At 58.1% G+C, this 56,672-nt stretch overlaps 1 protein-coding gene across 1 annotated transcript; it reads left to right on the top strand.

The window, feature by feature from the left end:
- Nucleotides 1-20,151: 20,151 nt before the first annotated feature.
- ADGRB2 (adhesion G protein-coupled receptor B2) lies at nucleotides 20,152-53,464 on the top strand. Its single transcript, XM_036833359.1, is given in 34 exon segments — nucleotides 20,152-20,337; nucleotides 24,057-24,861; nucleotides 35,813-35,896; nucleotides 36,150-36,314; nucleotides 37,529-37,573; nucleotides 37,576-37,692; nucleotides 38,298-38,446; nucleotides 38,449-38,464; nucleotides 38,547-38,714; nucleotides 38,789-38,890; nucleotides 39,050-39,156; nucleotides 39,947-40,051; nucleotides 40,053-40,142; nucleotides 40,316-40,384; nucleotides 40,462-40,570; nucleotides 40,899-41,229; nucleotides 41,596-41,701; nucleotides 41,895-41,938; nucleotides 42,214-42,340; nucleotides 42,799-42,902; nucleotides 43,010-43,112; nucleotides 43,802-43,952; nucleotides 44,128-44,197; nucleotides 44,592-44,658; nucleotides 44,794-44,879; nucleotides 45,183-45,281; nucleotides 47,353-47,524; nucleotides 47,842-47,937; nucleotides 48,277-48,316; nucleotides 48,994-49,613; nucleotides 52,014-52,049; nucleotides 52,313-52,411; nucleotides 52,511-52,567; nucleotides 52,983-53,464. Coding segments are annotated over 34 exon segments (4,815 nt in total). The 5' UTR covers nucleotides 20,152-20,247; the 3' UTR covers nucleotides 53,169-53,464.
- Nucleotides 53,465-56,672: the final 3,208 nt, after the last annotated feature.

Here is a 56,672-nt window from a genome sequence, read left to right as displayed (position 1 = left end):
CCGGGAGGCCCTTGGGGGCTCCAGCTGAGCACAGTGGCCCGAGCGTGAGCCCCGTCTGGGGCTGACTGTGTCGGAGGCTGTCTGACTGTGGATACGTGGCTGTGTGTGCGACAGGACCCGCGTCTGACAGCCTACGTCAGGCTGTGCCTCTGTGCATCTCTGCCTGTGCCGTCTGTGACTCTCACAGTCCCTGTGGACGACTGTGCCCTCTCTCTGTGGATCCCGGTCCATGTGTGTGGCTGTGTGTATCTGAGTCATGAGGGAAGGCCTGCCCCCCATGGCCCCACGGTCCCCCTCCATGTGGGCTTCCCCTTAACCCTGCCCACCCCCACGTTCCGGCGCAGCAGGCTGGGCACACACACACATGGGCACAGGGGTGCCCAGTGCGAGCCAGAGATCAGGTGGTGACTGGGCCAAGGTCAGCTTCTTCCAGGGTCTGCAGCCAAATATTGACTAAGCCCCAAATCTGCCCCTTTGGGAGAATGGAGGAGGAAGCCACTCCTGAAACCGTGGGGTCTAAATCTGAGTGCCTGCATGTGCGCGCTACAGTCGCTGTCAGAGGCAGAGCCTCCCCTCCCCCACCCCGCCTCCCCTCTCCTGTCAAATCTCCTCATGATCACTGCTCCAGCCTGCCCTTCCTCTCTTCCTCTCTGTCACCACCGCCCAGCCCAGGCCAACCCCCTCTCTCACCCAGATGATGCAACAGACTCCTAATGGCTCTCCCCAGTTCCTGGCCTCACCCTGTCTCCCATGCCCCATTCTGTGGCCACAACAATGATCTTTCTAAAACACAACTTGGATCTTGTTATGTTACAGCCCCTGCAGAGGACCATCCACTTTATTCTCACAGCAAAGCGCCAGCTCCTCAACCTGGTCTAGGTCTCTGCTCACTGACTGGGTTTACCTGTTGCCCCTTCACTCAGCTACACAGCTACTAAGAGTTGCCAGAAGAGGTCAGGATCTCTCTTGCCTCTGTGCTTTTGCACATAATGTTTCCTAGCCTGGGACCAATCCTCCCTCCTTTTTTTTTTCAAGAGGAAGACAAAATATATATTTCTTATTATAAATCACAATTTCACACAAACCGAAAGAGTTTATAAGAACACATGAAATAAGCCCCACTGCTTTACACATCCCTTTTATACCTTCTTAAGTGGCAGTTTGACTGACACAAAGATCTAACTACTTCATAACATATAAAAATAAGAAGCAAAGCTAGATATAGACTATACCTCATGACCAATGTTTGAGCATCCTATCTTACTTAGAAATTACCCAGATATCCAAAATTATACTTACCATTTATACTAGCCAATCCTCCCTCCTTTGGATAAACTTTCGCATCCTGAGACTCAGCATAAGCATCACCTCCAGCAGGAAGCCTTCCCTGACTGCCCAGGCTGGGTTAGGAGCCTCTGTGTTCTCATGACATCCTGGGCTGCCCCCTTCCTCCCCTACACACACACTGCACATATTTCTAATGACTTTTCCCCAAAAATTTTGTAGAAGATTTAGAAGAAACAGAAAAGTATTAATTGAAACAAAAAAATCACCGATAATCCTCTCCTCAGATTCAATTCTCTGTTTATTTCCTTCCAGACTTTCTTTAAATGAATTGATTGAATATTTTCGTTATAAAATTAAGACTATCCTGTATGTACAGTTTCTTTTCCTGGTTTGTTTCACTTATCATTATATAATGAGCTTTTCCCCAGGTTATTAAAAATTCTTCAAGAACATGACTTTTAATGTTTGCATAATATTCTTATATATGGAGATATCATAATTTATTTAACCAACCCTCTGTTGCTAGACATTTATGGTGGTTGTGATTTTTCACAGTTATAAATAATGGCAATAAGCATCCTTATGCGTGGTTCTTTTTCAACATCTTTGGTTATTTCTTGGATTGAGTTCCTAAAAGTAGATTAAGAGCACCAAGGGGTCTGTCTGTTTTAAAAGCTCCTGACACCACAGCCCGATGGCCTTTACCCTTCCATCAATGGAGGCTGAGAGCGCCCCAGATTTCAGTTCTCATCAACACTGGTGCTATCTTTAAAAAAAAACTATTCATTTCAATAGATAAAACTACATCATATTGTTTTAATTTGCATGTCTTTGATTACTGGTGAGGATAAAGCTTTTGTATCTCCTCTTTTGTGTCATGCACAGATCACAGTGAGCTATAATTATATTTTTACATCCTGCCTCTCCCTCACCAACCTCAGCTCTTGAGGGCAGAGCCTGTTGGGTCCAATTCTCTGTATCAGGAGCAGGGACGGAGGAGGTGTTCCCAGAGTACTGGATGGATTTCACTGAAGACTCTGTCTTCAGCCTTAACTTTGACATTGGGAAGAAAGACCTGGAGTCAAGCTTTAGCTCGGAGGATTGAATTTGGGCAAATTACTTCACCTCCCTGGGCCTCAGCTTCCACATATGATAAGTGGGTTTGAGTGAGGGTTAAACATGATGAAGAGTGTGAAGAGGCATATAAAGGGCTGTGAGGTATTGTTTGAGGTCTGCTCATGTTTATGTTCAGGGGGCTGAGGGAGGAAGGAATGTGTGGCAATGGCCAACTCCCCCTTCCCAGAGACAAGATGGTGCCCAGATGCCTCTTGGTCCAGAGGTGGGCAGGGAGCTCAGAGCACAGAGTCCAGGTTAGAATGGGAAGGCCTGTGGCAACCGTCAGGCCTGAGTTCAAGTTCAGCTGAGTCAAGGATGTTTGTGTCCTTGTGTAAGTCCCAGAGGGGAAATGCTGGCTCTGTTCACATCTGGCAGGGTTTTTGTGTTGTGAGCTGTTACCCACACCATTGCCTGGTATGGTTTAATCACCATCACCAGAGAGGGAGAGCACCTCTGCCCTGGTGGCACAGCATCTCTTTCTGAGATTGGCCCTTTGCCACATGGAGTGTCTTGGAGACAAGCCCTCGCTGGGGGCACCCTCACCCATTCTGGCTCAGGAAACGTTCCAAGACAGACACACACAATTTCTCTGAACATTACCAGCCTAATGATACTGTCATTTGAGATCTGGAAATGAGGAGAAATCAGCTTTTTCTCGGTAATTAATGTGAATGATGGGCCTTGAGATGGAGTGGCAACCCCCCAAGTGAGAACCAAGCTCTCAGAAAAGTCAGCCAGGTATCCCCCTGCCTCCAGGAAGGTCTGCGTATCCATCCCTGGCCTCTCTTTGGTCTCTCTTGGATAGGCCAAGGCCCCCCACCCCTTTCCCTTTGTCATTCCTTTAGGGATCACTTTAGGGGCTGAGCCCTGATGGTCAGGAAGTTCCTCCTTGAGTCTGCCCACAGTTCTTCATGCTGCAGTTCAGTTTACTGTGCCATTGCCCTCCTGAGAACTGCCTTTTTGGGGGTGGGGTATCCTTGGCTTAGTAGGGGCTTTCTTTATCTCATTTGTTGAAAGCAGAGGTGAAAACACCTGGGTAAGAGTGGATTGAAGTGAGGTACTCCAGGCTTTGTAAGGATGTTTGGGAAAAAAACCTGGAGGGATGGGGGCAGGGCTTGGCTCTAGCAGACAGAGGGCTGAAAGCTGACCCAGCTTTCCTTTCTAAGTGAAGCATCACCAGATTCATGAATATTTCTCTGGGTCCCTGCCTCAGTTTCCCTACCACCCTCAGGGGAAAATGTTTTTCTCCCATCCCTTTGTCTTCTTTATTTGTTCACTTTTGGTGCTGAGGAAGGAGACACGGAGTAAATCAGCTCCAGGCCCTGCCCATGAGCAGCTCTGAGTCCAGTGGGACAAGCAGATGCTGGTGCTAACAGCTCTGAAACAGAGTTTACAGTGTCACAGAAGGAGGTTACAAAGGGAGCCCAGAGGAGAAAAGAACTGATGCTTTCTGGAGGAATCTGGGAGGTAGAGGAGGGGGCCTGGAAAGATGCACTGAGAAATCCAGGCAGAAGGAATAGCATGGTCAAAGACTGGGAGGTGAGAAAGAGGCTGGCACGATCAGAAAATGGGGTCTAGATCCTGGGACATGGGGTGGATGTGGAGGCAGGAAGAAAGGGAAAGCTGGGGGGTCTACAGGGGTCAGATGGTAAAAGGCAGTGAAGGCTGAGGTAAGGAGTTTGAACTTTATCCCGAGAGCACTGGGGAGCCGGTGGGGGTTTAAGCAAAGGAGGAATATGGTTGAATTTGTTCTTTAGGGTGATCACTTGGGGAAAATACTGTCAGAGGATGAGGGACAAGACTAGCAGCTACAGTTACATGTCTGTGGTCCTGAACAAAGGCAGTGGGTTCCAGAGATGTTAAGAGGGGAGATCAGATGGGACCCCACAGCAGCTGTGAGTGAGATGGATAGTTGCTGGTGGTCCAAGGTCAGGAACCCAAGACAAGTCTCAGCACAGTCTCCTCCTCCTCCTCCTCCTCCCCTGAGCCCCCAGTGGCTCCCGAGGCCTCCAGGAGAATGTTTCAATCCCCTGGAATGGCATTCCCAGTCTGACCCTACCTACCTCTGTGGCCTCAGATCCTCTCACCAACCTGTGCTCTGGCCCAACCGGTTTCTCCATTAGTCATGAGCTCACATCACCCACTCCAGCATCCAAGCCTTTGCTCATGTTAATTACTGTCCCCCCCCACCATGTCTCCCCTCCTCTCTGCCTCTCCAAACCCTCCCCACCTCCTCAGTGAAGGAGGCCCTGTCTGCCTCAGCTCCCCTCGTCCCCACTGCCCACTTTCCCTCCTTTCCTCTATAACCTTCACTTAACAAAGGCCCGGGCAGACCATGTCATCAGCACAAAGTTGTTCAAAGAAAGATCCTTAAAGGAGAACTGTAGGCTTTGGCTCAGGTCAGGGCTGAGAGCCAGCTCCCATCCTGCAGGGGCTCTGACGGGGCCAGGCCTGCTGAGCAGTCTTGTCTGCAGCTATCTCGCCTTGGCCAGTGGAGATGTCCAATGGAATTGTTGTTATTGCTCCAAATTAGGCACCAATTTTCCCGTGTAATTGTTCGCTAATTGACATGAAATCCTAATGTAATTAGTTGGGCCCCTTATCGGGGAGCCTGGGGAGCCAGAAGCAGTGGGGGGCCACTGGAGCAGGGAGGGTCTAGGAGGCTGGGGAAATGTGTCTGAGAGAGGAGGCCCTGAGCTGCCATCAGGGCTGAGACAAGGAAAGGTAGAGACTGCAGAATCTCACAGTTGAAAGAGCCTTTGGAGAGGCCAGCACTTGCTACCTATCTTTCAGATGGGGAAACTGAGGACAGGTAGGGGGAGGAACGTCCTGGGAGCTGGTGGCAGAGCTGGACCAGATATCTGGGTCACCTGTCTACAGTGACCACAGCTGTGGCCTGACTGCGGGTCCTTATGACATGGCCTGTGGCTGTCTGGCCTCTGTTTCCAAGTAAAGGTGCCCCTTTGAGAGGGAGGAGGGGAAAGTGGGAGGGGTCGTGGGTACCAGACCCCTTTTGTGTAGGAAATGCAGTAGGTAGAAAGCCTAGGAAGGATGTCAAATGGTTAAAGTTGGACGAGCAATGGGGGCAGACAAGAGGCTCTGAGCCTCTCCCTGGGGAAAGACTTCGGTGTTGAGAGGGAAGATGGGGAGGCTAGAAAGCCCAGCTTTTCTCCCTCCTCACTTGCCGGCAGATACCGCACACACCCCCATGCCCCACCCCAGGCTTTTTGCCTCTTCCATCTCTCTGGAAAGGGTCTGGCAAAGGTGCCGGAGCCAGCTCATACCAGCTTATGAGAGCCCATGGTAAATGTTTAGGAATTTTGTCAACCAGTTGACTTCATGTTAGTAGTTGAAATTGACCATCATGGGAGGCTTTACGCCATGGAAATTGACAAATGCTACAAATCAAGGCTACACCTCCCTACTCCCTACCCAGAGCCAGTTAAACAGTTACCAGCACACCACTGAAACCATCTGAAATGTGCTGGAAGAGCCTCAGAGATTCTAATCATGTTAGGGCTGGAAGGTCTCTACAAATCCCAACACAAGGGAAAACTGAGGCTCGGGAGCCACCTAAGAAGTCTGTGGGCCCCCAGACTCTCAGTTCAGGCTCCCCTACTCCCCAGGACCGATAACATCTGAGAGGGCTGCAGAGTTGCGTGAGGATTCAGCCTCAAGGGAGAGGAAGGAAGCACTAAAGGTGGAGAGGCTGGGTCTGATGGCGGGGATGGGGCAGATGGAGCCCCGGGGACCACAGGAGGTCATGTCGAAAGGGGCTCCTGTCAACAACCCAGCTTGTTTCCCTGGCTCTCTCCCAGGCAGCAGGGTAGTTTGGCAAGAGAGGAGAGGCTGTGGGCCCAGGCAGGACTGGGAGGAGGGGCAGCTAGTACCAGGATCATTCTGGGAGTGCCATTTTAGTCACCTTGTCCCCACGCCCACTCTCCACCCCTAGCAGCCAGTCTCTCCAAAATTGACTCTCACGCCTCAGGTTGCTTCCCATTCTCCTCCCTGCAGTGTATCCTTAATCTCTCCTACTGCATTAGCTCCCAAGGTTCCATTCTCTCTAATCCCTATCTTTACCCAAATCTCTCCTGTTTCTTGGTCACCATCCCCGGATGTCCTGAAGGCACCTCAATGCAGTGTGTCCAAAATAGAAAATATCGACTTCCCACGAATCCTTCCCCATCTGAGTAAATAGCACACTCCCCCTTAGGGCCTTTGCACTTGCAGTTCCCCCTATTTGGACAGCTCTTCCTCCAAATATCCCTCACCTCCTTCTGCTTGGATGTCACCTTCCCAGAGACACCTTCCCTGACCACCTTACCCCAAATCACCCCCATTCTCCTCTACTTCTCCTGCCTCCTTACCCAGCACTGTCTTCCTTCTTTGTACTTAGCAACACTCACATGCCATGTATTTATGCTTTTGTGCCTGGCTCCCCTCCCCCACTGGAAGGTAAACTCCACATAACCACAGCAGTTATGTGGTTGTCGGGTTCTAGAAGTTCCTTGAGATCCTAGGTTGTATCCGTTTCACTCGCTCAGTGCCAGACATTTTTAGTAAGCTCTCACTAAATATTTGTTGAATGAATGAATGAATGATCAAATGAGCCTCTAACCAGTTGCCTTCTCCAATTCTGACTCCTCAAATCCACCTTCCAGTTGCCCAATGTCCTTCCTTAAACAAACTTGACTATGATTCTTTCCTGTCCAACGCTCTTCATAGATCTCTTGCTTTCAGAATAAAATCTACCTCTAGTTTAGCTTACAAGACCCTCAGTGATATATTTCCAGCTTAACCTCCAGCTTCACACGTCCTCCCCCAAACAGCTGAATACACACACACACACACACACACACACACACACAGGTACAGAGCCTGGATATACTATTTCTGCCTTTGTATAGGGCTCCCTCAGCCCTCAGGTGGTACTCTGCTTTCTCTGACTCATTCATTTCTTTTCTTCATTCTGTCCCTACTGTTTCTGGAGCAGCCCCTTGGTGCCAGGCCCCTGGTTGAGCCTTACTGGGAGGGGTCAGCCCCTCCCCTCCTCAAAATGCTCCCCATCTGTCAGGGAAGGAGGACCTGAAATCACCTTCTCATCCCTAGTTCCTCTTCTCTTGTCCTTTGGGCATCCTGATGTCACCTCCCTGTCCCCAGTCAGGCCTCTGGAGGGCCCCCAGGAGGAGGCAGCAACTGGCTCTTGTCTGCCTTTGGCTATGGGACCACACATTATTGGAATGACCAGGAATAACTGGATTTGGGGTCTTTGTGCCCCCTCCCCCCAGCTTCTGGGAGATAGGATGCAGGGTGAACCCTCCCTGTCAGGGCCCAAACTAGGGCCTGACAGAGTAAAGGGAACATGCAGTGATTCAGGCTGCCCCTCTTCTCTAGCACTTCTGAGCCACGGTGCTCTTTACCCCACAGGGTCCAAAACCCAGGGAGAGTTGAGGCTGTTCAAGTGAGTGAAATGTGCACACACACTTGCCGGTCTCTGGTTGTGCACCTGTGGTCCTGCCCTCTGAGCCCCGTGTCAGGGGCCTGTCTCACACGCCTGGCTGTGTTAGGCGTGCTTAGGAATGTGCCCAGACGCGTCTGAGTTAGGGCTCGTGCGCGCATGTGCTTGTTAGGAGTCGGCACCGCCTTGGTACCCTGGTGGTCCTTCCTGCAATCTAGCTTGAATCTCAGTGCAGCCACATGTCGGCGAAGATCTCAGAGCAGCGCAGGCCCATTGCCCAAGACGGATGAGCTCCCCCCACGGCCTCAGAAGAGCGCGAGCGTGAAACGGGCACCGCTCCGCCCTTCGGGCTAATGGCTCATCCTCTCCGGCCATTGCCTCCGAGAGCCCGTTGAGCGTCCGCGGGTCGGCGAGCCGGGCGGCCGGGGTGGGCGGGGAGGAGAGGGCCGGGGCGTGCCCGGGGCCGGCGGCCCGGGGTCCCTGTGAGGAGAGGGCCGTTCCCTCAGCCTCCCGCGGGCGCCCAGAGAGGCCCAGTGGCGGTGTAGAGGACACAGCGCTGGGGACACGGGCGGCTGTGGGCGTCGGGCCTGCTCGCTAGAGCGCTGTGCCCCCAGCGCACGCTCACGGACACCCACTCCTGCACCCTTGCACAGACACACCGACACTCGTGGGCGCCAACGCCGGCGGAGACACTATGATACAGACACCTAAGTGCACAAACGCAGGGACCCGATCGCAGCTTTGTGCAGGGGCTGGGCGCGGACACACACGGATAGACACACTCAGACTCCTTCCTACGAACACCCGCCCCCTAGCCTCACCGGGGCAAACGCTCGTCCACACGTGAGCGCAGACACACCGACACACCCGCAGTGACATAGGTAGCGAGCACCCAGACGCACTGGCACACTCGCAGACACACGCAGGACCGGGAACACAGACACACACAGACACAGACACGCTCGGGCGGACTCGTCCTGGAAACATGCTCGCAGAGGCAAACGTTTGCCCACAGCGCGCACAGACGCGCGACACGCTCCCGTGGATGTTCACGCAGTGATGGAGACCCTGACACCTGTGCTCCCAGTTACTGGCTCGCAGCCCACGCCGGGCTCGCCCCGTCCCCGCAGAGACCCAGTCACAAAGCACGTCCACCCAGACACACGCCACACACGCAGGCGCGCGTGAGCGGACACACCAGCGCCGCACACACAACCTCACAACGCAGACGCACTTGGGCCCCTGCTGCCTTTGAAATTCAAATCCGCGCTGCCTTCCGCCGCTTTGCGACCCTGCGGGCCCGGCACCCCCGCCTCCACGGCGGGCTCCGGACTCCTTACCGCCGCCCGCCCCGAGCGGAAATGAAAATTCATTTCAGGGGAGACCTGGGCGGGGCGCGGGGTGCGCGGCAGCCTCGGCGGGAGTGCCCTTTGTGAGCGGAGGGGTGTGGGGAGGCCGTGTTCCTCCAGCTATGTGACCTTGCCCCGGTGGCCGACAGTTTCTGGGTACCCTCAGGAGGGCTCCGCCTCCAGAAGGAAGGCGCAGAGCTCACCAAGTTGGTTGGGAGTGGGGAGCAGCGCCAAGGTCTCAGGCTGGGAGTGCCGTGTGTCCCCGGGGGCTTCCTGGCAAGAATTAGTTCAAAAAATCCCCGACGACAAGAATCACCAGGTCATGAGTACAGATCAGCAGACACACGCAACACACTAATGCACACCCCTTATCTAGGCATATACATATATATAAAGCACCCAGGCCCACAACCGCCCACAGACACACACCAAATAGTATCACACACACACAGGCCTCCTGGGGAATTGAAGGCCTGCCCACAGCTCCAAGTGCACGCAGGAACACACACCACAGGCTGGCACAGACACGTACCAAACACTGACACACAGACATGCACAGGCCTGAAAGCACTTTCTGCTACACACACACACACACACACACACACAGGCTCAAGCACACACTAAACAGAAACACCACACCCTCTGGTTGCACACAAACTCCAACAACACCAAACACTGCCCTGTCAACACCCAGCACATTCACCCAGACACTGAGGGGGTGCACAAATCCCAGTGTCACACGCGAGTATGCATTCCACACCACACATATACCCAAACAGAAAAATCAGTGCGCGAATACACCACACATCCTGCACGCAAAGACACACACACACACACACACACGCACACACAGAGCAGAGATCCCCGGAGCCAGGCCCCGGCTTCTGACGTACAAGGCCTAGGCAGACACACACAGAACCTGCAGGCAGGCACACCGTATACACACACAGACTCTCCCCCCACGCATTGACGCATACAACCACCCACACATGTACCCGAGCTCAGCCCCGCTCACTCCCACTCTGACACGCAGAACACTGGCTCAGTGGTGCACCCCAGGGCCTCTCCCCTCCAACCACAGCACTCAGGAGTCTTCTTTCCCCTCCTCCCCTGACCCCCAACCCCTGCCTCAGCCACAGGCCTCACCTCCAAGCCTGAGACCCCAGAGGTCAGAGTCGCCAGGGTTGGCAGTGAGGTAGGCCCAGCCGCTCACCTGGCAGTGATTGCTCTCCTGCCAGCACGAGGTGGCGTATGCTTAAGCATGAGTGATGTCCTCCTGGGGTGAGTCCCCATGCGGTGGCGTCTGTGGCAACGGCGGTTGTACTTGCCAGGCAAGGGTGTGGGTGTCAGCAGGCCTGTGCCATGTCCTTCCCAACACCTTCAGCAACTCTGGTTGTCTCCCCCAAATCTAGGTGTCTGGCTTCAGCCTCTCCCTTCAGGGACGAGGCCCTGGGAGTCAGACCCCTCTCAGATCTCTCACCCTGAGGGAGCTGGTCTTCTCTGGAAGATCAGCTCTAATCCTGAAATAAATTATTTTCCACAGTTGGCGTTTGGTCTGTCCTCTGGGGGGTAGCAAGGAGGCTAAGGATGAGGCAGGATTCAGGCAGGGCCTTACTGAATGAGGGGAGGCACGGGTTCTATCTCTGCCTCTCTCTAAGCCACAGTTTCTTGATCTGTGAAATGGGAGTGACCCTACCAACTTAAAGGGTCATTCCAGGGGCTAATTGTGACGATAAGTTAAAAACAGCCGGCACAGTATCAGGCCCACAGAAGGGCTTCACAGGATGAGCTGGTCCCTCTAGACCTCTAGGTCACCCCCACCCTGCCTGCTATGCTCGTGGGGTCCGACTTGATACAAGCCCAGTTCAGCAGGATCCAGGTGACACGGAGCCCACCTGGGGGCAGGGAGAGAACTTGGGGCATCTCAGACGATGGGAACACATTGACCCCCTGACTGCCAGTGTGCCCCATGCCTGCCGAGTGTCCCAGGCCCTCCCCCAAGGGATTCCCCCCACCTGACCCCAGGTCGTTGCCAGGGCTCCTAGCCCCTAAGGCCTGCAGCAGCGGGGAGTGTGGGAGAATTTACCAAGGGGAGTGCTTGGGCTGCCTCCTGTCAACTGGGAGGGACTGTCTGTGACCTCAGTCTAGAGCAGGAGGTGACAGGACTGATAGATAAGCCAGACAGGTCCCCGCTGCACCAGAAAAATGGAGGGGGTCGTGTCCTGGGGTTGGGTGTGCTGGTTAATTATATACCTGCGTACCCCAGTCAAGTGTATATGTCTGTGGGACAGCGACTGTGTAAAGTGTGTGGATATGTTTGTATATGCATCTGTGTGTGTGTGTGTGTGTGTGTGTGTGTGTGTGTGTTTACACAGACAAGGATGGCAGAAAAGGAAGAAGGGCTTCCAAATAAGGAGAGGAGGTGCTGCAGAGAAGTGGATCCGGATTCAGTTTCTCTGCAGGGGTCACATGTGCACACTGTCCTGGTCACACCTTGGCTCCCGCTGCCTCCTTCACTTCAAAGATCTCAGCAGATAAGAACTCCAGCTGGTATGGGGCTCAGGTAGGGGGCACTGGGAAGGCCTCAAGGTCAGGGCCCCATTCTGAGTCCTCTCCATGACCCCCAGAACCTAGAACAGCCTGCAGCCCCGAGTAGGTCTGAAAGGGGCCCACATTCATGCAGATGACACCTCCCTGTGTCTGACACTGTGTGAGGCACTTCATCTTTATCGTCTCATGTGACTCACATCAGCTCTGTTAGGTTGGGATCATTATTTCCATTTTACAGAAGAGAAAACTGAGGCTTGGAGAGCATAAGTGACTTGTCCAAGGTCACACAACCAGTGAGGAACAGAAGCAGGAGTCCAGATCTGTGTGATTCCAGGGCCTGAACTCTTTCCAGTTCATCATGTGGGAAACTGTAAAACACAATTTTATTGGACAAATATTGATCGAGGATTGCAGATTGGAAGCTCTTTGAGGGCAGGGTCTATGCTTGTCCTTTCACCATTCACTCCCTCAACATTTGCTGAGCACCTACCGTGTACTTGGCATCATGCTTTGTGCCAGGGGATCCAATGGTGAATGGATGGACAAGGTCCCTGCCTTTACAGAACTCATGGTCCAGTGGGGGAAACAGATGACATGGGTGTAAATAGACAACATATTTTCAGAGTAATGTGTGCTAGGAAGAAAATACAACAAGGCAATGGGATGGAGCGACTGGAGCGGTGCAGGTGGGGTCAGGGAGGGGGGAAGCTGCTTTAGAAGTGTCATCAGGGAGGCCTGCAGGAGGAGGCGATATTGGAACTGAGATCTTCCTGCTGAGAAGGAGTCAGCCATGCAAAGTGCTGGGAGGAGGAGGGTTTGGAGTTTTCCAAGAACAGCAAGGAGACCTGTGCTACTTGAGCATAGTGTGGGGGTCGGGTAATGGCCCTGGAGAGGTTGGTAAGGGCCTGGTCATGCAGGGCCTGGAAGGTCATGGTGTTAAATGCAGTGGGAAGCCATTGGAGGCTTTAAGAAGGGGTGCTCCAATTTACATGTTAAAAAGATGGCTCAGTGGGCTCCAAAGAATGGATTGGGATGGAGAAGTAGAAGTGGGAACCCGGAGATTAAATAAGGGAGAGTTCGGGCACCAGATGTTGGTGGCTTGGATCCTGGTGTTGGCAGTGCGGATGTGAAGAGTGAATAGATTTGGGATATTTTGGGAGGTAGAAGCAATGGGACTTGCTGATGGTCTGTATCCTGGTGCCTAGAACATAGTAAATGTTTAATAGATATTTGTTGAATGAATGAGTGAAGGCATCTTCTTGTGCATACCCTCCAGGTGTCTTGTGCACATCCTCCAGTATAAGACATGTATGTAAAAATCACCCAGGACCCTAAAGTTCTTCTCTATCCTCTGCCCCAGGGGCTAGGGCCCAGAGAATGCAGGCACTGCCCTGAGGGCTGTACACAAACCAGGCATTGACCTTCTGGGAAGATTTAGCTAGGAAGCAACTAATCCTCCCTTTTCTCCCTAATTTATAGCACCAAGAAAATGACAAACATCCAGCCTGGGTTGCCCCAGGCTCCTAACCCATTTGGCATCTGCAGCAGGAAGCTAGACATGCAGGACTTCCTGCAGGCAGAGAGGGCCCGCCAGTCCATCTTTTCCAGGATACCCCGCCCTGGCAGCCAGAGCACTGAGCTCTGGGGCAGACCCTTGTAGAAGACTGTCACATGGATTTGGGTGTCTTTGGGGACATGTTATGAGCTCCTGATAGGTGTCTACAGTGGGGGTGGGGGTCTGGAAGGAGACCTTGGTACCCAGAGCTTTGGGTTGCTGTAGGTGCCTGGCTGGGTGGCAATGGAGGGCAGGGGCTGAGGGAGGGGTGCTCCTAGGTCCCACCCACTGGAAGTAAACCTGCCCAGGCTCTGGGCCAAATAAATCATTGCAAAGGGAAGAAGAACATTTTCTCATCTGTTTAAAGGGCAATGAAGCATAGCGGTGGCTGGCCCAGCAAGAGGCAGAGCTGAGGCCAAGCGGGCAAGGCTGGGGTTGCTCCCCTCCTCGACAAGCCATCTTCTCCTGTGCTGCCCCACTAAGGGCTGGGCTGCCTCCCGACTGGGCTACTAGTGGTGGTTACTGTTAATAAAAATACAAATTAATTGGTAATCGAACAATTATTTTTAAAAAGCCCTTTTCAGGGGCATAACTCTTGCTAATCCATATCTTTATCTTACTGGAGCGCAGGTGAGATCATTTATACCACTTCGCAGATAAGGAAACAGAGGCTCGGAAAGCTGAAGGGATTTTCTCAAGGTACCCTAGCACGGCAGTATGAGAGCAAGCAGACAGCCTGACTTCTAGTTGCCCTTGTGGGAGTGGTCCTCGCCATCCCCTCAGAGGTCCCAGAAGGGGCCCCAATGAGGATAAAGAGCTGGAGTCACTGTCCTTGTCCAGTCTGTGTGGTGGGGAGCTGCTGGGAGCTGTTTCTTCACTCTGCACAAGCTCTCTGTGCTCAGGCTGTGGCCGGTGCCCCTTACCTTGCCCAGGTTTTGCCCCAGGCTCCCTGGAAGCCCTCCTGGGGCTAAGACTTGTTCTTCCCACCCCCTGCCAGGGCTGTCAGAGAAGTAATTTCTCTTCAACCAGCTGGATTTGAATATGGAAACGATTTGTAATTACTCCAAGTCCTCCCGGGCGGCATAATCACCAGAGTGAGTCTAGAAGGGCAGGGGCTCCTGGGAAAGGAGGTGGGGAAGCCCCAGTGCAGGGAGGCACCTCGGGGAGAGCCTTCCAGGGGTTTGACCTAATCTAGGCTGCTCCTGCACAACCCCTGGGAGGTCCAGCTTTCTCCACACAGCTCCCACAGCCCCTCCTGCCTTACTGATCTCCCCACCCTGCCCCAATGAGCCCCCAGGTATGGGGTACCATCTCTATCAGTCCCTCACTCTGTCTGACCACCTGTCTTTCCTAGGGCATACGTTTTTGTGGCTGAAAGAAAGGGGTCAAGAACTCTGAGGGCTTCCAAGGCACAGAGGAACAGACAACACCCTGCTGTCTCTCCGGAGCCAGCCCTCCCATTACCCTGAACCCAGCTGGATCCTGGGGGGAGGGGGAAAGCCTCAGGGATCCAGCTGCATCACATCTGCAAGAGACCTGCCCGGGTTTCTCTGGGCTCTGGGTCTCTAGTATGCTAATGTCATGAATATTCATACAGAGGAAGGCAGGCTCCCTGTAGGAGTGGAAGGGGCTGGAGCTGTGGAGGACAGGGTCCTGGAGACTTCTGAGGGCCTGTCCTTACATCCTTGTGGGTATCCCATGTCCTGACCACTCTCCTCACCTTTGCCCACCTCCTTAGGACCTCAACCCCAGCAACCCCACTGCCCCTCCCAGCACCCGAGTAAGGAGGCCTGGGATCTCCCACTGCCCTTGGGGTGGTTCGCAACACACCATGCAGATGGCAAGGCTCGCCTGGCTTGGCTTTCTCAGTAGCGGCTGAACCTCCGAACCCAGAGACCCGGGGTGTGCTTGAGGGTGCCCAGCAAGAACCCAGGAGCCCTGCCTGCCAGTGCTAGGCCCAAGGCACAGGCCTCCTTGGGCTCCTGCTGGGAAAGGAAAAGTGCCAGCCCTCCTCCCTGCCTCATCCAGCCTCATAAATTCCCTTAAGGTAATGGGTGAGATTCCTTCATCACTCCTTATTACCTCCTTCCATTAAAGTGGATAATCTCTCACAATCACTCACAACAAATGTCACTGAGACTGCTGGAGAGGCGAGAGACAGAGGGAGGGAACGGGGGCTTTTTCTCTGGTACTGCCCCTGGGGAGAGGTGGTCTTATCCTGCTCCATCTCCCGGGAGACACAACTCAAGGGGCTTCAGTGGAGAGTTGGGATTGGGATTGGGTGGACTGGGGACTTCCTTGCTCCCTAGGATTGGCCCCCTCCTGGCCAGAGAACCTTCAAAAAGTAGAGTCCCTGAAACCATCCCACCCTCATTGCAAAGCTGCCCCCTGCTGGCTACTCCTCTGACCAGAGCCGTGGGATTAACCTACTTGTCTTTCTTTGGCGGAAGTGGTGTGTCCCTGGTCTGCCCACCTTCCTGGTGGCAACATGCCCAGGCCACAAACCACCGGAGCCGGGTCCTGAGCCATGGGCATCTCCCTGAGTACTGCCTTTACCATGTGGGCTCTGGCCCCACCCAACTGTTCCTGGGCACACTGCCGGGATGGGGAGGGGGCGAGTCTGTACGTTTCTGCTGCCTCTACACAAACATATGCAACATGGGGGCGCCCCTGGCACAGGGAAAGGCACTTGAGGGAATAGACAGGCGCTCAGGAAAACATGTAACACACTGCACACGTGTAGCATACCCGTGCCTAGGGACATGCAACATTGCCGAGTTGACACCAGAGTATGCACCAAACATACCACACTGCAGTGTACATATGTGGTTCCTACATACAAGTGACGCACAGCATTCAGCACACATGTGGCACTTGTAAGCTGGCACATATATAGCATCTCTACCCACAGAAACAAGCAACATGCATTCAGGACCGGAGCACAAGTTAAAGCACTGTGCATGTGTGAGGCAGTTGCATGCACAGTCAGGCAACATTGCAGTGCACGCCTAGGGCACCTGTATGCATAAGCATATGCAAAGTTCAGCTCACACGACTGGCACCTGCATGCACAGGGATATGCAATTTGCAGTGCACATGGGGGAGGGGGGCAAATGTTTCAGCCCTCAGGGCCCCGAGACCCTGGCTGCGCGAGATGCTTTACGCCTGGGATATCGCTGGAGGGGTGTCGCGGATCGCCTCAGCCTGCGGTCCGGGAGGCCGAGGGCGGGGCGGGGTCTTACCCGGGGCTTCTCCCGCGCCGGCGCCTGGGGCCCAGGGCGGGGAGGGGGGAGGGTGCGCTTGGCTCGGCTGGAGCTGTTCCCCCTTTAACGGGAGGCGGCGCGCGTCGCCCCCCCCCCCCCCCCCGCCCCTTCTCCGGCGGCTCCTCGCGCCCGGCCCAGCGCGCGCCTCCTCCCGGGCCCGGCCGGCGCAGGCGCCGCGTCCCGCCTCGGCCGTCACTCGGCCCCGCGCGCGCTGCGGGCAGCGGCCGGAGCGGCCGGAGGAACCCGTTTCGGCGGCGGCAGCGGCAGCGGCGCTGGGAGACCGAGGAGGATGCGGCGCCGGCTTGCAGAGCCCGGGGCTGCGGCCGCCGCCCGCGAATAAGAGGCGGCGCGCAGCGCGGGCGGTGCTCTGGGCGGGGGAGTGGGGAGCGGGGGGTGGGGGGCGGCGTGGCGAGGAGGCGGCGGCAGGAGCCCTCGCCCGGCCCGGCGCCCGCCCGCCCCGCGCTGCTCCGCGGCGCCTTTTCTGCACCCGCCGCTCCGCGGAGCGGGAGCCTCGGCCCTCTGCGCGGCTGCAGCAAGCTGCCCCGCGCCCCGCCAAGCCCCCGCCTTAGGGATGGCAAACTTGCGCCCCGTGGCCGCCTCCGCTAGCGCCGGCCCCCGCTCCTGCTGCTGACGGCGTCCAGGTGAGTGCTCGGCCCCAGACCCCGACCCGGCCCCGCACCGAGCCCTCCTGTCGCGGTCCCGATTTCCGCACCGGCCCGGACTGGGGGCGCTCCCCCAACCCACCTCTGCTGAATTCTCCCCCGCCCCAACTGAGTTCGTTCAGCCTCTATTTACCCACTCTCGTCTCTCTGGGAACTAACAAGCCTGGGGCCGAGGTCCCCTTCATCTCTGGCGAGTCCCTTTTCTGTCCCCCTCCTCCTTACCCATCTCTGCCAAAACCCCTCGCCCCCGCCGCCAGTCCTCACCCACACCTACCCCCATCGCTGTCTCGAGTCTCTCCCTATCTAAGCCTGGATCCAGGGGTGCGCCCTCCCCCTTGATTAGAGCTCCTCTCTCCAACCTGCAGCTCGCCTGTGTCTCCCCGCTTAATTCCCCCTCCTCGTCTGGAGCCGGACCCTGCTCCTCCCCTGCACTTCATCTCTGCACAGAGTCCTTCCTGTCCCCATCCATGCCTGCCTATAGTTACTGCCTTTCCCAGCGCCGGTAACCCAACCATGCTTCCCCTCTTATTTCTGTCCTGATCGCCCCCTCCCCCATATCTACCCGGAGTCCCGCTATCCCTCGCCAGTCTCTGCTGCAAGTCCCCTCCCCCTCAGCCTGGACTTGGGGCCGTGCTCCCCATGTCTGCTCTGAGCCCCCTCCTCTCCAGTCTGGGAACTCGACTGGCCTCGCATCCTTGCCTCCCTTGTCCATCTTTGGTCGGAGTCTCTCTGTCCATCACCCATCCCTCTCCTCCCACCCCAGGGCATAGAGCTGGGCACCAAATGCACCCTCCCGCAGCCCCGGGGGCTGGCATGATGCGGGGGCGGGGGGGGCGGGTTGTAGGCCGTGAAGTTGGCGGCCACTTCCGCAGTCAGCTCGGTCCGAGGGAAGTCCTCCGCGCCACGGCCAGTGCAGAGCTGGCGAAGGGTCTGGTGCCCGCGGGGGGAGGGGCTCCCGGGCCAAGAGATGCTGCCCGCCTGCCCGCCTCGCCAGCTGCCGGCCGGGCCCCTGGGCGTCCTCTGGCGCCCCCTGCCCGCAGCCCTGGACCCGCCTTCCCCTTTTCCTCCCGCGGGCAACCCTAGGTTTCCGCAGCCTGAGCAGCAGTGGTGGCTGCGGGGCGCTGGGAAGTCCCTGTGGAGAGGAGGCTGGTGGGCGAGGCCCGGTGCCCTCTCTTGCTAGCCGTGCCAGAACAGCCCTGGTTGTCTGGCCTTATCCTCTGGGGATGAGGTGTGGGGTGGGGTGGAGGGCTTATCCCAGCAGCAGTTCAGGGCACAGACCAGCAGGACTGGCCCCTGGATTTGAGGTGCTCTGGTTGGGCTCGTTTGGGCTTTGGGCAGGTGTCCCCAGGAAGCCTCTATCTGTCTACCCCATGGCAGTACCCACTAGGTGGGGGGCCAAAGGTGGGCTCTGTCTGGCTCGGGCATGGAGTAGGCAGTGGGGGAGTCCACTTGGCCCTGGGACAGAGCAGGGACCTGGGGAGCATCCCCTGAGCTGCCACAGGGGTGAGTGAGGGTCAGTATGAACTCTGCAGGGCTTGCCCTGGTTTGCTGGCGGGGGGGGGCATGAGGGAGGGTCTTCTCTGGACCAAGATTGACAGAGAGATTTCCCCCCTCTTCTTCCCTTCTCTGCCTTCTCTTCTTCTCCTCCCCTTTTCTCTCTCCTTCCCCCATCACTCTTCAGAAGGAAAGAGGTCCAGCCTGGGGTGGGTGTGTGCGGTAGGCATTTCTGTAACCCGGAGTGAGGTCCCAGCTAGTCTTTGCCCTCTTCCCTCCCTCCCAACCCCCAGGTAATGGAGCTGAGTAGTTAGGAACTCAGCTTTTTGTTGGATGACCTGGGTTCAAAAGCTGTGTGACCTGGGCAAGCTATATAACCTTTTTGAGCCTCAATTGGCCCTCCATAAAATGGGTCAGTGATAACTGCCTCATATAGTTGCTGGGAGAAATGATATTAGGTTGTTTGTATAGAGTGTCTGGCACCTAGTAATGCTCAACAATGATAGGTATGTTGGGCTGTTTCTCTTCAAGGCCAAGGTCAGGCCCCTCTCCACTCCACTCCTAATCCCAGAGTAGAAATGCAGAACAAGTTCTAGTGACATCGCTCCAACCTCCAAGATAATAAAGCCAGAAAATAGCTTCAGGTCCAGAATGGGTCCAGGGAGCCTTTGACTGTTAGTCTCCTCCCTCCCTCACCCATCCTTCAACACCCCACTAGATTCCTCCGGGATCAGAGGGGCATCAGTGAAAGGCCAAGGCCTCTGAGGTAATGGTTCAAGTGTAGAAGCTGGGGAAGTGGAGGAACCAAGTCAAGGTCCCCAAAGGTAGGCTACCTCTTGGGGGGGGGCGGCCCACGTGGGAAATCAGTCACAGAGGAGCACATGGGGCACAGAAGAGCCTCTACCTACCCCCAGGAGGAGAGATGCCAGCAGGAACTTTCCAGGGCAGTTAGCGCTCCGGGTCAGAGTTAGGCGGCGACCTGGCCAGAGGGCCCCAAGAGTTTGAAGAAACCTGGCTTTGGCGGGCAAGGGGGAGAGAGGAGGCTCGAATCCGTGACGTTCTGCTGGCCTGGAAGCCCTCTGGGCAGTGTGGCTGGGCCTGGGTCCCACCGAGGAGTGGTAGCCTCCCAGCCTCCCGCCTGCCGGGGCAGCCCTGACATTGGGGAACAAAAGCTTTCGGTTCCTGTAGCAACGGCGGCTCCAGCTGCTGCAAAGTTCCGGGGAGGCGGGCGGAGGGCGGCTGAGTCACCGACCCCTCCCCCGCCGCCCGCACGCACGGCACCGCCCCCCCCCGGGGGGCTGGGGCCCCGCATCCTAGTGGTGTGTCGGAGGCCCCTGCCCCCTCGCCAGACGGAGAGACACTCTGCCAGCCGGAGAGGGAGGGGCTGCACTGGGGAGGTTCGCCCCCTCCCCTCGGTCCGGCCCACCAGCTCCCAAGGCTGGATGGAGGGTGTGTGCCTTCCTGGGTGCCAGAGCTCCGGGAGAGGGGTGCTTGAGGACCCCGCCCCCGGCCGATGCAAGGGCAGGGGACCTCGAGGCCCGGGGGTCTCCGCCCGCGTGTCAGTCTGGGCTCCGCCGCGCAGCGAGCGCCCGGGAGGCGGAGGGTGAGTGACGGGCAGGCGAACTGGGGCTGCCAGGTGGATAAACGCGACGGATGTGCGCACCGACGCGCCCCCTCCCCCACCCACCGCCCCTCCCCCGCCCGCGGCCGGGGCTCCCGGCTCCCGCCGCCCGGCGCCCCTGCTCTCAGCTAGCGGGAGGCTAGGGGTCGATCCCAGGGATACCGGAGACCCAGCCCTTGCCCTGAGGTGCCCCTCCCCGCCGCACTACGCCCTATGCCTCCTCCCACCCCAGTCTTGTTTTGGCCCTTCCAGCTGCTGGAAAGCCTCGGAATCCCTCACTGGTGCAGAAGGGAAGCCCAGGCCTGTGGGATCTGGGAGGAAGGGGGCATGAATGTGTTTGGAGAGAGGGTGGGATTCTCAGGTTTGAGGGGGTCAGGGGGGCATGCGGTGAAGGGGGCCAGTGGCTGGAGGAGGGGGTTCCTGAGACTGAGATTGAGTTCCTCACCCATCTCCGCCCAGACAGGTCCTGAGGGAGGTGGCCTACTGATTATCCTCTCCATCAGCCTCCTGACCCAGGAAGTTCTTCCTCAGAGGTGACCTCCATACCCCTCCTGTCTAGCTCTGTGCGTGGAGGGGTCTGTGGTCTTCCTGGGCTTGCAGGTGGCAAAGCTACTCTGAGGTTTAGCCCAAAGAGCCTTCAGAGGTACCGACCTCAACTTTAGCAGGAAAGAGGAGAGACTGTGAGGTTCTGAGAAGAGGGAGGGGGAAGGGGAAAGGATGGTGTGAGCGCTCTCCCCGTGGCAGGCTCTGTGCTGGGAACTCACCAGGAGGCTGAATGAGAAGGTGTATGCAGTCCTGAGGGCAGGGATCATGTCTCCACTCCACAGAGGGGGACACTCAGGCTCAGGAAGGCTGATCACGGCTCATAACCACCTGAGCTGCCTGTGAGGCCAGGATCCTTCTAGGTCCCTTCCCAGGGGAGGCGGTCTCTGACCCAGCTTGGAATTGGGCTCCTTGCCTTATTTTGTGGATGGGGAGTGATATAAAAAGGGGCCCCTAGAAGGTCTTATGTCACAGCAGGAACAGTGAGAGTCATATACACCCAGGGTGTAATTCCAGAATTGATGTGAGGGGAGGTGTCTGAAGGAGACTGAGTGGAGGAGGGGGCTTGGGCAGGGTTTAGAGGTGGCTCAATTCTGGAGAAACCAGGCTGTGGCTCTGAAGGATATGGACCTAGTGCTTCTTGATGGGTTGGAGCTATGGACTAGGGAGCAGGGGAGGCTCAGGAGATGGGGCCGGGGGCCTGAGCCCTCAGTTTCAGGAACACCAAGGAAGGAGCAGCAGATCAGATCCTGCCTGATGCTTAGCTGTCATATGCTGAGCTTCAAAAACCCAAATACCTGTGTGTTCACACTAGAGAGTATATTTGCATCTCTGCACGTGTGTATGAGTGTCTGGCTCTTGACAGCCTGGTACATGTGAGTGTGTGCACCTCGTGTGCATTGAGTTCACTCATCTGTGGTTTACTCCGATCTCTGTGCATGTCTGTGTGCATGTGTATCTCTTCACAGGCTGAATGCCTGGCTACACACGTGTCTGTGCATCCATGCTTTTGTGTGCATGTCTGCAGGGCACAGGGGTGTTGGTGTGTTTGTGCGTGGAGATTCCCTGCCCTGCTCTAAGTGGGGGAGACAAGGCCAGTTATAATGAGGCCCCACCTCCCCTCCACTGAGCTACAGCCATGGCCTGAATTTTGCAGCCTGCTTAGAAATAATTGGGGGCAGCGGGGGGATTGGATGTCACTCATCATCAGCTGCTGGCTTCCCTGGTGCCACAGCAGGCTGGGCAGGCTGAACGGTTTGGCACAGTCATGATGTGGGGTGGGAAGGCCAGGGGTCTGGTCCCTTTTCCAGCTCTGTGCGGGGCAGAGGAGACGCAGCCTATACTGACTTCTGCTGAAAAACTCCAGGCAGGTCTTTGGAGGAGGGTGGTGTGGCTCCTTCCTTGTAAATGCACCTGTCTAGAGCCTGCCTCCCCACCCCGCTGTGGCCCAGGAGGGGCAAATGTGTGTTTGCGCTTGGGGCTTGGGCCTGGTTCAGAGTGGCAGCACGTGGGATCTGGGGCAGCGAGGAGTTCCCTGGATGCTGCGCAGGAACTGGAATTCTGGGATTCTCATTCCTTTCCCACCCCCCCCACCCCCCGCCTCTGACCACTCTTTAGACTCCTGAACAGCCACAGGAAAACCTGTCCCTGGGGAGCAGCTGTGTCCTGGCACAATCTAGCCACACCCTGTGAATTATCCTATGTTTGTGATTCAGTTCCCAGAGCTAATAGCTTGGGACTGAAGCGTGAGGAGCAGAGAAGGGGACAGAGCAGGAAGCTATGTGTGGATACGGGAGAGACCGGGCTGGGGCCTCAGGTCCTGGGCTCCAGTCCCAGCCTGGCTTCTCTCAGGTGATCCTGAGCAGATTGCCTCCCTTCTCAGAGCCTCATCTTTTCTCCTCTAATGCGGAACAACCAGGCTCTGGGGGCCCATCCAGTGCTGTGAGCTATGCTTTGGGCATGGAGGAGGGAGGCAGTGTGGACCCCGCCTGGGGGCAGGGCTGGAAGCGGGGCTGAGCCTGGGCACTACTCTCTGCTACCTGGACAGCTGGGGTGGAGGCTGTGGGCAGTGGCTCTGCCCTGGCCTGGTAGGTGCGAGGCACCTGCAGCGCCACCCACCCCCATCCCTTGTCCACTCTGGCGTGACTGCTTTGTGTGTCTGTCAACTTGGGTCCTGGTTGCCCTTCCACACCTGGAGTACATGCACAGCTGCTGGGAGCTCAGCTTAGTGCTTTGGGGGCAGTTAGAAATCAACGGATGCTGGTCTCCACTCCTAGGAGCTTGAAGACTCATGAGATGAGTGAGCTAGCCCTGGGGACATAGCAAGGGCTAGTGGTCACGATTGGGTGACGCAAACTTTCAGGAAAGGGCTGTGGGAGCTAAGAGGAGGGAAATGGCTTGGTGGCCTCCCCGGGGGTAGCAGGCCCTGCGCCAGGCCTTGGAGGATAACACCATGGTGGGAGGGGAAGAGGGGTTAGAGGGGAACAACTGCACCCATTTTGCAGATGCCTCTCCCCCTTGTTTCCAGCAGGAAATCCACAGCAGCGGTAGTCATGACGTTCACACTTGTGATGCCCTCCCATGGGCATGGCTCAGGCTGTGCTCAGTCCCCAGCACACCAGCGGTAACTCCTCCCCTTTCTCTCCCACTCAGTAAAGCAAGTGAGTGAGAATAACAGTGTTCCGGGCATAACCTTGAATTGCTCTGATTTATAAAAAAGCAAATCGTTGTCAAACATCGCTACTTTGACAATTACCTCTGGATTATGTGTGACACGCCTCACAGCTGATCACGACACATTGCGACTGAGAGCAGCAGTTCTGGAGGATACAAGTTGCGTGGTGGGGCTGGGGCTGGATCTGAACGTCAGGCCGAGATGCTGGCAGTTGATGGGACCGATGGAGGAACCACAGAATAATAGTCACAACTAATGTTTCTTAAGGGTTTACGAGATTCCAGACGCTCTCCTGAGGGCCTTCATTTCTCAAGTAAGGGGCTCAGAGAGGTCAAGTCCCTTGTCTAAGATCACACAGGTGGACCTGGGTGACTTAAAAGAACATAGTCTTCACCACAAGGCCCACGACCTGCAGCTAGCCACAGGAGATTCAGAGCCCATGCTGGCTGCACCCGGGGCCACTGACCACTGTCTCTCTCCACAGGGCAAGGGACATAGGATGACCCCAGCCTGTCCCCTCTTACTATCTGTGATTCTGTCCCTGCGCCTGGCCGCCGCCTTCGACCCCGCCCCCAGCGCCTGCTCTGCCCTGGCCTCGGGCGTGCTCTACGGGGCCTTCTCACTGCAGGACCTCTTTCCTACCATCGCCTCGGGCTGCTCCTGGACCCTGGAGAACCCGGACCCGACCAAGTACTCCCTCTACCTGCGCTTCAACCGCCAGGAGCAGGTGTGCGCCCACTTTGCCCCCCGCCTGCTGCCCCTGGACCACTACCTGGTCAACTTTACCTGCCTGAGGCCCAGCCCCGACGAGGCGGAGGCCCAGGCGGAGTTGGGGCGGCCAGAGGAGGAGGAGGAGGCCGCGGGGTTGGAGCTGTGCGGCGGTTCGGGCCCCTTCACCTTCCTGCACTTCGACAAGAACTTTGTGCAGCTGTGCCTGTCGGCCGAGCCCTCGGAGGCCCCACGCCTGCTGGCGCCCGCAGCCCTGGCCTTCCGCTTCGTCGAGGTCTTGCTCATCAACAACAATAACTCCAGCCAGTTCACCTGCGGTGTCCTGTGTCGCTGGAGCGAGGAGTGCGGCCGTGCGGCTGGCAGGGCCTGTGGCTTTGCCCAGCCGGGCTGCAGCTGCCCTGGTGAGACAGGGGCCAGCGCCGCTACCACCACGCCTCCGGGTCCTCCTGCTGCCCACACCCTGTCCAATGCTCTGGTGCCCGGGGGCCCAGCCCCACCTGCCGAGGCTGATTTGCATTCCGGGAGCAGCAATGACCTGTTCACCACAGAGATGAGATATGGTGAGTCTGAGCAGGGCCCAGGTGAGGTGGGTGTGTCTGGAGGGCTGATGGTGCCCATCTTGGCGGATACTGGGGCATTCATGTGGTTGTTCACCAATGTCTCCACTGGGTCCAGCCTTGTCCCGGTGTTGGGGTCACCAAAGTGGATTGGGGTCAGACCTCCCTCTTGAAGAGTTTGCAGTCTGGGTGGATGAATGGGGGCATAGACCCCCATAGACAGTGCAGTGTGATAAACCCAGGGAGGGGACCCCCTAACTGGGCAGTCAGGGAAGGCTTCCCGAAGGAAGTGATACAAGAACAGAGATCAGAAGGACAAGTGGAAGCAAGCCAAGCCAAAGGAGTGGTGAGGGCATTCCAGGCAGAGGGAGCAGTGTATACAAAGGCCCAAAGCTGGGAATGACGGCGGCGGGCGCTGGCACTGCAAGTTGACAAGTTTGCCTGGAGGCTGGAGTAGGCAGGGCGCAGGGACATCTTCCTGCCCACGTGGGTCAGTGGTTTTTGGCTGTGGCCCCAGGGTCAGGGCAGAGGAAGGCACAGAAGAATGTGCCTGGGTGAAGAGGCCTGAGCTTCGAGGCTGCCTTGGAGGGCTGGCCTGGCTCAGCTCCCAGCGTCCCCTGTCTCCCCCAGTCTGGGCCCACGTCTTCTGGGACCAAGGCTGCCAGCTGCTAGAGCTTCCTGCTGACTGGGCAAAAGCTCTTCAAGCCCTTGAGTCCTGCCTGCTCCTGCTCCCACCCAGCTCCCTCAGCCACGGCCACCTTCTGCCAACCCTCCTTCCTGCAGCTTCAAGGCCCCAAGATCCTTGGCTGGGTCCTAAGTGTCTGCTGAACAGGGCTGGGCCAGGGACTGGCCAGGGGTCCCAGGACGTGGGGGTGGGAGGGAGGCAGATCTGGGATCTGGTTTCCAGCTCTGGTACTAACAGGGAGTTCCCGCCCCTCTCTGGGCCTCAGTTTCCCATTTGGGATAACAGATGCTCGCCTACCATTGTGAGGTTGTCATGCAGGGATGGGTCAGAGGGGCGTCTGGATCTGGCTGAGAGCTTTTACAAGGACACAGGGGGTCTCGTGTGAAGGCTGCTAGGAGTATTGGAGGGGTATGATCTGTTCCCATGCCTGCTTTGGAGACAGAACCCGAAAGTTGGGAACTGTCTTTGTTACGTTGAGTAGATCCTTTTTTTTGGCATCAGTTTTTTTGTCTGTAAAATGGGGAGATAGCCTGGTTTAATTAGAGGAAATGTTTATCATGACAGTAGCCTCTCCCAAGACTTTGGGGAAGAGCTTCTCAGCCTCCCTCATGAGACATCTGGCATCACACCCATCCATGGCAAATGCCCAGTGGCCTTGTTCTGGCCTCTCCCCTAGGCCAGCTTGGCCTCTCACAGCAGTCGATGAAGCCATCCGAGTGACAGCCAGGCCCTGGGCAGGCTACGGGCCCTGGAGGCTGGCCTGGGATTTAGTGCCTGCAGGAAGAAATTGAATTTTGCTTCTTTGTCGAACATCGGCGGAGAGCACCAGGCGTATATCAGGAGGTTTATGGCTGTTCCTGCCTGGCCGCCACTGCCTGTCACTCTGTGGGGGCCTCCCCCATTGTGCTCGGCAGAGGGCGGGTTCTTTTGTCTGGCTTTCTCTGCGGTCCATCAGCCCAGTGGTTCACAGTGGATGGAGTGAGGCTCTGCCCTCCTGGGCGGGCACCATCCGGGCAGGCTGCCATGTGGAGCACAGAGCCAGGAGCAGCCAGCTGGGCTTGCCTGAAGTCGGAAGCGGGAGTTGGTTGGTAGCCGGGGTGTCTTTAGGGGTCAGAGGGGGCTGGTGACGGGAAGGGCACCATTGTTCCCACCATCATCAGAGCCTCTGCAGAGGCCTCTGGGACTGAGGATGGGTGGAGATTGGATGCTGGCTGTTCCTGGGCATGAAGCCTGGTATCTTCTCTGAGCAGGGAGCCCTGGGCTCCCAACTCATGCCCCTTGTCCTGCTTGGCATATTGCCAGGCTGCTCCATGAGATGGCCTGAAGGGAGGGCTCTTGTAGGGAGTTATGGGGGGCAGGGGTGGTGGTGATGTGGCATCAGCCATTGGCTCACAGGGCACGCTGGTGTCCAGAGTTGGGCTGGCACAGCCCCTTCCTCTCCCTTGTCAGGCAAGAGATTCTTCCTCTTTGCCACCTCTTACCTTCTGCCCACCCTCTCTGGGGCAAGAGACGATGGGCACACGACTCAGTTTGTTCCATGCGGCAGGGGGCATCTGAGGGCCAGTGGCATCATCAGGGCCTGGAGCACTCTGTGCCTGGTGGCGGCACCACGTTGGCCAAGCCCTTGGCCTCACCTCCATGCTTCTCTTCACCTCCTCCCCACTGGGCCAGTTGGACACGTACCAGCTGCAGGAGAACTGGCTGGCACATGGAGCTGCTAGCTTGAGGACAAGATTGGTGGGATGGTGGTGAGCAGGTGAGATCCTCATCCCAGCCCCTCTGCCAGGCACTGGGGCAGGGGAGCAGTGCTCAACTTCTCTGGGGCATCCCAGGTAGGATCAACGCAAGGCCAAGCGAGGTGGAGCTGGGTTGGTACTGGAAGAGCGATGAGGCCGGGAGCAGAGTGCCTGGGCCCACCTCAGAGCTGAGTGCGTTTGACAAGAGGGTACAGACGCCTGTTAATTTCACGCAAACTGCCTTTGATAAATCTCTTGTTATTTTTGGTGAGTTGAGCCATAAATTTGTGCCATCTTGCTGCCGCAATCTGTTAAGTGGGGGGAGAGGAAGAAAGGGAAGGAAGGCAGGAAGGAGCTCCACGGAGGACAGGCACGGAGGCTGGCCGAGGCCGGGGCCGGAAGGCAGGTGGTAGAATTGGTACCAGCTCCAGAGCCCAGCTACAGGGAGCTGGTCGTCAACCTGCAGTTCCTGCCTGCTGACCCTCCAATCCTGAGATGTGGCTGTGCGGGGTGACATCTGGGAGAAAGTGTCCTTCACTCTTGCAGCCCCCTCCCTCCTCTGCCACACTCCCTGCCTCCCCCCAGGGGCACTGTCCCACCCTTGGCTGGTGGCTACTAGCCCACCATCTCCATCATCCAGGCTCCATTCCAGAGGCATGGGCGCCAGGTGAGCCTGTGGTCCCCTGAGTGTCAGGCCTGGGAGGCAAGAATGGGTTCAGATCCCCCCTCTGCCACTGCTGCTGTGTGACTTGGACAAGGCGCTACCCCCTTGGGGCCTCAGGACCCCCCGTTCTCTGTGTGTCACTTCCCTGATTCAGCCCCTAGGGACTCCCCATCATGGCCCAGACTCCTCAGCCTGGCATTCCAGTCCCGCCCCTGACCCAGCTGCCACCTGCTTTCCCTCTGGTTCTCTCCCACCCTTTCAACTGGGGCTCCTACTGGCCCCAGAACCCCCTGCTTTCTGGCTTCCCTGCCTTTGCTTGGGCTGTTTCCCTCACCTGGAATGCCCTTTGCCCTGGGTTATCCTTTGCCCCATCCTTCCAAGCACAACTCAAGCCCTGTCTCCTCTAGGAAGCTGCCTCTCACCTGCCTAACCCAGTCCTCGACTGGCTTTCTCCTTGACCCTCAGGCTCTGCCATCTTCCTTTGGCCAGCATGGTCTGGTGGCAGAAAGAGGGGCCCTACCTTACCTGACTGTTTGGGGTGCAGACATTGGGGAGGCAGGGCCTCTCTCAGAGTGGGGTTGGGGGAGACCTAGCACATGTGGTACGATTCCTGGAGGATCCTTCCAGCCCAGATCTCTGCTGCTAGAAATCTGTGTGCTCCATCATGGGATGGGGAGTGGGGCACAGACCACCCCCCCACCACCCCCAGACATCTCAGAGGGGACTGAGTCCCAGCCAATCCATCACACACGTCTTCATTTCTTTATCAGAATGGAGTTTATGCCAGGCCTTGGAGCAGCTCTGAGTGAATGAGATCCGAGGTGAAGCAGACACACCTTCTGCCCTCTGGTGGGGGAGAGTGACCACTAGTGTACAGTGGTGGTCAAGGCTACAGGCTGAAGTCACCCAGCCCCAGGTTCAATCCCTGATACCACCACTGACTAGCTGTGTGACAACGGGCATGTTTCCTCATCCCTATATCATCACCTGTAAAATGGGGATAGTGGAGTTATTCTAAAGAGTAATGGTGAGGATTAAGCAAGAGAATGTGGGTTAATGCTTAGCACAGTGCCTGGCACATGGTAAATCCCTGATAAATAGTTGTGTGTTGTCATAACTTAGTGTAATAGGTATGAATGTATGTGCTGGATGTCAAAGGAGGAGGAAGAGTGAGGGATTAAACCACAAAGGGGTGGGAAGGTGGTCTAAAGAAGGTGATTCTGAGTTGGGTTTTGAGGAGTGAATAGGAATTCACTAGCCTGTGAATTTTTTTCTTTAAATCGGATCGCTTTTGAAATTTAATACATTACAAAGAAATTTCATATCATCAATGGAAAAAGAGTATCACTTATCTGAAATAGAAGATAACCAAAGAAACAACAAATTCTAGCTAGACGTTCATCCCTCCTCTCAATTTGTTAGAAAGAGAAATTAGCACGTACTGGGGATGTGTTAAAGTCTCGGACTGCACAGAGACCTTCTTTCTCATGCACTTGGAAGGATTAAAAGTGAGGTGACCATATAATTTATCATCTGAGCCGGGACATTTTCGAGGTTATAAATGGGGGGAGGGGGTACTATTAATTCCATCAGGGTTATAGGCCTAAATCAGACTATCCCAGGCAGATTGGCAAATAGTCACTCTACTAAAATGAGACCTGGAAAGGGGATCACTTCCTCAGTCCGTGACCCAGTGTTATTTTATGGCACATTTGTGAGCCTCCCCAAGTCATTTCCCGGTGCAAGGGGAAGGGCTCTCAAGGTAAAGGAAGCAGCCTGTGCCAGGGCGTGGAGTGTGAACATGCTGGGGACAGGGGGCTGTAGTAGACCAGCCTTTACCAGATGGTAGCCCCAGTGGTGGGAGATGGGGCCAAGGCTCTGACTGCTGCACCCAGACACTGGGACCTCACCCTGTTGGCCGAGGGCTTTAAGGCAGCAAGAAGTTGGGCGGCGTGGGGGAAGAAGGATGAGTCGGACGCGGTCCCTGCTCTCGAGGAGCTCCTGGCTACGTGGGGGAGGTGGCACAGACCCAGCTAGCTCTGTTGGGAGGCTGGGCAGATAGGCCAGCAGCCTGGGGAGGAAGTCATTGGAAGGGGACTGGCGTTCTGGCTGGGTGTACCCAGTTGCATGGGGCTGCACAGGCAGAGTCTAGAATTTACAAGAGCCACCTTCCTCTGCCCTGGCCCCCCTGGGGTCCTGATGTTCTGCTGGGCCTGGGGAGCCATGGAGGGACATGACAGAACCGTGTTTCAGGGGGATCAGTGGGTGCCTACTTGGGGCTCTAGGGCCAGCCTCAGGGAGGATGCAGAGACCCTGGGGAGGGAGGACTGCTTTGTAAATTGCACTGCTCTCTCCCGGTGGAAGTGGTGATTATCCTGGTTGTTTTTAACACATTCATGACAAAGGATGCTGAGGGGGCTGGACTGTGTGGAGTTTGGGGGGCAGGGTCTGCGGAGCATGGTGTAGCAGGTGTGTGCAGTCCTGCTCAGATGGCAAAGTGCCTGTGCCCACCCTGCCTGCCAGTGTCAGGGGTGAGACCAGAGTGGTCCTGTGTGGTTAGGGTGGAGGAACCCTCAGGGATATTTGGTGTTTGCTGAATGCCTGTCTTGTGTCTGGCAGCTCAGAGCTGGGCCGTCTGTGCAAGAGGTCAAGGGAGATTAAAACCCTCCCTCAGGGGCCAGGAGAGGGATTAGCACAGGATACTCACAGCTATAGCAGAAGAAGGGACCTGCACACCCAGACCTCTGTGTAGTCAGCCTAGGGAGGCTTCCTGGAGGAGGTGGCATTTGAAATCTAGAAGATTTTGACAGATTGAGGTAGAGGAAGGGCGTTCCAAGAGGAGGGAACACCATTAACAGATGAGTGGAAGGAGGAAAGCATTTGCATGTTCAAGGGATAACAAGAAGGGAATGGCAGCTCCTTTCATTGAGAGTTTATTATGCTCCAGGTGATCCGTATCTCTCATCATTTAATTCTCATGATGAATTAGGAAGTGTCACCTCTATTCTCAGTTGGAAAATTTTAAGCTCAGAGAGGTGAGGCGACTTGCCCAACGGTACACAGCAAGACTATGCAGACTTGGGAATCAGACCTGCATTTGTCTGGCTCCCAAATCTACATCCTTCCCACTGACCCACACGGCCTCACAGTTTGGCTGCCTGGTGGGGAGGGGAAAACAGGACCGGACAGGTCAGCAGGGACCAGAGCATGCCAGGCTCAGAGGTTTACTGTGGTGGTAGCAGTGGGGAGCCACTGAAGGTTTCTCAGCAGGCGAGTGTGTGTGGCTGGGCTTCCAGAGGACCACTTTGGAGCCTACAAGGGAGAATCAGTCTCTCCTGGCGGACGCGGGGCGTAGATGCTCAAAGGAACAATTAGGAAGAGATTTGAAAACGAGAATAGAGGCAAGTACGTGGGGGGCTGTGGGGAGGCGAGGGAGTAACTCGGGGTCCCATGGGAATCAGAGAAGCCGTCTCTGAGGAGGTCCAAGTTGAATTGCATTTTGTCAGAGCCAGCGCAGTTCAGCGTAAAGTGGCCTCTGGAATCAGGCAGGCCGGAGTTCGAATCCCACACCAGCCTCTCTCCAGGATGAGACCTTGGAGCCTCATTAGTACCTCATTAGTAAAATGGGAGAACCTGCCCTAATGAGGATTAAATGAGGTAATGTAGAGCATGCAGTGACTGGCACATAGGAGGTGTGTAGTAAATTATCTCCTACAGGGTTATTCAAAACAAAACAGAACAGTTTAGAGATCATCCGGGGTTGAGTGGGGAAGCGGGTCCCAGGCAGCAAGCAGCCAGGTGGGAAAGCTGACAGGTGGTAGGGCTGGGAGCACCAGAGTCCCTGGTCCAGTCAGCTCACGGCGCCCACTGAGTGGGACGCTCAGGAGGTCTGGGGGTGCTCACACCCCTTCCTGGACCCCTCCTTGTCCTCTTGGCCCATCTTTCTCTCACACCTGCCCTGGTCTGGGCCCGGAGCTGGCAGGGGCCTGCACGTGGTGTATGCTGAATAAACGTTTGTTTCAGTGGCTGACACCTCTGGTCTTATCTGTCTTCTTCCCCTGCAGGGAGAACTGGCCTTCCTCAGAGGGGGGTAGGTGGGGGTGGGGAGGGGAGGGCAGTCAGTGCAGGCCCCGGCTGTGTGGCCTTGGGCTTGTCCCTTCCCCTCTCTGGCCCAGCCCAGGAGGCTAGGAGAGGGGCTCAAGAGCTGGACCTGGGACGTGTTCTGATTTTCAAATGGGGTGGATTCTAGAAACCACCGACACCACCTCTGGTTATATGGCGGGGCTGGCCAGCAAACAGGTGGTGAGTGGTCAGTAGAGGATGTGGGCACCACAGGAAGCAGTGTGAGTCCACGACAAGCAAGTCAGGCTGGTCTCTCACGTGGCCGCATTTGATGGGCTTACTGGACGCCAGGCCAGGGATGGGAGGGGTTGCCACCCACAACAGTAATGGCCAAGACGCCAAAAAGGAGCTGGATGAGAAGACTCTTGACTGGATTTGCAACAGGTCAAATGGCATCTCCAGAGTGTTTATTAATAAATGGATGTCAAGCTTGGGGTGGTCTAGGTGGCGGGCTGCAGGTCAGAGCTGATACTCAAGATGACAAACGACCATTTCCAATGACCCGCATGGGGTGGGGGAAGCTAGGAGCAACATGTTCATTGGTGTTTATTGCTGTTTCTCTGGGCCGGATTCTGTGCTGGTGTTCATGTGGTCAGGGAGATGGCTCACACAGCCTTTCTTCAAAGGGTTCTCGGATGGGGGGTAATTCAGACAGCAGATGGAATCATCTGTGATGAGTGGGCACGTAGAAGAGGGGGCAGCCAACTCTGCAGGGGAGTGAGGGATAAGGAAGACTTCGCCTACAAGAGGTCATTTGAGGTGGGTTTTGAAGGTCAAGTAGGAGTTTTCCAGGTGAAGAAGGTGGGGAACAAGTGGGTTTGAGAGGTTTGAGAGGAGATGATGATCCTATTTTGGACACGCCGAGCTTGAGGGCCCACCCCGCCCCCCACCTCGTCAGGGGACCTGTTCAGGAGGCAGGAAGCTATACAGGAGTGAAGCACAGGTTCAGTGGGTGGCGCAATGACTTCGGAGCAGCCATTCAGAGGGGGTTAATGAAGCCTGGGGGGGGGCGGTGTTGTCCTGTGAAAACAGGACAAAGCGTGGATGCCTGACGTGGGAAGCAGCATGAAAACAGACCGGTCAAGGAGGCAGGGCAGAGGTAGCAGGAAGCCAGGCGAGTCAGGGAGGGGAGTGTTTCAGGTCTGGAGAGTCAGCAGGGCGAAATGCTGCCAAGGGGTCGGGCGGGACGAGGCCTGCAAAGCGTCCATAGGATTTAGCAACAAGGAGGGCACTGATGACTCTGTCAAGAACGGTTTCAGCAGAAAGATGTGGTCAGAAGCCAGACTGCAGTGGATTTACCAGGCAAGGTGACATCTGAGCCAGGACGTGAGTGGCAGGTGAGAAACTGGAGTGCCAGCTGTGGACCACTCATTGATGGTGAAGAGGAGGCGAGGGCAGTAGCCAGAGAAGGCAGGAGAGTCAGAGGAGGGCCCCTCTGAGAACGGAAAGGGCCTAGATCTGTTCCCAGGCTGCCACGAGGAGAATGCTGACGAAATGCTAATGAGAGGGGATGATGGGTGGAGCCCTCCCGAGAAGGTAGGCGGGAGGAATAGAAGGCAGCACTGGGATGAGGGGCTGGTCTTTGTGAAGACAAGGGCTCCAGGAAAGTTGGGAGTTGGAGGGGTGAGGCAAGAAGTCGGGATGGGGGCGCTCCCGTGTCATAGCTTCTGCTTTCTCTGTAAAGGAGCTTGTTGCAGAGAGGGAGTGGGCGGAGATGGGCTTGAGGAGAGAGGTCAAGGTCTGGCACAGCCCGCCGAGGTGGGGGACAGGGAAGGCAGGGAGCCCTGCTCGGCCATCGGATGTGCATCCCTGAATCTGTCGTGGTGGCAGTTGGCACAGCTGTAGATTTCTTTAGCAGCCTGGGGGTGGGCGTGGAGAAGGCGGTTTGTCACAGTCTCCAGGGCTGGGGACTGGCTGAGCGGGTGTGGTGGAAAGGCTGGGTGAGGGGATTCAGGAGCTGCCAGGCATGGTTCCAGCACCTTCTCTGTGGTCTTGATAGAGGCAGGGCCCAAAGTGAGGCCAGGAGCGATGGCAGATGCTGTTCAGAGGGAGGAGGCCCAGGGGGCTGAGGGGTGGTGGCACGTGAGGGTGCTGAAGGGGTGGAGGTGTTGAGGGAAGGGAAGATGGTGAAAATAAACCAGATAGTTGCTGCCTTCTGAGCATTCCCCATGTCCAAGCAGGGTGCTGAGGGCTTCATGATCTCCTGTCAGGAAGTCCTGAGGTCAGCCCTCAGGGTAGGGGGTATTCTGAGTATTGTTCTACAGAAGTCAGAAAACAGGGTCAGAGAGGCAAAGACACTTGCCCATGGTCACACAGCTGGTCTGTGTCCACGCCCCAGTTGGGACCAGGGTTGCCTGACTCTGAAGGTGTCCTGTGGGGTGGGGAGACGCAGGTTTCAGAGATGGTGGAGCAGTTTCGGGGATGATGAAGATCAGGTCCTGGGACTGGTGGCTGAAGTGGAGGGAAGGGCCCGGGAGTGGATGAGACCAGAGACTGGGCTGAGTGGCAGCTCAGGGCCCCCTGGACAGCAGGTTTGCTCAGAGTGGCCACTCTTCACGCCTGGTGAGGAAGAGCTTTCTCTCAGACGCAGGGCCTGGACTGGGCGGCAGGGGGCAGGAAGAGTACAGCCTTCTTGGGTTCCTTCCAACACAGAGTGCCTGTTCGGTGCTGACCTGGTGTTCAGAAATAGGAGAGGGCCTGGGAGTGGGGGAGAGGAGTACCTTCTAGTCTGGGGACAGCGTGGGCTGAGCCCTGTCCCAAAATGCTGTTCCGATCCCACCTGCCCAGCAGCCTCTACATGGGCTGGGTCTTTCTCCCCTGTACTCCTGTCTGCCACCATCCCCGCTACCCAGCCTGTGGGAGAGGGCCTGATGAGCTCACGTCTGAGCAGGAGGGCCTGGCTTTGGAGAATGGGAGCTCCCAGCCTCTCCTCCAGAGCTGGCAGTGCTTCCGAGGCCTAGACCAGACACAGAAATCGGGCAGCCAAGAGCCCGGTGAGGCAGGGGCCGAGGCGGCAGCAGCAGATCCCAGAGCGCCTCCTGCTCGCTGGCCACAGGGCGGTGGGGAGTAGGGTCTGCTGGATGGAGGCACCTGCCCCAGGCCCTTAGGTCTCAGAGGAGCAGCGTTCTGACCTGTGCCTCCGGGTCACAGTCCAGTGCTGCTTGGGGAGCAGAATCTGGGCCCCAGGCCCAGCCCCTGGCTTGGCATGAGTCGTGTCCCAAGCTTACGGAGTGGTCACAACTGCTCACCTTGGCTGTTTGTCTGCCTTAGGGTCAGCCCTGTGAGGGGAAAGAGACTGGACTTGAGGCTTTCCAAGCTGTGTGATCTTGGACAAGTCACTTCCCCTCTCTGGGCCTCAGTTTTCTCATCTTTAAACGGAGGTGATGGTCCCTACTTCCCAGGGGAGGGTTAAGGAGATAGGTAGGGACAGCACTTGGCACAGAAGCCTCCCAGAGCTCATTAATATGAGCGGCCACTCCTCTCCAGTCTCCCCCAGTTTGGCTGAGGCAAGAGGAAAAGACAGCCGTGAGGCTGTAGGCAAGCCCTGTGTGGCCTTCTGAGCCTCAGTTTCCTTATCTGTAAAATGGTGGTGGTGGGGCAGGGGGCAGGACGTGATGCTCTTTCAGCGTCACCTGCAGTTGGTTCCAGACCCTCTGGCTGAGGGCGAGCAAGGCTGCCCTCTCTGTGCCACCTTGGCGGGACTGAGCTGGCCTCTGCTGAGCCCCTGCCACCACCTCCGTGTTCCAGGTGAGGAGCCGGAAGAGGAACCGAAGGTGAAAACCCAGTGGCCAAGGTCTGCAATGAGCCTGGGCTGTACATGGCGCAAGACAGGTACTCGGGCCCGCCTCCTTCCTCTGTGGCGGGGGGCCCGACTCTGTGGCGTCTGGTGGCATGTGTGCTTGGCGTGTGCCCGTCTGTGTCTATGTCCTGGAGCTCAGTCGTGTCTCTCTGCCATGCGAGGCCTGTGGGCAGGGCTGGATTGCCTCCTGAAGAGTCTGTCACTTGGGGTCAGGGTAGGAGGATTCCTATGAGACTGAGTGCTTGGGAGATGCCCCCTGCCGCCGACGCTGTCCCTCTCTCGTAGGCGACCCAGCGGCTGAGGAGTGGTCCCCGTGGAGCGTGTGTTCCCTGACGTGTGGGCAGGGCCTGCAGGTGCGAACCCGCTCCTGCGTGTCCTCCCCCTATGGGACCCTGTGCAGCGGGCCCCTGCGGGAGACCCGGCCCTGCAACAATTCAGCCACCTGCCCAGGTATGCCCGTCCTCCCCGCCCAGTCTGCCTGCAGGGTCGGGTCCTGCCTGGTACTCAGGCAAGTTCATCTTCCAAAGATGGTTGGCTGCCTCCTCCTTTCATTCAGCAAACTTGACTGTCCCCCCACCCCCCCACCGTGCCCAGCCCCGCACAGGGCATCAGGGACACAGATGAATCAGACCAGGGCCCACACCAGCAGGCTTGGTTCTGGGCACATCACTCCCCTGATGCCTACGTCCTGGTAATCAAGGCTTGTCTTTTTACCCTCACCGCCTTCCGTGTTCCCTATGCTCTGGCCACACCGGCACCTCTTGCACTTTCCCACCACCCTGCACTTGCCTATTCTCATCCTATCCCCTCCACCTCTACCTTGGCTATTAAAATTCAGCCTGTCCTTCAAGATCTAAGAGAAATGCCACTTAAAAAAAAAAAAAAATGAAGCTTTCTCTGACCATCCCCTCCCTCCTCTGACTCCCTATCCCACTCCCCAGGGAGCCTCCCCTAGACCCTGAAGCCTTCCTCAGTTCAGCATGGAGTTGTTGAGAATGTGCATGTGCCTGTGGGGACTGCCTGTCCGTCAGGAGGGGCTCGGCAGCTTCAGCGGGTCCTGCCCCTTGTGCCTGAGGGAGTGCAAGTGGTACCTAGGCCAGATCAGCTCCTGGCTGGGAACTTAAAGTAGGGCTACCTGGGAAGGGGTCTTGGCAGCTGGGGGTGTGCCAGGAGCTTGCAAAGGGGTGGGGCAAAGCCATGTTCCAATGTGAGCTCTTTGTGTCAGTGTCCACGTAGAGGGTCATGTCTATTTGTGTGTCCCTGCGCTTGGGGTGGGGAGGGGCATTCTCTTGCCCCAGGCCTGCCATGTTGGATTCTTGCTCTGGATCTGGGGTGGGGAGGGATGGGGATGGGGTAAGGTGGGGTAGATCTTGAGCCCTTTCCTGGGCTTTCCTGTGCCCCCAGGAGAGGAGGACCCCTGGCTCCCCTCCTGGGTTGATTCTAGTCTCCCCGTCCGGGTGTCCACAGGCAGTGTCCTGTGTGAGTTGGGACTAGAAGTCTGTGTCTTCCACATCCCCACCCCCCACAAAGGGCAGAATCCTGGGGCCCAGGGCAGATCCAATGAGGAGCGGTGGCAGAGCTGCCGGAGCTCCTGATTGGTGGGCGGGTGGGCAGTGGGCGGGGCCAAGGTGCCGCCCAGCCACCGGCCACGTGCTTCCTTGCAGTGCACGGCGTGTGGGAGGAGTGGGGGTCCTGGAGCCTGTGCTCCCGCACTGCGGGCGGGGGTCCCGGAGCCGGATGCGGACCTGCGTGCCCCCCCAGCACGGCGGCAAGGCCTGCGAGGGTCCCGAGCTGCAGACTAAGCTCTGCAGTATGGCCGCCTGCCCGGGTCAGTAGCACCCGTGGGCTTCCAGGCGGGCGCTGCCCAGCCGGGTGGGGGTCGGGAAAGGGGAGGAAGTCAGGTCCAGTGCCCTGCCCCTGGGGGAACCCCAGTGAGCTTTGACCAAGCATGGGGAGACTGGCAGAGTCTACCTGCCAGCGTGGGAGGTGACCTGGCCCAGCCTACTTGGAGTTGGCACCCTGTGATTCCATCTAAAGGGGGCTGCTTGCCAGTGCCCCTTCCCCTGAGCCCTGGACTACCCTTGTTGTTCATAGCACTTTGGTGCTCATGGCCAGCTGGGCTGTGAGGGGACACAAAGCTGGGCTTACATGTGGGCAAAGATCAGAAGGTGGCCCGGGGCCCGTTTCCCTAGCCAGAAGAGAGCGTGTGCCTCAGTGCTGAGTGGAGAGGGGTCCTCTGTTCCTGGAGCTGGTGGCAGGCAGGCAGGCCCAGGCCCAGGCACCACCAGCTCCCTCCAGCCCCGCTTCATCCACCCCTCTCCAGTGGGTCTGGCCTTATTTAAATCTGAATGCCATCTCCCTGCGGTGCTCTGCCCTGACGCATCCCCACACCCCTTGCTCAACAGCCAACCCTGCTTGTGTCTCCCCATGCAGTGGAAGGCCAGTGGCTAGAATGGGGTCCCTGGGGCCCGTGCTCCATGTCCTGTGCTAATGGGACCCAGCAGCGCAGCCGGAAGTGCAGTGTGGCGGGCCCAGCCTGGGCCACGTGTACCGGGGCCCTCACTGACACCCCGGGAGTGGCGGCAACCTTGAGTGCCCGGGTGAGTGCACGGCATAGGGCGGGCAGGTGGCGGCCCTGGCCCAGGGGGCGCCTGGGGCCACTCACGCCCCCCATCTCTGCAGCCACAGACGGCAAGTGGGGGCCGTGGAATGCGTGGAGCCTATGCTCCAAGACATGTGACACAGGCTGGCAGCGCCGTTTCCGCATGTGCCAGGCCACAGGCGCTCAGGGCTACCCCTGCGAGGGCACCGGAGAGGAGGTGAAGCCCTGCAGTGAGAAGAGGTGTCCAGGTATTGCCCACCGGACCCTGGGGCTTGGGGGGCAAGTGCCTGGACCTGGCTGAGCCCCTCCGCTGTACCAACAGCCTTCCATGAGATGTGCAGGGACGAGTACGTGATGCTGATGATGTGGAAGAAGGCGGCTGCTGGAGAGATCATCTACAACAAGTGCCCCCCCAACGCCTCAGGTGAGGGGCGGGTGGCTCTCCCTGCATGCCTCCCACACCCGCCATTCTTGCCGCTCCCTTCCGGGCCCCCAGCCTCTTTGAGCCTCCATCCTGAGGTGTGGAGTGAAGTGGGTGAGAGCTCGGCCCCCACACTCAACCCTCTGTCCTGTCCCCGTGCAGGGTCTGCCAGCCGCCGCTGTCTCCTCAGTGCCCAGGGCGTGGCCTACTGGGGGCTGCCCAGCTTTGCCCGCTGCATCTCCCACGAGTACCGCTACCTGTATCTGTCAGTGAGTGCACCCTGCTGGGCTGGGGTGACACAGGATCTGTCCCAGACTCTGGTGGGCGTGGAGGGAGCTTGATTCTTGCTCGTGCCCATGTGCCTTGGCGTACATACAATGTGCCCACTTCTGCCTGGCTGTGCCTCTCCCTGTCTGACAAACTCCTACTCATCCCTCAAGGCCTGACTCTCAGATGTCTTCCCTTATCTCCAGTGCCTCCCCCTGTGCTCCTACAGCCCCCTGAGCTTCTCAGTCATTAGGTGTTATGAGTGCTCATCACAATGTCTGTGTTCTGTGAGACTGGGAGCTCCTTGAAGGCAGGGACAAAGTTGAAATTATTTTTATGTCCCCAGTGCCCAGCCCAGGGCCTGCCATGGGGTAAGAATGTTGTTAGCAAACGTGGCCTGTGTGTACTCGTCTGACTGTAACCGGTATTTGTTGTGTTTGTGCTTGGAGCTCGTATTTGAGAGAGAGAGAGAGAGCGCATTACACTCCAGCGTGTGATGACCTCTTGGATTAGGGAGGTGCCTTGTCCTCAACTGTGGCTTGTCATCTTTTATATGTATATCTGAGCTCCTTCTTTCTTTTGCTGTTCCTATTTCAGTCTTTACGTATCTTTGGGGATTCTCTCTCTTTATGGGTCTCTTTCTTAGACTCTGTCTCCCCATGATCCCTTTGAGCATCTCTATCTGACCCTTTCCCTCTGGATGCAAGTGGTGGGTGGACTGGAGTGGGATGGGCCAGGGGCGGGTCCCGGCTCTTGACACACTGGTGACAGCAGCCTACCTGTCACTGGCAGCTTCGGGAGCACCTGGCCAAGGGGCAGCGTATGCTGGCGGGCGAGGGCATGTCCACAAGTGGTGCGGAGCCTGCAGGACTGCTGGCCCGGCGCACCTACTACAGTGGGGGACCTGCTTTTCTCCGTGGACATTCTGAGGAATGTCACTGACACCTTCAAGAGAGCCACCTATGTGCCCTCGGCTGATGACGTGCAGGTACCCTCTACCCTGTCAAGAGGAAGGAGGGCTGAAGGTCAGAAGCCCTAGATTGAAGGGGGAGGCCGGGCCCCTATAGCAGAGTCTGGGGGGGGGGTGGCAGGTGTGGCTGTGGCGGGGAAGCTACTGTCCCTGGGGCTGGGACCTCCCAACACCCACTGCTCTCTCCCCAGCGCTTCTTTCAGGTGGTGAGCTTCATGGTGGATGCAGAGAACAAGGACAAGTGGGATGATGCTCAGCAGGTGAGGGGCTGGGCTTCCAGGCTTGTTCCCCCATGACCCACCCCTGCCTCGGTCCCTTACGCCCTGTCTGCCCCCAGGTGTCCCCTGGCTCTGTGCACCTGCTCCGGGTCGTGGAGGACTTCATTCACCTGGTGGGCGACGCTCTCAAGGCCTTCCAGAGCTCTCTGATTGTCACAGATAACCTGGGTACAAGGAGGCAGGCTGGGGAGGGGGTGCTGGATGTGGCCGAACGCAGGATGCCTTGGGGGAGGGATGGTTTCTGAGGGCTTTTCCTATCTTCCTCTCTTTCTCTGGGCCCTGCCTTTCCCTCATTTAACCCCTTATTTGTATCTCTGTCTCCATGTTTCTTCCCATGCTCCGTCTCTTTGTTGTTTCTCTGTATACGTGTCTCCCCGCCTCTTTGTTTGTACCAACCTTGGTGTCTGCATCTGCCTTCCTGCTGTCTGTCTCCCCCACATTCATCTCTTCCCCTGTGACCTTCCCCTCTGTTTCTGTCTCTGTCTGTCCTCTGCAGTGATCAGCATTCAGCGAGAGCCCGTCTCGGCTGTGTCCAGCGACATCACGTTCCCCATGCGTGGCCGCCGGGGCATGAAGGACTGGGTGCGGTACTCAGAGGACCGCCTCTTCCTACCCAAGGAGGTGCTCAGCCTCTCCTCCCCAGGAAAGCCGGCCGCATCCGGGGCAGCAGGCAGCCTTGGCAGGGGGAGAGGCCCAGGAACCGTGCCCCCTGGCCCGGGCCACTCCCACCAGCGCCTCCTCCCGGCAGACCCTGAGGAGTCCTCCTCCTACTTTGTGATTGGTGCTGTGCTCTACCGCACCCTCGGCCTCATCCTGCCGCCCCCCAGGTGAGTCCCTGGGAGGGGTGGATGGGGCTGCTGCGGGTCCAGGGAGGACCAGGTAAGGGAAGGAGGGCTGAGCCCGTGCTGGCCACAGAGAGAGCCATCTGCAGCCTCAGGGACCCCTCGCCTGGCTCTGGACACAGGTGCTTCTCCAGGACGTCCATGCAGCTCCCAGAGGCTTCAGAGGGGGTTCCGGGGGTGTTGGACTGAGCTCTAGACCTCACCCAAAGTCCTGGGCCCCACTGAACTCTAGGCCTTCCCCTGGCCTTGGCACCATGGTAGCCCCCTGCCCTCGATCCAAAGCACCTTCAGGGTTCCTGACTGGGTCTGGGCACCTGCTGGCAGGAGCTGACCTCAGCATCTGTCCCCCAGGCCCCCGCTGGCCGTCACATCCAGGGTGATGACAGTGACTGTGAGGCCCCCCACCCAGCCACTAGCTGAGCCCCTCATCACCGTGGAGCTCTCCTATATCATCAACGTGAGTGGGGCCCTGGGCGGGGACCCTGGGTATGCCCCAGCCAGGGCAGCCAAAGGCCTGTCTGATGGGCAGGTGGTCTGCCCTGATGGCAGGCTGAACCGCTGACCTGTGTGGGGCCTGCCATGGCAGGATGGGGGTGGTCACGGGTGGGCAGCTTCCCACCCACGCTGCACTTAGGTCTTCTGCTCCTCAGGGCACCACGGATCCCCACTGTGCCAGCTGGGACTACTCCAGAGCGTGAGTTGGGCAGGGGCTCTGTGTGGGGAAGGGTGCAGCCCTGGGACTCCTCCCTCAGGAGGGGATGTCCTGCCTGGAAGGCCAGAGGGAGGGTGCCTTGGCACCATCCTTGGCCTGAGGGATCAAGGGCAAACCCTGTGGCTCCCGCTGCCTGCCTGCCTGCCTCTTGGATGTGGCCTTGCTCTGGGTTTCACCTGTCCTTGGGCAGTGGCCAGCACTGGGGGTGGGGCCGTGGAGCTGGGCTGGGGCTCATTCCACCTCTCCCTCCACCCAAGAGATGCCAGCTCAGGGGACTGGGACACTGAGAGCTGCCAGACCCTGGAGACCCAGGCAGCCCACACTCGCTGCCAGTGCCAGCACCTGTCCACCTTTGCTGTGCTGGCCCAGCCGCCCAAGGACCTGGTGAGTGGGAGGGAAGTGCCTGGGCTGGGCCGGAGAAGAGGCTCCTGGGTGCCAGTGGCCATCTGTGACAGTGCTGGCGGGGATCTGGGTGATCCCACGTGGCGTTTGCGTGGGTGTACTTGTGGGATTGCACGTGGAAGTCTGTGCCCCTGGGATGGTGCTCACAGCGATGACACATGCCCAGGGGTGTGTGGCAGTGGGTGATTGCATGCGTATACACACACACATGTGTCTGGTTGTGTGTGGAAGAGTGCGGGTGACAGCATAAATACACGTCCACGTACGTGACTGGGTCTGCTCTGTGCACGTGTGGAGGCAGTGGTGAGTCCCCTAATGTGTGTGGGTGTGACACAGGTGCAGGTGCCAGTCTGTCCTAGACAGGAGGTGGGGAGGGCGATGGCACCCTTGTAGCTGCCCTCTCCCAGTGACCCATCTGACGGTCTGCCCCTCTACCCCAGACCCTGGAGCTGGCGGGCTCCCCCTCGGTCCCCCTTGTGATCGGCTGTGCTGTGTCCTGCATGGCGCTGCTCACCCTCCTTGCCATCTATGCCGCCTTCTGGAGGTAGGTGGGACGGGGGGGGGTGGGGGGGGGCGAGGGGCGGGGCGGGAGGTGGCCGGCCACCCCAGGTTGGGCTAGCTCCCCTGTCTCTGCCCACTGTGCCCCACCAGGTTTATAAAATCGGAACGCTCCATCATCCTGCTGAATTTCTGCCTATCTATCCTGGCATCCAACATCCTGATCCTCGTGGGCCAGTCGCGGGTGCTGAGCAAGGCAGGTGCAGGCTCACAGGGGGGCCGGGGTGTGAGAGTGGGGCGAAGGGGGGATGGCGCGTGTGCTCGTGTGTATGAAACTAAGTGCCGGATGTGTGTAGACACTCGAGCTGGGTGTTGGGTGAGGGTGTGTGTGGGAGATAGTGTGTGTGAGCGTACATGAGGGAGTCGGAGAGGGGGTGTGTGTACTCCAGTGAGGGATGTCTGTGTACATCTGTGAACGTGTACGTGAGCGGAGTGCCTGTGCGCACGTGTGTTGGGCGTGTCTGCGGGCATGTGGGAGCCCAAGCGAAGCCTCCTGTGCCACTTGCCTGCATCTGATCTGTGTTGGCTGTCCCTTATGCCCCCTCGGCCCTCTCTGCACAGCGCCAGCCCTGCTGGTGCCAGACGTGGGGCCCACCCGGCCATGACGTGGCAGGCACTCCTGTTTGTCCCCCTCCCTGACAGCCCCGTCTGTGCGTGGGCAGCCTGCCCGCCCGCCTCCTGGATGCCGAGTGCCGTGTGTGTGTCACCGGGCCTGTGTCGTGCTGTGTGTGGGTGCAGGAAGACGGGGGTGCCTGGCAGGGTTCTGTGGGAGGCGGAGCTCAGGTGGGCGGCCGTGGCAGCGCCCAGCAGCAGACGTGGGAAGCACGGCGCCTCCCACCCTGGCGGCTGCTCAGGGCCACTCCCTCCCTCTCCTTCTCCCTGCAGGGTGTGTGCACCATGACAGCCGCCTTCCTGCACTTCTTCTTCCTCTCGTCCTTTTGCTGGGTGCTCACTGAGGCCTGGCAGTCCTACCTGGCTGTCATCGGACGGATGCGCACCCGCCTCGTCCGCAAGCGCTTCCTTTGCCTGGGCTGGGGTGAGCAGGGCTCGTGCTGGACCCTGTCACTGGGCCTTGGGGGCAGGGGCAGCAAGTGAGCTTCTGGCCCCGGCCCTGCTCTCTGGGCACAGGGGTCAGCTGGGCTGGGGGTCTGGGAGAATGAAGGACCCTGAGGACGAGCGGCCATCTCACTCTGGCTCCCCCGCTCCCCCAGGTCTGCCTGCCCTGGTGGTGGCCGTGTCGGTCGGCTTTACCCGCACCAAAGGATACGGTACATCCAGCTAGTACGTGGGCCTTCCCGGGGTGGGAAGCGGGAGTCAGTGGACCTGATAGGCCTCCAGACTTCTCGGGCTGTGATCCTGGCCCACTCCTGCTGTGGGACTTTGGGCAAATTCTCCCGTCTCAGCCTGTTTCCCTGACTATAAAAGGCTGTGCTGGGATTGGATAATCTCAGAACCATTTAGGTCAGGGATCAACCCTGGTAGCCCCAGGGCCCAGGTAGCCCCAGGGCCCTTGTTAGAGGGTCTCAGCAACAGTCAGTGGCTCACTCTCACCCTGTCTGGGTCCCTGCCCCATGCGTAAGGTGACCTGGCAGCTCAGGGAGCCCTGAGGGATGGTGTTTGAGCATGGGAGTGGGCCCACTGGTTGTCTGATACCCCCTCTTTCCGCCCTCCCCAGCTGCTGGCTCTCTCTGGAGGGTGGTCTGCTTTATGCCTTCGTGGGCCCAGCAGCTGTCATTGTCCTGGTATGTGCCCCTGCAGCGTCCTGGGAGGGGCATGGCCCCGGGGGGGGGGTCCTACCTCCTCCACCTGGGGATTTCCCTGCCAGGAGGGCATCTGGTGATCCTGTCTTCCCCTACCCCACTCCACCGGGCCCCCAGGTGAATATGCTCATCGGAATCATCGTCTTCAACAAGCTCATGGCTCGTGATGGCATCTCAGACAAGTCCAAGAAGCAGAGGGCCGGGTAAGGGGAGGGGGGTCGCTGTGACTTGGCCTTGTGGGAAATGCTGTAGGGAGGGTGGGCCACAGCTACTCTTGGAGACTCAGGGCTTGATGATGCGACCGGGGCTCCCTGACCTTGGTGCATCAAGGGTGCAGGCAAGGTGGGCACCCGGTGTGCTCAGCTGCAGCCCCTCGCCCACCCTAACCCACCTCTCTCTCTCTCATCTGCCCTCCCCCTCCCACCCCACTCGGGGCTCACACTGCCCCATCTCTTCCCACTTCCCGTGTGTCTCCCCCCTTCTCCCATGTCTGTGCCGCCCCCGAGGTCGGAGCGGTGCCCCTGGGCCAGCCTGCTCCTCCCCTGCTCAGCGTGTGGAGTGGTCCCCAGCCCCCTGCTCAGCTCAGCCTCGGCCAGGAACGCCATGTTAGTTGTGCCCCCGTGGGAAAGGGGGGGGTGGGAGGGGGCAAAAGAAGGGGGGGCAGTGCCCGTGGTGGGGGGAGGAGGGATATCAGCCCAGTGCCCTGGAAAACTTGCCCTGCCCCGCCAACTGCCATGCACTCTCAAGGGCTCAACATTGTGATGGCAAAGAGGCCACAGGGAATGAATGTCTGTGCCTTCCAGAAAATGCCGGATTCCCGTGCCCACCCCTTGCTCCCTGGCCCTGCCCCCCCAGCCCCGGCTTACATTTTATCCAGGCACAGACACACACTCCCCCTTATAGCCCCAACCTACAGAGGCTCATAGAATCTTCCACCCTTAGAATTTTTGAGCCCATAGAACCTTAGAATTAGAATGGTAGAATCTTAGAATAAGACAGTCAGAAGCTAAGAATGTTCGAATGAGTGAATCATAGAGTCTTATCATCTGTCATAGAATCTGAGACTTAGAATTTCAGAGGCATTGAATCTTACAATCAGTTGGAGGACAGAGAATCTTGGAGGTTGGGAATTATTTCACTGAGCTGTCCCCGGGCAGCTGAGACTCTTAAAATCCCAGCCGCACAAGAGTAGAATGAATGAATGAACTTCAGGGCTTCAGGCCCAACCTCCCACTCAGGGCCAGAAATCCAGCTGACCCTCCCTGAGCAGTGGGGGCCCAGCTCTGTCTTGCACACCTCCAGGATCAGGGAGCTCACTGCCTCTGGAGGCGGCTGGCACCATCTCTGGGAACCTCTGTGTAGCAGAAAGCTCCCTTTCACTTGGGCTCCCATCTGCCTCTCTGACTCAGTCTCTCAGAACTAGCAGTTAAAACCTTGGGCTTCCGAGGCGCCACTTTGGGTTTGCATCCCGGCTCTGTCTCTGTCTGCCCAGCTGGGCACACTCCAGTTTCCTCATCTGTAAATTGGGATAATAATCCCCATGCCTGTTTACTGGAGTTGTTTTGGTCACAGTGTGATTAATGTATGTAAAGTATTTGGTGTAGGGCCTGCCAGAGAATTGGTGGTTAATCAGTGGTAGCCCTCATGGCTGTGATTAGGTCCTCTCTTTAGTCTTGGCTCTGCCCCCGGGGCCTATGGAGACCACTGTGCCCGCCCCCTGCCAGGCTGAACAGCCCTGGACCGCTCTTCCTAGGGCAGGTCTTGGCCGCCTGCCCACCTCTCTGCCTTGTCCAGAGCTGTGCCCACCCCTGCCTGACTCTCCCACCGGCGGTGTTCATGAGGCAGAGTGGGCAGGGTGTAGCACCTGGCCCAGTAGGGCAAGACTGCCCTACTGTGCACTCGTGGGCTGTTGCTGGTGGGGGCGGGCTGGCACTGGTGCCCGGATGCCCGGGCCCCTCTGCCTTTTTTCTCTGCCCTCCCTTGTCAAGGAGGCCGGGGATCTGTGGGTTTGGCCCTGACCCTGGCTTTGACCCCCAGCCCCAGCTATGATCTTTCTGCCCAGCTCTGAGCAGGCCCTGGGAGCCTGGCACCTCCTCCTTGGGAAGCTGAAGGGGAGGAGCCTCTGCTGCCCTGGCCCCCCGTCTTCTCCCCAAAGATTTGTGCTCTGTGATGTCCTCCGTCCTCTCTGCCGATTTAACCTTCCTGTGTGTCTCTGCCCGTCTCATCCGCTCTCTCACCATGTCTGCCGTCTCTCTTTGTCCCTCTTCCTCTCCTCCCCTCCCAGACTCTCTGGGGATGTGGCCCAGGCCTGTGATTCTGTGCAAATTGTGGCTGAAACTCACAGCGTCTGTATCTGTCTCCCTCCTCCTCTTCTCTCCCACTGTTTCTTTCCACCTTCTTTGTCTCTGTCCGCTGATGCTGCCTCTGGCTCAGTCCCATTGTGTCGGTGTGTCTGTCCCTCCCCCTCTCCTTGTCCCCCAGTTTTCTGCTCTTTGTCTTTGTTCTGTTTCTCTGCCTCCGGCTCCTCAGCCCCCCTGCTTGGGGACATTACTGAGGTCTTGGCATTTGGGGCCCTGCCAGTCGTGGGCAGCTTAAGGGCCCCAGGCTGAGTGCAGGCCCAGGCTCTGCCCAGCCTGTCCCCTGGAGTGTCGCCCTGACCCTCTGCCTTGTCCTCAGGGCCTCGCTCTGGAGCTCCTGCGTGGTGCTGCCCCTGCTGGCGCTCACCTGGATGTCCGCCGTCCTGGCCATGACAGACCGCCGCTCCGTCCTCTTCCAGGCCCTCTTTGCTGTCTTCAACTCGGCGCAGGGCTTTGTCATCACAGCTGTGCACTGCTTTCTGCGCCGAGAGGTGGGCTGGGCCTCTCCTGCCCCTGTCCGCCCCCGACCATGCCAGTCCCTCGCTTGTCCCCACGGTGCAGATGGGTGCAGATGAGGAAGATTGAGGCCCGACCGGGTCCCCAGCTGGGCAGCCCTTGATGTGCACGCTGATAGCTTGGGCAGCCTTGGCCTTGGCCTCGGCCCCCTGGGGCTCCTTCTCCCCTCCCCTAAGCTGGATGCGCTTCTTTCCTTCCACACCCGTCTGGGTGCCTGGGGTGGGAGGCACAGCCAACCGTGGCGGGGGGCCCTGTGGCAGCCTCAGGCCCAGCAGGCACCTGCTGCCCCCAGGTCCAGGATGTGGTGAAGTGCCAGATGGGCGTGTGCCGGGCCGATGAGAGTGAAGACTCCCCCGACTCGTGTAAGAACGGGCAGCTGCAGATCCTGGTGAGTGAGGAGGCCTGGGCAGGGCACAGGTGCGTTCTGAGTGCCCCCTGCCCTAGACCCCTCACCTGCCTCATCTATGGCAGGGAAGGAACAGAGACTGGGTTTGATTCAGGCTCAGCCACTGACAGCTGGGTGGCCTTGGGCAAGTCCCTCCCCCCTTCAGTCTTCCTGCTGTCAGGTGTGGCTGGAGGAGACCACGCCTGGGGCCCCTCTGCTCTGTTGGGCAGTGTGCCCAACAGAGGCAGACCCTCTGGGTGGGTAGGGAGGGGCCTGCATCCCCCCCACCCGGATACATGGATCCTCTCTCTGCCTGTCTGCTCTCTCCCTCTCTGCCTATAGTCAGACTTTGAAAAAGATGTGGATCTGGCTTGTCAGACAGGTGAGTGTGCCAGGGCAGAGCCGAGAATGGCCCCAGAGAGGGGCAAGAAGGGAGGGCCCCCAGCCGCACCAAGGAAGGCCCTGACAGGCGTCTGGCTGCGGGGTCCAACTTTTGAGTCAGGCAACCCTGAGTTGGATTCAAGGCTGTGAACACCACTCACTGTATCACTTTGGGCAAACACCTTACCCCTGGAGCCTCAGTTAACACACCTATAAAGGAGAGAAATCTGTCCTCCCAGGGTGGGTGGGAGCCTTACGTGAACTGGGGGACGTCAAGTGCCTAGCCGGGTGCTCGACACAAAGTGGCTGTTATATCATTGTGTCATTTCCATGATTCTTACCAGAACCTCCTTCAAGTTCTGTCTCCTGGGGAGGAGCAGCCCAGGGAGCGGGGAGGAGCAAGGCTCTTTTGACAGCCTTGGGGCTGTCGGGTCAGAGGTCAGGACCCGCACCCGGGCACTGTGGGAGCTGGGCCTTGGCTTCGTTCCTCTCCCTCCCTTGCTGTGGGCCTCTGGGATAGACACCTTCTTAACCCCTGTGTTAACCACCCAGCCATCACGCCAGGACTCAGTTTCCCCCGCTGTCCAAGCTCAGGGGCTTGGTACCTGCTCAGCCTGGGCAAGGGCCTCTGGGGGCTCCTCCTCCCCCGGACTTACCTCCCTCCACTCCTGCCCCCAGTGCTGTTCAAGGAGGTCAACACTTGTAACCCGTCCACCATCACGGGCACACTGTCCCGCCTGTCCCTCGACGAGGACGAGGAGCCCAAGTCCTGCCTCGTGGGTCCCGAGGGCAGCCTCAGCTTCTCACCGCTGCCTGGCAATCTCCTGGTGCCCATGGCAGCCTCACCAGGGCTGGGGGAGCCACCGCCCCCCCAGGAGGCCAACCCCGTGTACATGTGTGGGGAGGGTGGCCTGCGGCAGCTGGACCTCACGTGGCTGCAGCCTGCCGAGCCGGGCTCCGACGGGGACTACATGGTGCTGCCCCGGAGGACTCTGAGCTTGCAGCCCGGCGGCGGGGGCGGAGGTGGCGAGGACGCCCCGCGGGCCCGGCCCGAGGGCACCCCCCGGCGGGCTGCCAAGGCACTGGGCCATGCCGAAGGCTACCCCAGCTTCCTGTCTGTGGACCACTCGGGCCTGGGGCTGGGCCCTGCCTACGGGTCGCTACAGAACCCCTACGGGATGACCTTCCAACCGCCACCGCCGACACCCAGCGCCCGCCAAGTGCCCGAGCCGGGGGAGCGCAGCCGGACCATGCCCCGCACCGTGCCCGGCTCCACCATGAAGCTGGGCTCCCTGGAGGTGAGGGGCTGCTGGGCACGGGCTGGGGATGAGGGGGTGGGAGGCCTGCCCCCGGGTGCCTGTGACTGTGTCTGGCAGCAGCCGGGAAGGGACAGCCGGCAGCCTCCTCATACAAAGTCCTGGGGAGTATATCTGCTGTGCGTTTCTCCTCCGTTTGTGCCCACGGCGGCTCCAAGGGAATCCTGGCTCCTCTGAGCTCCTCAAATGGGCTTGGACGCCACGCGCTGAGGGTGCACTTCTCGAAGGTGCTCACACTTGCTTTAGTGCCTGTTTTGGGGTGACCGGTTAGGATGGGCCCTCCTTTAAGGGGCCTGTGGCTCAGGCCCGGTGCTCTATTGCTAGGGAAGCCACATCATAGGGGATGAGAGCCTGGGTCTCCGAGTCCCCAAGTTCAGATCTGGACGCTGCCGATCAGTGAGATTTGGAGCATAATCTTCCCCTGAGGCTCACGTAGTCTCTCTTCGCCTTAATCTCTCTAGTCTCTCTTCGCCTTAATCTCTCCGAGCCTCAGTCTCCTCATTTGTAAAGTGGGGATAACACAGGAGCAGCCTCTTGGTAGAGTTGTTGCCAGGACTAATTGATATAAAACATTTATCTCTGTGTGGAGCAGATAGAAAGTGCTAGATGATTGGGGATTGCTACTGGTATCATTCCTGAAATCAGCCTCAGGCACTGCCCGTAGGCCTGTGGTAATTGCCCCTCTCTTCCTGAGAAAATGTCAGCCCGTCTCTTTCCCTGCCTGTGTGTTTTCTGTGGCTGTCCCACCTTCTCTCTGACCTCCTCAGGCCTGCTCCCTGCAGGGAATCACTGGCAACAAGCAGTTGGTCATGGCCCACTGTAGAACTCTAGAACTTTCGTTGGAGGGATGAGGAGGGTGTGGATGAGGACAGGGTCAGGAGTCACAGCTCGGGCACCACTGGCTGCTCATGTTTGGCCCCAGAAACCGGCTCCCCTTCCTCCCCACAGAGAAAACTAAGTTAGCAGCTAGAAGGTTTGCAAGTTTAGTTTTTCTCCCAAAATGTTTCTTGAACATTTGGTGCCTGCTCTTGCCGCAGATGGCAGAAACAGGAAGGCGTCACAAAGACAGAAAACTTGACACGGGAACTGGGGAGGGGAGCGCTCAGCATCGTGGCAGGTTTTGTTCTGGGGACACCTGTCCATGCTTGGGCCCCTGAGGAGGGGCCAGCCCTGGGCTCCTTGTGTGGGAGGTAGCAAAAAACACGGCAGAGTCTTGAGGGGTCAAGGATGACGTCCAGAATTCTGGTGTGGGCAACTGCGATGGGGCGGAGGAGCGCGTTTGGGGCGGGGGAATTTAGAGTTTATTCTCTTGGGCGCAGCCGTGTGTGCCTTGCCCGTGGGCATCAGGGAGCAGGGAGAGGAGTCCCACTGCCTCCAGAAAGTGCAGTGTGGCTGGGAACGGGAAGGACACGTGTGTGTGTGTGTGTGTGTGTGTGTGTGTGTGTGTGGTGAAGGGCAGGGGAGAGCGCAGGGCAGAGTGCGGGGGCCGAGAGTTGGAGACGCCAGGGTGGATGGTGAAGAAAGAGCAGGCAGGGAGGTGGAAGGACCAGGAGAGGGGTGTCACCACCCCAGTGGTGGTTATCGTGTCTGCAGGCCTGGGACTGGGGAGATCTAGATGACGGTTTTAGCGGCGTTCTTGAGGACTGTGGGGCAAGTCCCTTCACCCTGGACCTCAGTTTCCCCAGTGTAACCTGAGAAGGTTGGTCTTGACCTCGTGAGCACTCCTGCGCCAACATTCTGAGACTCTAAGGCCTCCTTCTTGAGTGGCACCGAATGCTGCATAGGCCACTGGGGCCTTGAAGGTGGTCTTGGGCAAGTGAGAGCCGGGAGAGGCATGAGGGAGGGAGGCCAGGGAGGCAGGGCCAAATTTGGCAGGAAAAGGGGCAAAGTGCGGTGAAAGGAAGGTTTCTGTAACCCTGCGTCCTGTATTTGCAGGACAAGTGGAGGTTTCCAGGGAGAGAGGAGCCCGTTGGTGGCAGAGAGGATGGGGCAAGATGGGGCAGGACAGAGGGGTGGAATCCAGGACACAGAGGAAGGAGGGTCTGCTCTGTGATCCCATGTGGGGATCTGTGTCCCGCCGTGTTGGAAGTCTGTGCTGTGACATCTGGTCCACGTGCAGGTGCATGTCTACGCGTGTGCCAGCCTTTGTGTGCCCCTGGTAGTCCTGCGGTGGGGTAGCGCCCTGGCGCCTCATCTCCCAGGCCCCAAGCCCATTTCCACAACCTCAAGGGCTGTCCTTTAAAGGATTCTTAGCTCCTGAGCCTGGGCTGGGGGAAGGTACAGTGGGCAGACCCTGGGGGAGCAGATTTCCTCACTCTAAACCCCCTGCACATGGTCAAAAGTTTTCTTCTCTTTCACTGCTTCCTTGTTACTCCTTCCCAGCGAAAGAAGTTACGGTATTCAGACCTGGACTTTGAGGTAAGTGCTACAGTGTATGTATGTGTTGGGTTTGGGATTGCTGGGGGCGGTTTGTCCCTGGAGGGTCCCCTCCTAAAATTAGCCCAAGCCCCAGTGCAGAGCCTGACCCCATGGCGGTCCCTCAAGTGCCCAAGCCCGTAGCTCTGGGGTGAAGAAAGAGCCAGGCCTTGTCCCAGAGGGGCCATTAGCAGGCAGGGATGTGGGGACCGAGGATGCTGAGCGTCCCGTGGGGAGCACCTGCCCTGACGCCCTGTGGCTCCCAGAAGGTGATGCACACCCGGAAACGGCACTCGGAACTCTACCATGAGCTCAACCAGAAATTCCACACTTTCGACCGCTACCGCAGCCAGTCCACGGCCAAGGTGAGGGCTTCTCTTGTGACTGCCCCTGCCTGAAGCTCGGGGCCCAACCTGGCACAGTGGCCCCTGGGGTCAGACCCTGACCCGTGGCCCCCGTTTCAGAGGGAGAAGCGGTGGAGTGTGTCCTCAGGTGGGGCAGCCGAACGGAGCGTGTCCAGCGTAAGTGCCCCAGGCTGGGGTGGGGTGGGGGGAGGTGGGCCTCGGGGCACTCATTCCCTCCCTGCCCTCCTCCCCGGCCTGGGCAGCCTCAGCTTGCCTCACCAAGGGCCTGCCCATGGCATAAGCAACAGTCTGGGGTTTTTAGGAGATGGGGGGTTTTGGTGGGAGCTCCATCAGGATCTTGAGGAGGGTGGGCAGCAGGAGACATGGTCTCAGGGGGCCACTCTGAGCACAGGGATCAGGAACCCCACTCTGGAGCCAGGCGGGTCTGGATTTGAACTCCACTTTGGCACCCGATTGCTCGGTAACTTTGGGCGTCACTGGCCCTCCCTGGGCCTTCTCAGTTGGTTCTTCTGTACAGTGGGTGAGAGGGTATTGGCCCATCGCCACGGGCCCTTCCCTCTCCCCGCCACAGGAGAAACCCAGTCCAGGGGAGCGTCCCGGCTTGTCCCAACAGCGGCGACATCAGAGCTGGAGCACCTTTAAGTCTATGACGCTGGGCTCGCTGCCCCCCAAGCCCCGAGAACGGCTGGCCCTGCACCGGGCAGCAGCCTGGGAGCCCACAGAACCACCGGATGGTGACTTCCAGACAGAGGTGTGAGTGCCACTCCGGACTGCCCACTGCGTATAAATATTATATATCTCTCTATTTTCACACTCCACTTTGGAACTACCCAGGAGCCAGCGCCCCCTCCCCTCTCCCGAGGGCTGGGCAGGGAGGCACAGTGGACTCAGCTGGGCTGGGGGAGCCAGACACAGCGTGGCCGGGGGACCAGGGCCCTTCCTTGTCTCTCAGAGGCCCCTCAGCCCCTGGAGCCCCATCTTCACCCCCAGCCTGTCTGTCCCTGTCCTGGGCTGGGGAGGGGGGAGGGAACTTTCTTGGGAATAAACTTCACTCTGTGGATTTTGCTGCTGAGCTATTTGCTTTCCCCAGGGGAAGGCCCAGCCCTGGGACCCCAACTTTGTTCCTCCATCTCTTTGGTTCGCCTCGCTTGGTCTTGTCAAATTGTGATGGGGTCAGGCTGACTCCACCTGGGAGGGGGTGGCCTAGGCTCTGACTCCATCCTTGCCTCTGACTCCCTGGGTGACCCTGGACACAACCCTTCCCCTGTTGGGACCTGAGGTAAGCAGATTGGGAATGTAGGGTGGGGCCCCTTGAAGTAAGACTTCCCCATTGGCTGTGATGGTCATGGCTGCCTTTCACTGGGGCCCAGAGGCCACGCAGAGCTTAGTGACCTCAAGTTCCCCATATGTGAAATGGGGATGGTGACAGTACCTACCTCATAGGGTTGTTACGAGGATGAAACAGATTAACATATGTAAAGTTAGCTTAGCAGTGCCTGGCACAGAAGAAGCTCTTTTAGTATTAGCTGTTGTCTAAGGCACCTGGTCTCCTGCTGTGCTCTGTGCTAGGAGTTCCACACCCTCGGCCTGGACCCGTCACAACAACCTTGCAGGAAAGTTTTAGGTGGCCTATTTTGTGGATAAGAAAATGAGATGGGAAGTGACTTGCTCAAGGCCACAGTCAGAGACAGGGCTGGGACTTCACCTTTATCAGTACCCTCCTAGTAGGACTGGAAGCTTGAGCTCAGCTTCCAGGGACCTGACCTTCATGGCTGCAGAGGAGCATCGGAGAGCTCAGGTTCCAGGGCTCAGGGGGGGTGTGGGGTGTGGGGTGGAGGTTCCAGGGCTCAGGGTGGGTGTGGGGTGCCAGAGGGCAGTTTCTAGGGCGTAGTCTTTATAAACCTGAGTGAGTGAACCCTTCTCAGTTCCCAGGAATCCAGGCAAAGAACGGGTAGAATCAGTGTGGAGACATGTTGCCATGGCTCTTCTGTGGTCAGGCAGCCATGGGAGCAGAGGCCACAGGTGCAGCTGCCGGCCTGGTCATTTAGCAACATGGGCACCTCTGGGCCCCTCCCCAGAGACTCTGAGACACAGATGCAGGCCCTTGGAGAGCTGACTGACTCTGGAGGTGGACATGTCAGAGGGAGGGGTTAGGTGCTATAGGAACCTGGACGGGGGAGAAGGAAGAAGGGACTGGCTGCTGGGGTGGGGGTGGGTGTCACAGCTAATGGCCTCCTGGAGGGGCTGGAGGAGTGGGTGTCATGGTGATACTGGCTCCCTAAGTCTCCTCTGAATCCTGCCAGCTGCGGGCCCGGTCAGAGGAGGGAGCAGACCCCCACCCTCCCCTTGGGCAGCCCCAGCACTTATGGGTACAAAGCCATCACTCAGGCACCGTCTCACTTGAGTCTTCGAGGTAGGTATTGTGACTCCCCCATTTTACAGATGAGGAAATCAAGGCTCACAGAGGGACCTGACTTTCCCAAACTCCCACGGCTTGTAAGTGGCTATATTGCAACTTGTGCCCGGAGGTGGCAGAATCCCCAGTACCAGCCAGCTTAGGCCAAAGGGGACTTCGTTCGCTTCGGAGTTGCAAGCTGCAGGAAGGGAGTGGTAGGTGGTGGGTGGGTGGCTAGCCTTGGGCGATGAAGGCCAGGATCAGGGTGTGGCCAGATCTCCCATCCCTTCCAGCTGCTCTCTATGTCAGCTCCATTCTTTCAGGCAAGCTTCCTCATCCCCCTGGGCCCCCCAGGCTTCCTTCTCCCAGCCCCTATCACTCAACTCTGCCCCCGGAGGGAAAGAAACTTTCTCTTGAATTCCAATCAGAAAACCCCCAAGGAAGGGCTCTGATTGGCCCCAGCCAGGGGGTGGGGCGCTGTGATTGGCAGCCCCCTTGGGAACCTCAGGGGAGGGGGAGGGGGAGTAGGTCTCCAAAAGGGGAGGTCCTATTCCCAGAAGGGGGCAGTAGGCTCATACAAACAAAGCCCCGGTCCCTGACCTTTTGCCAGCAGATCCCACGCCACATCTGGGCCAGGCCTTTTTCTAAAAGAGGCATCACCTAAAGCCTTCTGGGTGCCTTTCCTGTGTTTCTGCCTCCCCGCTTCCCAGCGCTGGGCTCCACTGGCCACCACAAGGATCTCTCGGGATGAGGTGCAGTGTGCATTCCCCTCCCTGCTTGTAGTTTCTTGCTTTGCATCTGGTTTGAGGAGGAGGGTGAGTATTATTCATCCTGTTGATCCTGCTCGACAGCAGCCACAGCTGCAGCAGAGGCTCCTGAGGGCTTTGAGACTCACCACTTCCATGGTCAGGGGCAGAGCTTTCCTGTGTCGAGGGCTGTGCTCCTCTCTGCCCGTCAGTCCCCACTCCCTAGGCACTGACTTGCTGCGTCTCTTCAGACAGGTCACCGGGGCCCCGTCTGACTGGGGTTTCCTTATCTGTAGTCCTGATTGTCCTTTCGCTTGGGCTAATATCTAACAACCTGTCACGTCTTTCCTAGACTTGAATTTCTCATCTCATTGTCCTCCTTATTCTCTCTGCCTCCAGTCGCTACCTAGCTCTGGGGTGATCTTTCCAAAATGCACATCTGGCCAGGTCACTGCTCTCCCTGCTCAGAAGGCTTCCAAGGACCCTAGAATTAGCCTAGAATGCAAGGTCCTTAGTGATGTGGCCCTTGCCTACCTCTCCTGGCCCATCTCTCTCACCTCCATGCTTTTGCACATGCCATTCCTTCTGCCTGGAACTTTCACCTGCTCACACTGGCAACTTCCGCTTCAGCCTTCCAGATCTAGCCCCAGTGGCCCCCCTCCGTGAAGCTGCCCCTGAGCTCCCCGCCTCAGCAGTCAGCACTCGCTGGGCTTCCACAGCCCCGGCACACACTTTGACTCTCACACTGCTTGCACAGAATGGCTATCATCTATGTCAGCCTGGTTTGGGTTTGTGCACTCAGCCGAGGGCTCCATGTGGAGCAGGCCTCAGTGGCTGTTTACTGAGTGAACAGATGGAATGCACAAATCTCTCGGAACATTGGTTTTCTCATCTGCAAAATGGGGATACCGATAATCCTTACCCAGCCTTCCTCACTGGGTATCCAGAACATGACTTGAGATTATTCCTGGGGAGAGTTTTGCAGATGGTATCCACCCCTCCCCCAGTTATTCCTTCTTGGGCCTCTGTGCTATATATATTAGGACCCCAGGTGGGAAGCCAGCCCTGGGTGCTGTCCAGGGTGCTGAATGGGACGCTGCCCTCCCAAGCAATAAGGAGA

The sequence above is a fragment of the Balaenoptera musculus genome, chromosome 1 (genome assembly GCF_009873245.2).
Source record: "Balaenoptera musculus isolate JJ_BM4_2016_0621 chromosome 1, mBalMus1.pri.v3, whole genome shotgun sequence".
NCBI classification, from domain to species: Eukaryota; Metazoa; Chordata; class Mammalia; order Artiodactyla; family Balaenopteridae; genus Balaenoptera; species Balaenoptera musculus.
The sequence above is the reverse complement of the archived record's forward strand: the minus strand, read 5'-3'. Positions and strand labels throughout refer to the sequence as shown.